The sequence below is a fragment of the Erigeron canadensis genome, chromosome 4 (assembly GCF_010389155.1).
Source record: "Erigeron canadensis isolate Cc75 chromosome 4, C_canadensis_v1, whole genome shotgun sequence".
In the NCBI taxonomy this organism is placed as follows: domain Eukaryota; kingdom Viridiplantae; phylum Streptophyta; class Magnoliopsida; order Asterales; family Asteraceae; genus Erigeron; species Erigeron canadensis.
The window spans coordinates 21635582-21707670 of NC_057764.1; the positions used below are offsets into that span (position 1 = coordinate 21635582).

Consider the following 72089-nt stretch of genomic DNA (forward strand, 5'->3'; position numbering starts at 1 on the left):
CTTGAGGGCATGAATACGCCTTTACAAAAGTCGACCATTCGGGATAAATGCGGTCTGCAAGATAATAACCCTTTTTGTAGTGGGTGCCATTAACAGTGAACGAGCTATCAGGTGCACGCTCTTCAATGATTTCCCTAATTAAAGGCGATTGGTTCAGATGATTTATATCGTTGTTCGAACCAGTTGTGCCGAAAAAAGCATGCCAGATCTACCTATCGTATGAAGCTACTGCTTCAAGCATGATGGTTGGATGACCGTGATCACCACGCGTAAACTGACCTTGCCATGCCTTGGGGCAGTTCTTCCAAGGCCAGTGCATGCAATCAATGCTTCCAAGCATGCCTGGGAAGCCATGAAGCTCTTCATGTTGAGCGTACAAGCGTTGTATGTCCTCCGGTGTTGGTCTACGCAAGTATTCATCCCTGTAAAGTTCAAACACACACTTACAATAATAGTCTAGATAACACCTTGATGTTTCTTCACCCATCTGTAGATACTCGTCAAGCGAGTCGGGATTGTAGCCATACGCCAATTGACGTATGGCGCATACACACTTTTGGATGGTGCTGAAACCAGACTTTCCTCAGGCATCAAGCTGCCTATCTTGCATTCTTTTAAAATGCAAAGGCACAGGATCTGGATTGCGAGATGGGTATCATGTTATGTCGTTCACGATGCGCAAGAACATAGGTCTAGACATACGGAATCGTCGCCTAAAGCTCTTCAACGAATACTTTGGGTCTTCGTTAAAGTAAGCTACCATTAGGCGCTCGTCAGCACCATATCGATCTCTTTCGACGACGCTACGGGGTATGTATGGTCTTGATGATTCACCTTGTTCAAGCAAATCAACACATTCGGCCATGATACCAAAAAGCTCTTCATCATCGTCTCCAGTAAGAAACAAATCGGGTCTCGTGTACGTTGATAAACTTGAATGAAACTGGTTGTTCATGATGATTTATGTATACGAAAGTGTGTTTTGGTATAATATAGCTGACTATATGCAAGAGTGGTGTCAAATGGTGGTTTACTTAAAGTGTATATATAGCCATTTTGAAAAACTAGCCGTTAAGGACTAAAGTTGTAACTTTTTTGAACCTGTTTTGAACTATATAGCCGTTTAGGGGCTAAAGTTGCCAAATAATGAAACTTATGTTTGTCTTCTTCCCTTTGAATTCTAATCGTTACATTCAAAAAAAAAAAAAAAAAGGAGACTAGTCCCTAGAGGGACGAGTGAGGCGGACGAGCAAGGAACGAGTCCCATCCAGCGGTGTGGACTCGTCCCTGCAAGTCGAACGAAGCCAGGGACGAACCACTGGCTACCGTCTTATAATATAGACATATAGATGTAGATAGTATAAATATTTTTAAGGGAAATGCTAAATACAACCCTTAATACAGCCCTAAGGGTTGTATTTAACGTGCATAAAACAACTTGTACTTTCCATATTAAAAGTCCATCCCCTAATTTTTATGATAAATGTATAAATAATTTATGCACCTTAAATACGGGCGGTATTTAGCAAACTCTTTTTTTTAATGTCATTCTATCCCACATGTATTTCTCAATAAAAGGAAGATTTGGGATGAATCTACCACTTCCATAAACACTCCAATAATTGTTTGGAGATCGACTCGTGTGTGGGTATGATGATTTTTATTACAGAGGTCGAAACTTGATTGTATCTTTTGAAAGTTTTTCCATATGATTTGATGACGTATAGGTTTACTGTTTTTAAAAAAAGAAAAGAAAATAGTATAACATGTTACAACCAAATTATTCCTTTATTTTGTTTAGGGGGTATGTTTGATATGGACTGATGACCCTTTCAAGTGACAAAATTTAAGCATGTCAAACGCAACTTTTATATTATTCAATCTAATAAATGAGCATCAACTGCAACACCAACAACACAAACAACAAAGGCTTTAAAGAACAGTTGGAGTTATTTTTATTTTGGACAAAACCAAATTCTCAATCCAAACTTCTCCAACTCTCCCACTATTTCAACTCCACTTCCCTCCTATTCTCTCACCTCTTTAAACTCACTTCAATTCAACTTCATCCCCCCACAAACCACAAACAAAAAAATTCTTTCAAATAAACCTCTTTAATTATTCGATATGAAATCAAGAACAAGAATGAATCTTTTTTCATAACACTTCAAACCCAGAAAGAAAAAATGAATCTTTTATCATATTTTATCAAATTAGTCCTACTCACTACCTTATTCACCTTATCACAATCAAAAAACTGCAACAACACTGACCATATCCTTATCTCAAAGGCTTTTGCATCTATTTCCAACTTCAACATATCATGGTTTCACTGCTCAAATTTATCAATCTCAGAAATCAACTTACCTTCAAAAAACCTCACTGGCTCTATTTCATGGAACTACTTAAAAAACTTAACTCATCTTCATACAATCAACCTCTCCAACAACTCTCTTAAAGGCTACATCCCATCATGGTTTTGGTCAACTCCAAGTTTGACCCAAGTCAACTTAGCAAACAACAAACTTGGTGGCACAATTGGGTTTGAATCAGGGTCAGGTTTATCTTCAATCCAAATCCTAAATCTTTCTTTTAATAGGTTTACTAACTTAGCCCATCTATCAAATTTCTCAAACCTTTCTTTTCTTGATATGTCACACAACAATTTACATCTTTTACCATTTGGTCTTAACTCACTTACAAAATTACAACACCTTGATCTTTCGAGTTGTAACATTTCTAGTCCTTCTAAACCAATCTCAAATTTAAATTCACTAGAGTATTTAGATATTTCAAATAATCACATGAGTGGCATATTTCCAAAAGATTTCCCTTCACTTACCAAAATAAATTTTTTAAATATATCTTTTAATAACTTCACTGGTTCATTACCTTATGAAAATGTCCAAAAATTTGGTAACAAATCTTTTATCAATTCTGGCATGTTAATCAAAATTCCAAATATAACAAAAAATCATACTACCCATCATACACCAAAAATGTCATCACATATCAAACCACCCAATAATCTTTCTAATCATAGTAGCCCAAAAAATCCTAAACTGGTTACAAAAGTGAAAAAACCCGGTTCAAAAAAAAGGACGGTTTTTATAATAATGATCTCTTTAGCATCATTTTTGGTTTTGTTATCAATGGTTACATGTATATATTGCATGGCTAAAAAAAGAAAAATGACCAAAAGAAACAAATGGGCTATATCTAAACCGGTTAATAACCAAAACCAACCATTTAAGATAGAAAAATCCGGTCCATTTTCATTTGAAACAGAGTCCGGTTCATCATGGGTAGTGGATGTACGTGAACCATCAAGTGCACCAGTAGTAATGTTTGAGAAGCCTTTGATGAGTTTTACATTTAAGGATTTGATGGGTGCCACGTCACAGTTTGGGAAAGAATCCTTGTTGGCAGAAGGAAGGTGTGGGCCAGTGTATAGAGCTGTGTTGCCAGGTGAGATCCACGTGGCAGTCAAAGTGTTGGAGAATGCTAGAGGGATGAGTCATCATGAAGCTGTTTGTATGTTTGAAGAGCTTTCGAAACTTAAACATCCAAATTTGTTGCCTATTTCTGGTTACTGCATTGCAGGTTAGTTTTGTCTTTTCATATTATTAATGGTTTTTACTAATTACATACCATGCAATAAAGCAAGTTATTAAGTATAATATACGAGTACATCACAATTTATAATTTTTAAGATAAATTATATAAATTATACTCGTATATGGTAAGGAGATAATTATTTGTGAATGTAATTAACCATGGACTCTGAAGTGTGAAAAAATTAAAATTATGTTCGTTGTATGTAACAAACTTTCAAATTTTGTGCATAGTATATATCCGATCAATCAAAAATTTGCAAGTGATAACTTTAATGATTGATACATATATTCGCATACATACAATGCATAAAATTTTAGTTTTTCACAATATAAAGATTCGTCCACATATTTAGTTATATTCATAAATAATTATCCCTAATACAAAATATAACTTAGTTTGTAATTTGTATATATTACACGAATACACGTGGATTTAAGTACCGAAATAAATTAGGGCGCTAAAACAATCAAATGGTATCTTGGTCTATAATAAAAACAAATAACAAAGTTGTATGTACTTTGTATGAAAGAAGTTGTATTGGATATTTGTATAATGTCCAATGCATAAAGATATACAAGTCAGTTTGCAAGATGTACAAGTTGATTACTCTTTTTGGGTGTTTTTATACGATACTACTATACTAGTAGTAGGTTACAATGATTTAGATTGTCCTTTAGAAGTACTTGATTAAGCAAATTACCAATTGGTATATGAATTTCAATTTTGTCAATTTTTAAAGAAAGTCAAAAAAGATCATGTGAAGGGAGAAGATATTGCAGAGATGGAAAGATAGTCTGCAGAGATGCCATAAAAGAACAAATTTTGAATACTACTACTCAAAAATAGGCCATCATTATTTTGACAAAATAACTTCTTACAACAAACTGTGGAGTAGATTTTAGTTTCTAGATCCGATTTTAAGTGAGACTCTCATATGTATAATCAAAGATGTATGGTACAAATTTAGAGCCTTTTTAATGGGTTGAACATGTTGAAAAAATTGGTATTTATAACATGTTTCATGAATTTTCTATTTCCTGCAATGCATGTGAACAAGTATAGGATGGGTGGAATCATTTATTAGATTAAGTGACTTTCAACTACTTTTGATATTATTTTGTAGATATTTATTAATTGAATTTTTGGTCTATAGTCATGCATGATTTCATAAGTCCTTTTTTCGACATTATTTCATAAGTCCATTTAGTACCGTTTGTTGGATATTGATTGCATTTTGTATATTTCAGACTAATGTTAATATATATATAAGAACACATTTATGCATGATATGTGTTATGTCATGATTGTCATCTATGACACAATGTTAAAATGCATTTTGGAACGTTTGAATTCTTTTCGAATTTTGTAGTTTGACATTAAAAAAAATTCACGTTATATAGGTAAAGAAAAACTCGTCTTGTATGAGTTTATGGCCAACGGTGATCTTCATCGTTGGCTACAAGAACTACCAACTGGCAAAACTGACATCGAAGATTGGAGCACTGACACATGGGAACACCCCGTTGACTCATCATCACCAGAAAAAATGGAATGGCGGACACGTCACAACATTGCAGTCGGTATAGCTCGTGGCCTAGCCTATCTTCACCATGCGCAATCGACGCCAATAGTACACGGCCACTTGGTCCCATCCAACATTCTCCTATCTGATAACCTAGATCCACGAATAGCTGACATCGGTTTGACTCGTGACCGAGTCAACCCACAAACCACCGACTCCGATGTGTACAGTTTCGGAGTCGTTTTAATAGAGTTGTTAACGGGTGAAACAGGGTCGGATGAAACAGTATCAAAAGCGCGGAAATTGGTTAGAGAAGGAAGAGGGGTCGATGCGTTGGACTCGAGGTTGCGACTCGGTGACAATTCAGTGAGTGAGATGGTTGAGTGTCTCCGAGTTGGGTATTTGTGTACAGCCGAGACACCTGGGAAAAGACCAACAATGCAACAAGTTTTAGGCATGTTGAAAGACATACATCCCATCACTGTGGAGTTTAACTGACCCTCTTTTACTTTTTAACTGTGTTATGTCACAACTTTAAGCCAACTTTTATTGTGGAAATCACCACAATCCAGAGGTAATATTATTACTGAACCATAGAAAGCTTGTGTTTTGTTGGGTTGTATATTGTATCATTGTGTATGTAATTTTTGTAAGAGTTTTTGGATCTGGTCCTTTTTTTCTTAATTTTTCTGAGAATGATTTTTAGTGTAGTATTATTCATTGAGTTGAGAGTAGTTGCTTTCAATGGGTACATATTTGTCATTTGAGAAAAGTCCAACTTCGGTACCAATAACATTTTTGACTACTGTATTAAGTGGTGATAAAAATTTGTGTATATTAGAATAAGGGAAGAGTCTAACTTATGTTAGGAATTTAGGATAATTTGAGAAAATCCTCTCACGTGATTTGGTATCTATGTGATAATTGTATAGATTACTTCAGCATTGTACGAGTATATTATAAGTGAATTGTCATTTGAGAAAAGTCCAACTTCTAATTATGGGAAGGGTACCAATAGCATTTTTGACTAGTGTATTAAGTGGTGATGAAAATTTGTGTATATTATATATATATATATATATTGCTGGTAGAGCAGAGAGAAAAAAAAATGAATTTTCTCGCTTCTGATTGGCTGAGAGTTTTATTTTCTTGTATTCTGATTGGTTGGATTATATTTAGAAACTATTAAATGTCATTTTTATATTTGGTAACAACTGAATTTAAAGATAAACTATAGAAAATAGATTCAAATTCTAAATGAGTTGGAAATCTTTTAATATAATTTAACATTAGATTAAAAATAATCAAAAAACAAATGATATTTTGTTTGTAGTTAAGAAATTTATCAATTTATATATATTGTTTATTTTATCAACAATGATTGTTTATTTTTTCCCACTAAAATAAACATTCAATGAACTAATATTAGATACATTCTATTCTATTCTGTTCTAAGAAATCATGTTGGTAGGTTAACGGGTTGAAAATCTCTGATAGTTTCAAGTCGGGTTTCAAGTTGAGTCAAGTATTGACAGTCTGGCTATTGCCTATAAACAACTTAATCATTCATTTACAACATTTTAATGGAGTAATGTATATATTCCCTATACATACACAATAGTTAATATTTATTAAAACTATTTATAATAAATATTTTTCAAACTATAATTATAATCTTTTTTTCAATAATAATATTTTTAAACTATAAAAGGTCATAAAACCCGCTTTATGTGTATCAAACCCATTCTATATATATTATAGTTGAAATTGTAGAAGTGTTTAAAGATTATCTTAAATGTATGTTCGATTTCATTTTAAACATCATTTTGGTATATGATAAGACGTATATTTCTTGCAATGTCTGTTATATGTACATGTTATTATGTAACTTTTAAGGACCGGGTATTAAACTAGGGCGGGTTGAAATTTAAGATCAAACACTTCAACCTGGATCCAACTCCGGTCGACCCGAGTCGACCAGACTAATACATGGGTTGGCGAGTTCACAGGTTAATCAACAGCTTATTTTAATTTTTAAATAAAAATATCAAATCAACTTTTTTTGTGGTTTATAAAAGGTATGTAGATATGTAAATAACCGCTATTGTTAGTAAGGCTGTCATTGAGTTCGGGTTGGCGTGTTGACGGGTAAAAAACCTGTGACCCTGACCGAACCCATTAAAAATTCCAGGTTATAAATTTTAACTCTTACTTACAACATGTTAACCCAAACCAACCTGTCAACTTGAAAAAAATTGGTTTGGCGGGTTAATAGGTTGAGTTTTCAGTTGTTGGGTTAAATAGGCCGGTGGGTTGATGGGTTGGCGACTTAATATTAGGTCAAATAGGCCATATGGGTTATGGGTTAGTGGGTTGATTTCAGGTCAAATGGGTTGATGGGTCGACCTATTTAAAAAATTATATAAACTTAAAAATATTTTCACGTTGGAGGGTCGACCTGTTAACCCAATAGGTCAACCGTAACCTAACCCAAAAAATAAGGTTAGTGGGTTGGCGGTTTGAGATTTCACAACCCTAACTCGGTTATTTTCGTGCGGGTTCCAGTTTTGGTTTCGGGTTGAGTCGAGTATTGACAGTCCAAATTGTTATGGCTGTCAATCGGGTTGATCTGTATCGAGTTGGCTTTGGGTCAAATACTCAAGTGGGTTTGACGGTTCAAATATGTTGTTTTCGGATAACCCGGTCACCGACTGGGTATTAATCTAGTTAGGATAAGGGAAGAGGATTCTTTGAATTTATTTTCTTTAACTTAAGTCAATTTGAAAAAATGTTGACCTTTAATTGAAAATTAAGAGTTAAGATTCAAAGTTTATCTTTGAATTTTAGCTCTTAATTTTTCATCAAGTCATGTTAGGAACTTAGGATAATTTGAGAAAATCCTCTCAAGTCACTTGGCATCTATGTGATAATTGTATAGATTACTTCAACATTGTACGAGTCAACATTGTACGAGTATATTATAAGTGAATTGATTCATATTCGTATAAATGTTTTTAAGTATTCACCACACCAGTACAGTGAATATCTGTATAGTAAATTATGATATTGAGGTAAAAGTTTAAAATATAACGCTACATTATAGGTACCCGTATTATAATGTTTTTATGATTATTTACTTTTATTCTTTTTTATGGATACATGTTGATGGTTGGTTTTTGTAGCATCGTAGTTTTTCAAGAAACATAGAAAATTTTCAGACGATGTGGATGGAGTGTGGCCAGTAGTAAGTTACAACGACGAGCCAACGCCCAACGGTGACGTTGGTTGTTGAGTAAGACATAACTGGACGAAAAATGTATATCAACCAAATCATAGAAATTAAGTTACCAAAACTAAAACATATCCTACAAATCATACGAAGAAACAAACTACTAATCATTAAATATACCTATCACACCACATAAATTATAGTTTGTAAAAACAAATGGTTCATGCCAATGATGTCTAGCCCAGTTGGTCGGATGCACTTCCGGTTTTACTTAAGGATTGAGTTTGATCGTTAGGGATGACAAACCTTGAGATTTCTTCTTTCGAATACTTGTAACGGCTTTTGGTCAATATATTATTGTCTAAGATACGTTCAAGGTTTCATCATTATACGGTAAGGTTTACCAGATTTCGTATACCGACTAAATTTTCAGGAAAAAAAGCAAATGGTTCAACAGTAATTAACTAACATAACATGTTTAACTTTGTACTAAATTTGCTTTCTATAATAAACAATCCACTTAGAACTTTGTCGATTTTTTTCTAAGGATTACTATCAAATAAAGGTGAGGGCATGCACAGATCGGAATAATCTTTCGCATTTAAGAAAAAGCCACGTCAAAAACCTGCCTCGCTACCTTGTCGACTTACCAAAAGCTCACGCTACATAAATAAATAACACAAAACTAATATTGAGATTTAAAATCTAAATTAAAAATATTATAAGAAATAAGAAATATGGAATAAATATAAAGATCGAGGTGGACAAATAGAAATGGGCAAGGTGCGAGTCAGGGGAAATCCCACTAATCGTTTGTCCCATATATACATTGTTTTACATCATCAACACCTTTAAAATACTTGTAAATTATTTTTCTCCATTCTTGTGTTTGTTCTTTTCATGCTTATTTTAATTTAATTGCTTTATTCTATTTTTCCTTCTTTGGTGAACCTTTATTTTTTCCTTTCGAATATTCTTCTTATCCTTTTTCTTTCAAGAAATAAAGACATCGAATCTATTATATAAAGTTGTTCAAATGCTATATCTCAATCCTAATAAAGACGCTAGGTTTTTCATGATCATCATTACTTACTAAAGTTCAAATGGGTGGTTAAAACTCTCAAAAGCAAAATTATAGAATATTATGCCCTGTAAGTTTTTTTTTAAAGGGCAACATATATTATTGTGTGCCTACTCGAAATTATCCAATGACAAAAGACACCTTCATACTCTTAGATTAGTCAGGCAAAATTGGATAATTAAGCTCACTGATGTCATCAGTTCCAAGTTAAACCTATTATCCGAAGGTCCATTGCGATAAAACCAAGATTGGATCGGTTTCAACATGAGACCTCTCAGCTAGTCTTTTATGATACATATGACATTGGATACGGGGTTTACGATATTATTAATATTAGATCTTTAGACATTTAAGTCATAAAGTTTATAATTATAAAGATATATAGTTCAAAGTGTTATATTTTAAAAGTTGTAGTAGAATAATTATAGGTCATAAATTACATGTTGAGCCATCAAAGTTCGAGTTAATTACCTTTAATCAAAAGACTTACTGAATCATACTTTATTTTTTCCTCATTATCATCAAAAACCCAATTTTTCCTTGAGCCATTTCTTTGAACTATCTTTTTGGACCATTTAACTTTTGACACATCGTCCAAGAACAATTGGATGTGATTTGGGACATCTAATTGCGTGCACCCAACTCAAGGTTATGAGTTCACAAGGTCAATTATATAGACAGGCTATGGGTAACGACATGAACCCCAACAACTTTTTGAACTCGATCTGAAGTCTTTTTTCTTGTGCCACCCACCTCCATTTCACATATTGTTTGTCTTTCCTCTTTGTTTTATTTGGCAATGTGTAAATATTCCTTAACATCATTATTTATTTATTTGGATCGGTTGATATTTGATACTCGTAGCAATAACCAAATTACCAAATATTGACCATAGTCAAACAATAGCAATTTACTTATATAACTAGCTAACGATCCCGAGTTTAACCCGGGCACTATATAAAATTTTAATATAAAAAAGTTAAAAAAATATATGTAGTTTTTATAATTTATATATCATAACTTGGTTTGGAGATATTGAGCTGGCTAACATAATATATATGTATGAATATTTATTGCATTACAAAACATAAAAAAAAATTAACAATCAAAAAGTAAGAATTTAAAATAAACATCTAATAAGCTAGCTATTTATCTTTAAATATATTACAATATTAAATATGACATATGACATCATAAATAAAATAAAACCTTTTAGAAGAAAAATATAGATTTGACACATAATATTTTTTCTAAAAATAATTTTAAAAGACAATTCTTCTTTATTATATATAAAGATAAAGATCTTCACATGTAGTTAGGATAATTATAAACTCACAATAGGTTTTGTGATATACGACAATCAATTACTGCTTTAGACAATTATATATTATACATTAACATGTCTACAATTGTTGTATATGATAAAAATTTGTTGTGAATTAATCATCCATCAACATATAATTATGTGTTGTATTCTTTTTTTCTTTTTGTTACCCATATGACATATAATCATTACTAGATTTTAAACATGTGTCAAATACACGTATTATATAGCATTATCAATATAAGAATTAGCATATGGAACAAAAAAAATACTTCAAATATTTGTTATTTTATTTTAGTCATCTTAAATATTAAAAAGTTATGTTACAATGAAATTAAGTGATGTAAGATTACTAACTTAATTTCATGAAAAAAATATAACGAGAATACAATTAATTTGTTGAAGCTTATATGTTCATAGTATAATAACTAGATTTTAGACCCGTGTCCAACATTGGACACGACACTTACGACATTATTACTATTAGATATTAATACATGTGACTCATAAAAGCTTATAACTTCAAAGTTGGAGATATAAGTATATATTAAGTATTCAGTTCAACTGGTCAGAGACATTCTCGGTTTTACCCAAGGTCTTGAGTTCGATCCTTAGGAATGAGGTTTTTCCCTCTGAATACTTGTAATGACCCATGATCAACATCTCGTTGTGTAGGGTACATACATGGTTTCACCATTATACGGTGAGGTTTCCCCGATGTCGTATGTCGGTTCGAAAAAAATAGAAAGAAACTAATGTAATAAAAGAATATTGGAAGCATATACCCTCCTTCATCATTTGAAAGACTTCTTTATAAAAGAAATTTGTTATAGTATTTTTTGTCTTCTCATCTTTGTCACATATTAACACCTTAAAGCTCATTCTCGACTTAACTCGAGATACTGCAATGTACAATTCGTGTGTGAAAATCGGGCTTTGTAGATAGAAACCAATTTTAATAACATTATAAAAATAATTATTTTAGTTAATTTTTTTTATTAATTAAATAAAAGTTCAATTGTCTTTTAGTATATATATAAACTAGATATAACTATTAAAATCTTAATATAGTTACATTAGATATAATTTATTTTTAATTAATTAATTATATATATATATGATAGAACATATTGTTGGATTTATATTAGCTATTATTTTATTGGATAAATATTAACTATTATTCTATCAGATATATCTTAACTATTACTATTATTTATTTATTACATTAAAATTTTTGGGTAAAAAGTGTAAATTCTTTATGGAAAACACAAAAGTGTAAATTAAAGTCAAAATTGAAAACAAAAGTCAACATTACAAAATCGAGAGCTGTGATTGATTGATAAGTTATTAGACAAATGTGTTTTAGTATAATCTATACTCGTTTATAATAATTATTAATCTCTTTATTTTTGAAAAGTGTTAAAAAATAGTTAGATGCAAAAATACTAAATTACCCTTAATAAACATTCTATATGGAAAGGTTTATTAAAGATTACAAAATTTATTCTTAATGAATTAAATTTACACTTTAAACTTTTATCTTGCTACTTTACACTCTAAGTCCTTATCTTCTAAAATATTTCCACTATCACCATTAAATTAACTTACATGGTTACACCACTCGACACCAATTGTCAATGTCATCACCACCCGTCACCGATACCACTAAACCGTCGTCACCATCACCGTCGCCGCATTCCACGGGTACCATGTTAGTAAAAGATAATAATTCCATGTTTATCTTTTTGGGATGGATACGTAATGGAAATTAAGCTATATAGTACCCCGGATGGATATGCATTGGAAATTAAGCTATATACTTCCCGTAACACAAAGACGACAAACTTTTTATTAGATATTTTAATTATTTATAATTAAAATTAAATAAATTGTAAAGGTTTAAATTGTAAATATATAAGTGACATCATCAAATTTTATTTTTAACAAATTGAGCTTTGTGATTAGTTAATAAGCTATTATATCAGTTGTCTGTCTTTTAATGTATATAATGATAACTGGGAGGTCAAAAACATGTGAGTTTTAATTGTAGGGATCCTGTTGATATTCATTCATATAGCTCGATCAAGATGATTTGAGAATGGTGGGATCATGGAATTCAATATTATGAAATGATAAATCATTAAATAAATAAAAAAATCCTAAAATTCTCTTAAACATAAAATAATGAAATGTAAATCGATGATATATCATTTGTTTTCAAGAATCTATCCGATGAACAAAGTCTCCTTAAAATTTAAATGGTTTATCGATAGAAGCCTTCAGCTTTCCCTTGTTATATTGTTGGTTAAAAGTTAGCTATTGTACACCACATATGGAAATTGTTCTCATTTATTTAATTATTTTAGCTATAATAATACTGGATGTTTTACATATCCACACCGTTTTATTCTTCATGACTATATCTTGGAACTTCATAGAATCATAGCTTTTTGCTTGTGATGTTTAATAAGTCTTTATTTTTCTTTAATTAACTACATAGTTGATTTATTTGATTTTTTGTTGTAAGATAGGGATTTTGAAAGAAGAGTTGACTTAACGAGATAGACAGGGCCGGTCTAAGGGGTGTGCAAAGTGGGCGACGAGCCGAGACCTTTTTCTAGGGGGCCGATTTTTTTTTAATTATATATATAATTAAATTTATAATGGCGTAAGAATAAAAAGAAAGAAGTCGCAGTCGGCAGCCATTATTAATAAATCTTGAAGCGGTGCTGTCAAAGACTCAAAGTGATTTGAGATTTGTCCCTAGCGTTCGAACTTGCAGGTGCTAAGCAGCTAAACTTCAATTCTCTTTCTTTTCATTTTAATTTTTATATTAATAATGATTAATTGGAAGCCTTGTGATGTTTATCTTTATTATTTATTATTTATTATAAAAAAATTATAATATTTTTTACAGTTAACAATATATAATTTTTATGTATTTTTGAACTTATGAATATTTTATTAATGTTTTTAGGTTTATTTTATTTAACTTTAATATTTGATTGTTAATTTTAGAATTTAGATTAATCACAAATTAATCATTGTTCTTGAAGAATAACTTTTGTTATGTTTAGTGATATAACATTTATCGTCGCTTTTAAAGATTAGCTTATATATTATATACTCGTTGTTCAATATATATATAAAATTTGTTGCGCTTGACCTATGGGCCCTTTTTTGATGCTTGGCCAATACCTATAAATCTTTAGGTACGCCCTGGAGATAGAAGGTTAATTTTTAAAAAATTTTAGCTTGTATTCTTTTAATTATAATTTTAAAAATTTCTTATATATTTTTTTTAAACATAATCTCATTTAAAAAAAATAATTTAAAAAGTTAAATAAAAAAAATACAACTATGTGTAAGGTATATAAGAACCTACACATGTGTAGAGAATTATTATTTTTTATTAATTTAATTTTTTTTTTGATTCAGGTTTCACTAAAAAAAAATAATAAATAAAGAAGAAGAGAAAATTAAAAATCAACTTTTTTTTAATTATTTGAGCTTTAACCCATATGAACATATCCATGGTTGACGGTGTAATATTTAGAAAATTCTGAAAAATAGGTATATTTATCTAAGTTTTCTTATAAAGAAATAGTATAATGTTTTTGGATTGAAGTTTAATTTTTATCAGGAAAAAAGTAACATGCTTTTTATTGTTCTTAAAAAAAGATAACATTATATACAAAATGTTCTAAAAGATAAATAAATAATCAAAAGTTTCATAATCGAAAAATCAAATTTAATGTTCAAATAAGAATATTTTCTTTTATTGCTAATTTATAAACTTATGCATCTTTATCTGTTCAAATCTATCTTACTTTAAATTTAGGTAAAAATGTAAATTTTCTTTGGAACTTTTCTTCTAATATATATAGATTGACACATCAAATAAAGTTTAATGTCAACAGATGTTTGATTAAATATGTAAAAAAAATGTCTTCATTGATATAGTTCAAATTTTGTGCTGAACATAGCTTCGACATTGCTAGTCTTAAGTTAGGCTATCACCAATGGGGTGTCGTAGGCGTTGAAACTTGTCAAAAAAACTAAGAATTTTTTTGAAGGATGCCTTTACTTGTCCTTAATTACTTAATATTTATTTGTTTTTAGTTGAATATAAAATGATATGTAAGGATGTTTGTATGGCTGAAAATACAATTATAAGATTTGAAAGATTTATAAAAATATATAAGGATATGATGTGACAGCTCAAGACAACGTCTTTATCATTGAAGATAGTCTTAGTTTGCAATACAAATAAACCACAGGTACATGCTATTCCATTGTTTGACTAGATATCAATTACTCGATTTAGTTACTGACGTTTATTTATACAGTTTGAGGCAACATATTCTTCATCTCACTTTTGTCCTTGAAATTTTGGTCGTTTGACCAAAGCCAAACTCATGCAAAGTTACTCATTTTTGTCATGTTATCCTCGACTCTTTTACCTCTTCCCATAAACTGTTATTATTAGAATTCAAAAATCTTAAATTTTGATACATTTGAAATTAGTTCGCGTAATGCGGTGTCAATGTGGATAGCAGCGACAGGTGACAGTGAAGGATGAGGATAGCAGTGACATTTGAAAAGAATGAACCTAACATAATATACTTACACTAAAAAATGTAACAAGTAGAAATATAAGAATTTCAATGTCTCGGAAAATTAAGGAATAGTACATAATCTAAAATGCTATGTACGCGAACAAAATTGATTGTGCATGTTAGTCATTCAAATTTTATAAATTGTTCTTATACAGTTATACATTATCCGTATGTTCACACGGTTATGAAGGCCATAACCAAACGTACAAGCCCAAATAAAAACCCCAAGCCCATGATTTAAGTTGTTAAAAATTTGGATCCATATATATATCGTGGCAGTGTGCGTGGGAATTCGGATGCCTAACTCTTTCGATCAAGAACATAACCAAACGTACAAGCCCAAAATCTTTTCCGGGCGTATATCATTTTAGTATTTTACATATCTATGTAAATGTTTCGTTGGAGTTTTTTCTTACTCTCACAGTCTCACCACGACAAAAGAAAAAGAAAAAAACAGAAACAAAAAACTGATGGAAGACTGGAGAGGCTTTCAGGCTTTGTGGATGATCAAACTGATAAGATCGATACAGATTTATATCAAACTGCATCAACTAATAATCAAACTACATTATTCTCATCATTTTTAATCTATTCATTAGCTGATGACTTTCCAAACTTGTTTAATTTTTGTCTATATATATTAATCAATAGTTAAATACTGATGAAATAATGTCGATGTACGAATATAAGACAATCTCTCATTGAAGTCTTATTTTACGAGTGAAGAACAACCATATTAGTTAATAATTATAGAAACTAGTATTTCTGTTAAGAGTGAGTATGAAAAAACAATGATGTTTTTGATTTTTACGAACATAAATCTGGGTGATCTATAATGTTAAACTTCTAATCCGGAGTTTATCTTTTTGAGCTGCAATTTTATAACCTTTTATATGGTTAGTAAAAATGAGTATGAAGATGAGCTTTATAGATTTGATTATCATAAAATAAATTCAAGGTGGCATAAAATATTTACAATTAAATAAAATGTTTTATTAAATAAAAATTGGCTGGTTATATCGGTTGGGGGGTTTTGAATGGACAAAAAAAAAATAAAAATAAAAAATATATAAAACTTCTTATTGCTAAAAGAGATAGTAAATACACATTACAATTCACTAAAAAAATAATACCAAAATAGTTATAATATAAGAAAGAAAAAACAAATATGCTGAGCTTCTAGCATTTCTCCTCACAATCTCTCCCTGCTAATCATGTGTATAAATATAAAATCTTTCCCCTCTCAAAATCTGAGTAACAGTATGCAACTAGATGCATAGTTCTTAACCCTATAAGAAAATATAGCTTTTAGAATTAAAAACAATCTAAAATAACATAACAATAATAAAATATACTCGTATATAATATAACAAAAATAGTTTAAGAAAGTTCTATGTAACAAAAACTATAAACAAAACTTGGAGTCTGAGTGAAAAATTTGAGCCTGAAAAATAGCCGTCCAATTTTTATAAAATTTTAAAATATTGCTAAAAACTACATAACGAATTGACATTTGTATTTTACTTGTATGCTTGAGCTCAAGTTTAACTCTGGCTAGTTTCATCCAAGCCCAAACACCGACCCAAAGTTTCATCCAAGCCCAAACACCGACCCAACACAACCCGAACTGGTTTTGGCCAAAATCTGGGGTTTGATCAAACGCGAACCGGTTTGAAAACGTTTTGGTAAAAATTCAAAACTTTGGATATTATAAGGGTATATATGTAATTTCAGCATCCCATTATTTTTTTACTAACAAAAAACCCTAGCATATCATATCATATCATGATCTGTTGGGCGGCCTTTCCTTAAAACCCTTTTTGTTGTGTGTTTTTGTTTTTGCCCTCATATCCACCGCCGTAAATCATCAAGTAACAACAATGGTACACACACATTCTTCTGCTTTGACATATATACCAAACAAAACTATATATATATATATATATATTATTTGTTTTTTGATTAGATGATAATAATTGATACACATTATTAATGTTTGATTTGTTGAATGAAATGTAGGCTTCAGAAAGGAAGCAAGCGAATCCAATGAGAGAAATTAAGGTTCAAAAACTTGTTCTCAACATCTCTGTTGGTGAGAGTGGTGATCGTCTCACCAGAGCTGCCAAGGTTCCTTCTTTGTATATATATATATATAGTATATGTATATGTGTGTGTGTTTAGGAATGAAAACCTGAAGTGTTTGATATCTTTTAATTTTATTATTTATTGATATTATTTTAGGTTTTGGAGCAACTAAGTGGCCAGTCTCCTGTATTCTCTAAGGGTAACAATATGCTATTTACAGTTTTATTAATATATTTGTTATATCTAGCTTTTGTGTGTTACTTTTAATTTACTAGTAATATAGTATTGTTAACTTGTTATCTTTTATAAAAAAAAGAATCATGGTAATTCAAGAAAACATAGGGGCTAACTTACAATGGTTTATGTTTTTTAGTGTGTATGCTTTTTATTTAGTTGAAGTTTTCTTGCTTGGCTAGAGTAGATTCTAATGTGAGCTGACTTTTTCCAAATTAATTTTATACACGTTTGATGGAGCCGATTTGATCGAACGTAAACTATGCTAGAAAGTAACTCGGGTGTGGAGTGGTGAAGGGTGTTTTCTTATAAGTTTTTGATCTTACTGAAATTTGTTCTACAGTAGAAATTAGGGATTATGCTTGTGGTTTAATGTGCTTTGTGGGCGATTTCTTTGTCATTTATATACTTTTTCAAAGTCTCTCTTCATCATTCAAACTCTACATGCTCACCTTCGTATTTGGGTTTTTTAGGTTTGTTTGTGTTGTTAAGTGGTCTGTTTATCCATCAGACTTTCATAAGGGATGGTTTTAAATTTTGAGTGTCTAGATCAGATAAGTACAAGGTATTGCAGTTTGTCAATAGACGGACTCATCAAAAAACAAGAAGTTCATTAAAAGTTAGCCTGTAGGACAAACTAAATAACCTTACTATGAAATCTAATCTGTTAAAAAACTATATAATTTTAAATCTTTTTTATTTATTGACGATGAAGAGGTCAAGGTGAATTGGTAAGTAATCGTTTTCAAAGTCTGTTAAACCATAGGTTTATTTGACCAATGGAAATGAAGAAAGCCTATTATTGTTTGATTAAAGGTTGTTGGTACGAGTGAATCTGTCTTACTTGACCTGTACCAAGTCATTTTGGCTGTTGTTACCTCATTTGAGGAACTAGTTTTGCATGGTGCTATTCATTGGTATTAGGATTTATCTTACTATGCGTCCCTTTTTCCCCTGAATTATGTTCTTGTCTTATATTTGTTTGTGTTATGCTCTGTCTAGTTTAGAAAGTATAACCAGATTACTTCATTTGGGCTAATGCTGTTATGGGATAACTAGGGTTGGCTGCTTCAGTATGCCTTGAATTACCTTGTCCAAGATGAACTGCCCGCTAAACTTAGAAAGCTATTACTCAACAAGGCTCTGTTTATTGACTTCTTTTTTATACCTTAGCAAGCCAACACTCTAGTTATTGACTGTTGCTCACAAAACTTTGCAGTTTCAGACCTGGCTGTTTCTTAGGCATGAAACACATATGATGAGCCGAAAAGCCAATAGACGTATTGAATATTAGCTGCGTGATATTACGTTGACTTAATTTTCCATCGGGAGGCACTCTTTGTATCTGTTATAGTGGTTTTTGAAACAATATTCGTCTATAGATCTTGAAACAGATTTTGCATGACAATTGCCAATATTCTTATCCTGTCTGTTAGTGTACATTTAGGATTTTAGGATCCACATAGAAGCTGATATATAAGCTCTCAATGTACTATTCTAGTTTGTTTATATGCTTTTGGCATTGGTTGGTACTTGTTACAGCAAGGTACACTGTGAGGTCATTCGGGATTAGGCGTAATGAGAAGATTGCATGCTATGTGACTGTTAGAGGAGACAAGGCAATGCAGCTTCTGGAAAGTGGCTTGAAGGTGAAGGAGTACGAGCTTTTGAGACGCAATTTCAGTGACACTGGCTGCTTTGGATTTGGTATTCAGGAACATATTGATCTGGGTATCAAGTAAGTCGTTTTCTAGTTTTCTTAATATAAAGTTGTTATGGTTCATTTTTGAAATCATCACAAATAAATGATGTGGAATGAGTTGAGTTAAATTGTGATCTTTTGTGGTTGCAGATATGATCCCTCCACCGGTATCTATGGTATGGACTTTTTTGTGGTTCTTGAACGCCCCGGTTACCGTGTTGGTCGTAGACGCAGGTGCAAGGCACGTGTTGGTATCCAACACAGGGTTACAAAGGATGATGCAATGAAGTGGTTTCAGGTGAAATACGAAGGAGTCATTCTTAACAAATCTCAACAAATTGGAGCTTAAGTTAATCCTTCTTTTTGGTCAGCTGAAGTAACTCTTAAAACTTGTACTGTGCTCTAGTGTGCCAGATACTCGTATTATATATTGATGGTGTTGCTCTTTGTGCTTTTGTTGAGTCCTGCTAGTGAAGTTATGCAATTCTATGAATTTTATGAGATATGCTTAGCATCTTTATTGATATTGTTTGTGATTTCAGATAGCATTTAGAAGTAATCATAACGTTCTGTTTCAGAAATGCATTCAAAATAAGACTATTAGTTCTGATAGCCAATCCAACATGTTGTCTATTATATATGTTGGATCATAGTTCCTAATGTTGTAATTTTAACACACTATCAGCATTTTATTTTTCCATATCCTATTTAAGTACATGGATATGTAACAAACGTTCTCACTATACATGTCTAATAAGTGACTTCGAATCTCTACTACTTTATAAAAATTATCATACATTCTCTCCTAATACTTTCAATGCTCTCTCTTATAAAAATGTCTCAATGCAAAATGACCATTCTAACCTTAATGAATTAATTATCACCACCACATCACCACCAATTCCACACGCTACCACCACCGCCGTCACATTACACGGGTAAAATGATATCTCAATAATATGTATCTCTGCAGATAATCTAGATATTGATATATACATATACTATTTTTATGCCTGATAAGATGGACATGTAGATTCAAAATCAATATTGTTGGATTTTTGGTCATTAAAGAAGCATATTTATATTACCACATTACAAAATCCCATGATTTAGCATCAAACGAAATGAATATAGAGCCATTCCGTACATGGAATGTAAATATATGAACAATTAAAGTACTAATATGAAACTCTAAAGTTTTAATATGACGGGCATTTCAGCCAATCCAGTGTGCTCCCAACTCGTGTAATTCACCACCTTAACACATACAGCGTCAAGTACCAAGGCAGAAACAACAACCCATTTTACATCCTATACGAAAGGTGATGGTTCTATTCAACCAAAAAAGAGTCAATTTGGTTGTAGTTTAGCTTAGAAGTTTTCAAGCATGTAGGATTCTAAACTTGACAAAAGTGAAAATGTTCAAATTGGGCATAGTCAAACTTTCACTGGGCAAAAATTGCCCAAACTGTTTTCAAATAATTAAAACTCAAACATATGAACGAGCATCAGATGCGAATTTATAAGCACCTTGCATCGGATTTCTCTGTCACCTCCGCACAACTTCACACTTACATAAAATTTCTCTGCAAGTCATGTGAACGAACAAATTAACTATTAGGGATCAACTGTTTACACCATCTAACGGATGCCTGTATTTACGACCCTTACCTACACTTCAAAGGAAATAGGAATCAAAATACCATAGTTGCAGATGTGCATCACTCCTAACCACAGGCCGTACCTGCTAATGCTGTTCATATAGCAACTGGTCTTGGAAATCGCCCACGTCATGCTAGCTTCAGTACAAATCTTACTGATTATTTAGTCCATTTGTCAATTGCGGTCTGCTCAAGTGCTAATCTTATTGAACAACTCATAAAGTACTTCAATTTTACTTGCACTAATTCATTACACCACAAAAGGCTTATGTTAGTAAGAGTAAGAGACATAGGGATGATCCAGTTGAACAATTAAAAAAAAAAGACACAATTTTGCAAGTCTAGAATCAGTAGCAAGTAAGAATATACATGAATGAAATAAGGGGCAAGAGTGCACAGCCAAAGATTGACATTTTGGCAAAAATTAGCAAGTAAATGGGCCAATAATAAGATGCCATGTAGCTGTAAATTTTTTTTTTTTGCCAAAATTTACAAAAAAGCGCCAAATATGAGGGTGACTAGTTTGGTCCCATCGGCATGTATCTATCTATAATCAATAAAATAATAATAATACTAATAATTAATATATATATATATATATATATATATACAGTATCCAATAAGAACATGACATGTTTGCCTCGATGCACGCAAAACCCATAAACCAATTATATATATATATATACATAGAGGAGAGATTATTTGAGAACTCTTAAAAAAAAAAACTCAAGAACTCCTCTACACCATTGGATAAAAAAAATGGATGGACAAGATTAAAAATAAAAAAACTCCTCTCAACACTAGAGGGGTATTTTAGTCAGCTTCTTTTTTTTCTCTCTCTTACTTTAATATAATTCTATCTAATTCACTAAAAAACTTTTATCTCACAAACCGTAAATCGTTAGACGAAAAGAAAAGCATGGGTAGTCTTAGAATTTCATCCTCTTTCATTAGAGATGCGATTCGATATACTTTTGACGACTTTTTAAATTTCGTTTTTTTTTCCCATCACGTTCATCTTACACATGTGTAAGTTGTACTTACCCCTAATACATCTCGCTTTAGGGTTTAGGGTTTGAAGGTCGAGGGTTAGCCGTAACCCTCGGGCTTCAAACCCTAAACCCTAGAGTGGGAACCCTCATCCGTTTTAGGTTTTTAGGGTTTAACATTTAAGGTTTAGATTTTTCAGGATTTTTAGAAAGTAGCTTCCCCTCGGATTAGAAATTAAGCTTTAGGGTTTAGCATTTAGGGTTTTACAATGCGTCCTCATCTTTTTTGAACTTTATAAGTAACTTACTCATGTGTAGGTTGTACTTACCCATGGGCAGGTTGTACTTACGCATGGGCAGGTTATACAACTCACTACTTCTAGGTCTTTCCTACACATGTGTAGGTTGTACTTACACATGTGTAGGATGAACGTGATGAAAAAAAAACGAAATTTAAAAAAGTCGTCAAAAGTATATCGAATCGCATCTCTAATGAAAGAGGACGAAATTTCAAGACTACCCATGCTTTTTTTTCCGTCTAACGATGTACGGTTTGTGAGATAAAAGTTTTTTAATGATTTAGATATTTTTTGATTTAATAAGAGGAGAGAGAAAAAGAGTGTTGGACAACTTTTTTAATAATGACAAACACGCCCTTCCTGATCTTGATGAATGGAGGGCTGAGATTGGTTCTTGCGTTTTTTTTAGTGGTTCTCAAAATAACTCACCCCTATATATATATATATATATATATATATAGCACCCAACGTTCACAATAATCAGCCAAATATAGCTGATACTACTTGCCAAAAGAGCCAATTGTACTTGCCAATAAACATGCTATAGTGTTGCCAAAGAGCCAATGCTTGCCAAATAAACTTGCCGACTACACCCTTGCCCCTCAAAAGGATCGGCTAGCATCAGCTATTTGGCAAGGCTGTAGCACATACATCGGCTGGTATCAACAAGTTACATCGGCAAGTTTTGGCAAGTTACATCGGCTAGTTTTGGCCGATGTTGGTGAACGTTGGGCAAGTGCCACGTGACCATTTTGGCAGGAAAAGTGAACGTTGGAACCGATATGCCGAATTGCCGAATTGCCGATTGCACCCTACAAATTGCCGACTACACCTTCATATTTGGCTCTTTTTGGCAATGTTTTGGCAAGTTTTTGTATAGCCACATGGCATCCTCCTATTGGCTCATTTTTTTGCCAAAAGTTGCGGATTTACCAAAGTTGTCGACTACCCCCTTGCCCCTAAAACTATTAAAAGTTTGTTTGAATATCATGTCATTATAAACAGGTTTTGTTGTGGTAAAAAAATACTGTATATAGGAACAAAATTTCTAAGTATGTTACCTATATTGGTATTGCAAAATGCATGGTAGTGGATGATTTCTATAAAAAAAAATTTAATTTTCTATTATAAATCAAACTTAAAAATAATACTCGTAAACATCAATTAATACATGTGATAAGACTAAGCGGAATAGTCCGTTACATTTTGTTTTTTTCGTCAGGAACCCTTCGGAACGCCCCACTTCGGTCTCGGGGGACGTTCCACTTCCTTATTTTGCGTGTCCAGCCCAATATGTAACACTTCTTGCGTTTTGGCTTCTTCCCCATTTTGACCATTTGTTTTCTTCTTTTTATTTAAAAACTAATTTATATATAATAAAATGAATGCCTTTAGGCTTTAGAGGGCATTCCTCCACTCCAAGGGAATGGAGGGAATGCCCCTCTTAATGATTGGGTGCCACGTGGCCATTTATGAGTGGAGAAAGGGCATTCCAAGAATCTTCAACTCCGTTTAGTCTAAGGGATGATGGTAGCTAGCTAGCACACAACTTTGTTAACTGCCTTCTTTGAATTATTTAACATTCGACTACTCAAGTATATTAAAATCGTGTTTGTTATTAGCTAGTGAAATATTTAAAGATAAAATGATTAGGTAAAAACAATGTTGTAAATATCGCTATTCGGTATCGTTTCGGTCGACCACCGATAAGCGATATATCGGGGATATATCAGGGATATATCGAATTTATTGGGGATATATCGGGAATACATCATCTCGATCGACCACCGATAAGCGATATAATGAGGATATATTGGCCGAGACACCGTATTTACAACCATGGGTAAAACCATATAAATAATATAAATGTAGAAATGATAGGGTAATATAGTAAAAATGCTGTTTTAAGAAAATCCAAAATTAAGACACAGTATCGATACTTTATGCACGATTCTTCAATGCATGAAATACCGGTATATAATAAAACTATTGGTATACACATCATCATCTTTAATTAATGATAAGTACCAACTTCAGCGATTCTTATTTTAAGAACTTATTTTTTTTTTAAGAATCTTGATAACTCTTAGATATGTATTGGATAATATGTTTTTTTTGGTCTATTTACATGTGAAATGTTATAAAAATATATGTAGAAAAAAGTTTTTTCAAAACCTTATATATACCGTTTGATCACATGAGAATTAAATATGAACACATTCATTCACAAGTTTACGAAAAGTTATTTTGTAGGTTTATTAAAAAGTTTCTTCTACAAGTTTACAACATATTTTTTTTATATCATTTTACATGTGAATAAACAATAAAAAATATGTCATTCAATATATAATTTAAGAGTTTTCATAATTTTTAATAAAAAAATAATTTTTAAAATAGAAAAAGTCATCAACTATAAAGAAAATTTATGATTTGAGATGCCAAACATAACCTAAAGCTTTAACAAGTGCAAATTACCATCAATCGAATGTAATTAATTTAAAGTATAAACATAATTTTGAAATCTTATATACATATAAACCTCATTTATCAAGAAATAAGTTCACAAAGCTCCAATAGGCGCTGCAACTTCTTTTTGAATCAATTCAACATGCTCTTAACAACCAAACCCACAACAATCTTTACATCACCAATTCACCATTTTCAAACTCAAAAAAATCTCCTGATTCCACACAAGAAATTCAAACTTTATTCCAAACCAACTTCAATTTCTTCACAGTTTTTATCACCAACAACAATTCCATCTAATAATCAACTTAAACCTCAAAATGTTGATATTTCAAGATTTTGTGACATGGGTAATCTTCAAAAAGCCATGAATTTGATTCTTAAGTATGAAAAATCCAATCTTGATTTGAAAACTTATTGTAACTTGCTACAACTTTGTGCTGACTTAAAATCTTTAGATAATGGGTATAAAGTATATAACTTTATATGTTTAAATGGTATTGAAATTGATTATATTTTAGGCTCAAAACTTGTGTTTATGTTTGTTAGTTGTGGGGATTTGAGACAAGGAAGGCGAATTTTCGATAATATTTTCGATGATGGTTTGGATGATTTTGTGAAAGAAAATGTGTTTCTTTGGAATTTTATGATGAATGCATATGCAAAGATTGGTGAGTATGAAAAGAGTGTGAGTTTGTTTATAAAAATGATGGAAATGGGATTTGAACCTGATGGTTATACATTTAGTTGTGTTTTTAAGTGTTGTGGGGCACTTAGGGATGGAAATTTAGGGGAAATGGTTCATGGGTGTGTGTTGAAATTCGGGTTTGGAGGTGATAGTAGTGTGGTGAATTCTATAATTGCGTTGTGTTTTAAGTGTGGAAATATTGGTAATGCGCGTAAGTTGTTTGATAGTTGGCCTGACCGAGACGTTATTACTTGGAATAGTATGATTAGTGGTTATGTGGCTAATGGTTTTTCCGAGAAAGGGTTTGAGGTTTTTTTAAAGATGCTTGGTGATGGGGTTAGTGTGGATGTGGCGACAATGGTTAGTGTTGTGGTGGCGTGTGCGAATATAGGTGTGATTAGTGTTGGTAGAATGGTTCATGGGTATGCAGTGAAAGCCGGATTTAGTAAGGAAATGAAGTTTAGTAACACGTTACTTGATATGTATTCAAAATGCGGCGATATGGATGTTGCATTGAAAGTATTTGAGGGTATGGATGAAAGAAGTGTCGTTGCTTGGACTTCAATGATTGCTGGATTTGTAAGAGGAAGTGAACCCGATAAGGCGATCAGTTTGTTTCTTGATATGAAAAAGGAAGGTGTTAAACCAGATACTTTTACTGTCACGAGCATCTTGCATGCTTGTGCTTCATATGGTTCGTTAGAAAAAGGGAAGGAAGTGCACAGTTATATTAAAGAGAACAAATTGCAGTCTTTACAGGTTTCTAATGCACTTATGGACATGTATGCTAAATGTGGAAGCATGGATGATTCGTATTCTGTTTTCTCAGAAATGGCTTATAAAGATATGGTGTCATGGAATACCATGATTGGAGGTTACTCAAGGAACTGTCTTCCAAGTGAAGCACTAGATTTTTTTATAAAAATGCAATGTGAAATGAAAGCAGATAATGTAACTATGACATGTATTCTTCCTGTCTGTGTGAGCCTGGCAGGTTTAAACAAAGGTCGGGAAATCCACGGGTACATTTTGAGAAATGGGTTGCTTTCGGATCAATACATTATCAATGCACTTATTGACATGTATGTTAAGTGTGGCGGGTTAGTTCTAGCAGAAACACTGTTTGGTATGACCGTTAGGAAGAATCTAGTCACATGGACGGTTATGATTGCTGGATATTGCATGCAAGGATTTGGGCAACAAGCTTTGTTGACCTTTAAAAAGATGCGTGAAAAAGGTATCGACCCTAATGAAGCTTCGTTTGTTTCTATACTGTATGCTTGTAGTCATTCAGGGCTGATTGAAGAAGGTTGGAGATTCTATAACTTAATGGTAAATGACTGCAAGATGGAACCAAAGTTAGAACATTATAGTTGTATGGTAGATCTTCTATCTCGAGCAGGAAAACTATCAGAAGCATATAACTTTATTAACACGATGCCTATTAAACCAGATGCCACTATCTGGGGTTTATTACTGTCTGGTTGTAGATTCCACCATGACGTGAAACTAGCTGAAAAGGTTGCCGACAAAATTCTTGAATTAGAACCAGAAAACACGGAATATTATGTGCTCCTGGCTACTATATACTCTGAAACAGAGAAATGGGAAGAAGTGAAAAGGTTAAAAGGTAGAATGCGAAAGAATACGGGGTGTAGTTGGATAGAAATCAAGGGTAAAATTAATATATTCGTTGCCGGAGATAAAGAGAATCCAGAGGCTAAAAAGATTGAATCTTTGATGAATAATTTGAGAAATGAAATGAAGAAAGATGGATTTTCGCCTAATTTAAAGTATGCGTTGGTTGATAAAGATTACATGGAGAAAGAAGCGGCGGTTTGTGGGCACAGTGAGAGTTTGGCAATGGGTTTTGGCATACTGAAGTTGCCACCTGGCAGGACAATACGGGTGACTAAGAATTTTAAAGTATGTGGTGATTGTCATGAGATGGCGAAGTTTATCTCGAAGAATATTGGGAGGGAGATTGTGTTGAGAGATTCAATTAGATTTCATCATTTTAAAGATGGGTTTTGTTCTTGCAGAAGTTAAGGTAAAAGTATTTTTTTTTCATTCCATCTGAAATATAGTGAGGTGATAGATACTAGCTATTTGGATTGCTCAAAACCAACCATTTAAAAATGATGTTAAATATTATCACTGTGTGATAGTAAATGTACAACAACAAAACCCAATCCATGTATGCGGGGTATGGGGGAAGTGAGACGTAGACGGTCTTGCCTCTACCCAGGGGTAGAGAGACTGTTTCCAAATGGACCTTCAGCCAAAAGTATAAAAAGCTGAGGATGTAAAGAATGTAGTAACCATACCTGTGTGTGATAGGAAATGTATTCTACAAAATTTATATTGAAACTTATGCTAAACTAGCCGTATGGGAGAACAGTAAGATTAGATGACTTCACTAGGATAAAGTTAGGAAAATGTTCAAATGCTCTGCCTAAAATGAAGCGAGTAAGTTCGTGCAAGTTTCTTTCCTCATATCGTTTAGCAAGTCGAGCTGACGTAATTGATTTGCCCATTCCTAGTATAGGCTTGAATAATTAAGGTAGCCCACTTTCAGAAAGGCTTCAAAAGTTAATGCTGGGCTCCTTTTTTCACAGCTAAACCCATTTCCATTTTCTACAATCTATTAAAAGTAGAAGCAAGATTCTTGAAAAACATGTGTTGAGGTTGAATAGTTAGGCTCAGTTTCTAAATTTATTTAACCATAAACATCGTAATGTCACCAGTTTACTAACATTGTTTGACCTCCTATTATCTGTGTCACGCAGTTGTGTTTTAGAGGAATATGTCACACCTTAATAGTGTACATGAAGTCAGAATCTGTATACAAGGTAGATTCACTGTATAGCGTTACATCCGAGACCAATCAACCTTCTTACCGCGCTGCAGCCCAGGTAATAAACCTTGCTTTCCTATGGAACTAGTTACACAAGTTTGTTTCTTTCTATCCTAACAAATTGCTTCTCTAACAAGATTATCGATCAAGACACTTTCAGGTTTTGAATAACATGTGTTATGTATAAAATTTGTATTTTTAAGTTTTCGAGTTGTTCTGAGCTCCTTAAAGTCCTTATTCTTAACTTCACCTAAGTTTAAAGATTGTAGTATGGAATATGATAAGATGCATTTTATGTGACCTGGATATCCTGAAATTAATAGCATATGCTACCAAAAAGATCAGAATGCTTGCTACGAGTCTCCACTTTCTCTTTTTTGTAAGGTGGTCCCTCGATTTTGTTCTGTATCATATAATTTATTTATGGATTGTCACAGCAATAGGAAGACTTACTGTGGGCTTTTTTTTATAATTCTCTTGACAAAACTCTTCTCCTTTACCTGGGACTAGGACCAGTAAAAATAAACTAAAACGCTTATAAATGGCGAGGTTAATATACTTTTTATCTATTTTTTTGGGAGTAAACGTTTAAAATATTTTATCTAAAATTTATTTTTTAGCCTTTTGTTTTGAAGCAAACTCTTTAAATTAAATCTTTATAATCAATTTCATAACATAAGTCTTTTAAGTCCTACCCCAAAAACGTAAAGATAAGCCCAAAACCGAAGATACCTAAGCCTGAAACTAGAAAAAGTTGAGGCCTTAGGCAACTGCCTAACCCATCAATACTATTGAACCGCCCATGAATGTTGTAAATCTTAATTAATCTTGACTTCACAGCTATGACCAAAATTGTTGAGAATATATGTCTATATTTGACAAAATCTAGTTAGCTCTTGGTTTTAGTATACTCGCCCACGGTATATGCAAAATGGTAGCATTATTATATATTGATATATGCATGAGATCATATATTAATTGTGTAACCTGGTTTTGGAATATAAGAGCATTGGCATTAGATACCCTCTGCTGGCCAGGTTTATTGGGGTTGGGGTTGGGCAAGGTCAAAAGGCAAAGAGCTCATGTTGAACGGAACTTGTCCTTATGCCAAACTTATACCAGCATCATTCTTTCCGTTGTTTTACAAAATGGTTGCTGCCTAGAATATCCGATTACTTAGAATTCATGATCTATAAATACCTTTGAGTAGACATATGTTCTTCAAGTCAATCTAACATGTATTGGTACATTACTGGGCAAGTTCTCATTTGGCAGATTCACACTAATTTGCTTGTAGATTAGTACAACGATAATGGTGTGAAATTGCCAAAGGAGATTTGCCCAGCAAATTATGTAATACACAACTTTTCCATGAGGAAGTCATGTTTCATTATCTTCACTTCTTTTTATCATTTATTAAATTTTGTGTCATCCTTTTTCTTATCCATGAATTACTTAAACTTATTTGTTTATTAGTTGTGCATATAATACTTATCTCACTGCTCTGGCTTTTGTAGATAATAAGGTGCATTCAATTTGCATTAAGCAAATCACAATCTTTAGAGACACAATCTTTGACTCTTCAACCCCCAAGACATGATATTAGAATTACCAGTACCTGAAATCAAACTCTTGACTTCTAAATATTGTTTAGTGGAGAGCATTTTGATATCCTTATTGTCAATCATCCAATGCATTTAGTAAAAAAGGCGTACTTATTCGTGTTCATTAGGATGAGTGACATATGTGTAGGTGGACTGATTTGTATTTTTAGGATGAAATAATATTTTTCTCACAGCAATTCAAACAAAAACCATTAGTTCATGTTTTAAGGAGTTGTACATGTGATGGTCTAATACATGAGTCAGTGATGTATGAACAAAATTAGCGGTGTACATATCGTCACCTTAAACAAAATGATCCATAAATGTGATCTACAATACTTCTATAATGAAATATATATCCAAATCCTCTTATTAGACCATTCCCCAACCCTAAACCCCATCAAATTGAAAAAGTAATACTATCTCACCATCACATTCTCATCACTATTAATTATTAAACCACCTTCAACCCATCACACTTTTACTAGAGCCACCATTATTTATTACAACTTCTAAAATAAAACACAGTTCATGAATAGAAAAAATAAAAAGATAATGACAAAACATAGATACATATATGAAAAAAAAAACACATAAAATATTCATCGTAACTAGTATATAATATGTTATATTTATTAGCACAGATAAGCTAGAAATCGCCGTGCAGATTAGATTTGTTAGAGACTTAAAATGGTTGTTTACCTATTTTCTTGTTTATCTCCTACTTCCTAAATGTGGCTCTGCTTAGCAACTTCCTTGGGATTTTATTCAATATACTCTCTGTTCTTAAAAAGTATATTCCCTGATTATGATTATTGAGTGCTAGATTATCTAGATTTTTGGCTTAATATTTTGTCACAAAGGTGTCACCAAGTTTATGCAATGTACAATAGATGTATCCAAAGAGAAATTGATTCACTGGCACAATGAGATAAACTAAGAGCATTGTAACGTCAGCAGCATACTTATTCCAATCAGAATCTAATGGTTCTGTTCTTTATTATCTGTCTTAGATTGGTGTGTTTAAAAAGAATATGTCTCGACTTAATAGTGCATGTACACCAAGTCATAAGCTTAAGGAAAAGTAGATTCAGTCGTAAGGTATAAACAGAATCATGTATGTTATGTATAAGTGTCGTATTTAAAACTTTGGATTCATTGTTCAGTTGAATATGTTAATGAGCTTTAGATACCTTTTAAACCTTGAATGCTTTTATTGTAACTTATGAAAAGTATTAAGATTGCCATATCAAATATGATAAAATGTATTTTCTGTCAGTCAGCTGGATAGCAATTTCTGCTTTCTATCCTATTTGTAATGTGATCCATCGTTTTTGTTCTCTATCGTAGAACTTACATACAGATTACCACATCAAAGGCAACGCTCTAGAAAGTGTCTCACTGGTGACGAGATCTACAGTGTTGATCCAACACATATTGAAAAATAAGAGCATTTATGTAGCTACCCTTTGCCAGGTTAATTGGGGCCGGGGGTGGGGGTGTAAAACTTAAAACGCAAAGAGCTCATATTGAACAGAATGTGTCCATATGCCAAAATTATACCAAGTATCATTCTTTCGTTGGTGCCTAGAATATCCAATTACATAGAATTCATGTTCTATAAATACCTATTGATCAAATATACGTTCTGCAAGTGAATCTAGTATGTATTGGTGTATTACCGGGCAAGTTCTCATTTGGCAGTTACTTAGTTGTTTCTCATAAAGCGTTAATAGTTTGAAACCGCCAAAGGAGATTTGCCCAGCAATTCATCGCAATACAAAACTTTTTCCATGTGAAAGTCATGTTTCTTAATCATATTCTTATATTTCATCAATCATCCTGCTCATTAAACTTCTTTTCATCCTTCTTTATTCATGTTTCACTTAAAGTTATTAGTTTATTATTATGTATATCAATACTTGCAACATATCTTGACAGCTGACGCGCATTATTACTTCTATAATCACTGCAGCCTGGTCTATTTTCAATCAAATTACAAACCATGGGTGCAACTTAGACAATAGGTTATTTTGTTCAAAGTCAGAATTACAAACTAAGCATGGGAAAGCGGCTCATCTGACTCAATCCACAATCCGGTCTGTTTTCTCCGTTCCAGGCCTTTATGCTGTGCCTTTTTCCAATAGAGCATGTAACGGCGACATTACTTCACTAGAGTTCATACAAAACATGTGTAGGGACCATTAGAGGTGGATAAACTTAGTTGAACTGGATGTCATTCTGAAATAGCTCTCAGTAAAAGTGATATGGTACTACTTGAAAAAAGGCGCTTGAAAAACAGGAAAAACTTGACAATGGGCCAAGGACCAGACCGAGTTAGGCTGATTATGGGTCGAGCATTGAACCAGGTTTTGAACTCTGACCTTTTTAATAGCCCGGGGCCAGGTAGGAACATGGTCATTCCTTGTCCAGCATGTCTTTTAGGATTGCGGAAGGAACAAGCCTAGCACTGGGCTAGGCATTGCCTTAAAAATGACTCATTTTACAACCCTGAGCATAATTAGTTCAAGTCTATCTACATTGTCCCTTAAATTTTAGTATTGTTAAATGTGGTACATATAGATGTGGTTCTTATTAATGTTGAATTGTATGTATGTATGTATGCAATTATTTTTGCAAAGTGAAGTGATAGCAAAAACAAATATGCGATATTTATGTCTTTCTTTTGGATTTTTTTTCCAGATACCAGACCTGTCATGATGTATAAAACTTAAAATTGTTCCCTGTAGAATTGAATTATACAAATGAAATATTGAAATATATGTTACTAAGTACTAACTAAATTATTCATTTTTGATGCAGATATAATGATACAGTTTATTTCTTTTTTACCATCTTGAATTCTTGATATGTTTATTTAATTATTTACATGGATGAATAGGTATGAACATATATGCATAACTTCATTGACATTTTTTGCACTACAACACATCATATTTCAATTAATTATTGAGTTTAGTTAATTTGAGTAAAGTAGTGATGCCACTTAACCTAATATATGATTATTGTATACACTAAAATATAGATACAAACTATTGATAGAGGACGAGTAGATTACTTGCTTAATCTAAAGCAGCTAATTGATGCTTAATTAGCCACATTCAGCTGGTGAGCATTTATCTTGACTATCCTTTTCGGTTTTAAAACATTTTTCACAATCGTTTCCTGGAGTTGTTTGATTAAGTTGATTTCCCACGGTAGTACAACACCAAAGTTTCCAATTAAGATCTGGAATTTTCCCTTACAAGATGCAATTTTCCTTACAGCCATGTCTTCCATGTTATTTCTGATACCTATACAGTTAAAAGTAATTGTGATTTATTATAATTTACCATTGCTTATGCTGTATTAGCCCTTAAAACTATATACAGTATCTTTTATTATTTTATGAAAAAAATGTAATGATAAATACCTTTAAATAATTAATGAAATTATAAAACCAATACATGCAATAAGTTTTTTATATACGAGTATTATTTAGGACGGAATCATATTTAATCACGAGACAGAGTACTCGGCAGTGAGATGGTGGGGTGATAGGTCATAGAGTGTCAAATGTCTTAGCCGTCCGGGCTCTGTTCTCGGATTTAAAAATTCGTCGAAAGTATATCGAATGACATCTCTAATGAAAGATCATAAAATTTTACGAACACCCATATAACTTTTATAATTTATCGATGTACGGTTTTTTAATAAAAGATTTTGAATGAATTAGAATAATAAAATAATTTATGGAAGAGAGAGAAAAATAAGTGGTTGAGATTTGAGGAGAAAAAAAATAAGTGGTTGAGATTTTCTTCTAAGGGTATTATGAATAAGTGATAAGGATATTTTGAGGTTTTTTTTAGTTAAAGTTTAAAAAATGAAGGTAACAAATACTTTATAATGTAGTAAAGATACCAATGATTGTACTTGTAAAAAATAGTAAAACTTAAGACCATATATCTCATATATCTTTTAACATGTATGTATAATTTGCTTTTCTATAAACCTTGAGTTTAACTCGATTGTATATTAACTAACATCTTTTAATAAAAAGTGATTATTATGTTGTTGTAGATTAAAAACAAGCATATTGCTATATTTAATTAGCTATACACTTAAAAAATAACAAGTAATCAACATGGTTATATTAGGGGCAAGGGTGTAGTGCCGATTTGCCAAGATTTTGGCAAAGTTACAGCCAATCACAAGTGGACACCTGGCTAAACAAAAAAAAACCAATTTTAGCCAAAAGTAGCCAAATAAGTGGGTGTAATGGAAAATACAAGCTGTTCGGTTCCTTTGTATCTTTCTTTGTAAAATATATATTCACCCACCCGCAAACCCCCACACACCTGGTGAAAAGCTCCTTTTTCAACACACCCAACGTTCATATGCATCGGCTATTCTTGCCCGATTGAAGTTGCCGATGGTATTTGTCGATTTTTGCCAAAGTAGATGGTGTAGGGAACCAATTTGCCGATCCTACTTGCCGATAGTTTTTGCCGACTACACCCTTGCCCCTTAAAGCCCACAAACATTACCGGAATCCATCAGATATGAACCGTGTTTTATCCTAGTCTTTATATCGTTTGAATCAAGTAGTGACCATTTTATTTGCTTCTAATTGCCTAACGACTTCTTTAAAATTTACAAAACTAACCTTATCTTTTGATGAAAAAACAATATATAAATAAGAAAAGTGAGTATGGGGCTGTTATACACCTAACTTGGGTGTATAACCCTTCACATACCAATATTTTAATATTTTGAATAAATGTTTGGCCCCCATGATTTTTATGGTTTAAAAAAAGATATGTGAGAGATTTTTCACCCAACTTAAGTGCCTAACAACCTCATATTCCCTCCCCCTATATGAATTGCCTTTTTAATCACTAATTTGAAATATATCAAACTACTTACAACTATATCTAGATGATGTCAAAACTACTATTTATTTCTTTTATTGCTTTTGTACTTTCTCTTATAAGTCAGTGGTTAAACACCAGCTTTACATGTTGGAGGTCTCGCGTTCGAAACCTAGGAATGACATTTCAAGGAATTTTACAAATAAAATCCTTCGATGAAACATGTTTGAATCCTGCAGAGGGGGCATGGTTTATCTCAATTAAATGTCGTGCCTTCGGGGCGGTTTAGTTCGGAGTTTCTCCTCCTACTAGGTATTGAAAGTGAGGGGGCTCTCTAGCGCGGACCCGATTAAAACAACGTAAGCTAAATCCCTTGTTGCGAGCAAATAATTGACACCTTTCAAAAAATTTCTTTTATTGCTCTTAATTTCATAGAACTTAGTAGTATCAAATTAAATGTGTTTATATAAATATTTTTCAACACAGAACCTAGTTTTAGGTAAATGGTAATTTTTACCCTGATAAAGATAAAATCTTGTTTTTTTTTCCTTTCAATAATCAAGACTTTTAATAGCTTTATTATTATCTGAAAATAGATAACAAAAAGAAAATATTGATCTAACTTTAATTTTCATTCGTTTTAGATAATATATATACTATTAAGATGTTGCGAAAGTATTGGTGCATGTAAATGGTGACACATGGTGTCCAATGTTTTGTTGATTCACCATATAATGATAATTGATTTTGTTAGTCAGTTAAAAAAACAAAAATGAAATAAAATAAAATATATATTATACGAGTATATGTTTATGTGTTCTGAGATAAATAAGAATTTACCTCTAGTCGTAACACACATCATGATAAGAAGAGGAAAGGTGAACATAAAATAGTACTTCATTTCTAAGTTCTTTAAGTAGGAAATAAATTAGTAAATGAAAATAAATGTACACATATTTAAAACAAGGCTATATGACAAAGTAATTAAGATATATCAAGGAGTTTTGAACTATTGATACATGCCACTAACATGAGCCGGAGTAATTATTTACGTTGCATTCACGTAAGTACGTTGCTTTATATTAAGATTTTTATTTATTTATTTATTTTTATATATTTTCCATTATAATCCAAGGGTTGAGTATCAGCTTTACATGCTGTAGGTTTCGAATATGAGAGTTTGATACATGAGAATGACATTCAAAAAGAATTTCACAAATATTGAGGATAAGGAGCTCTTTATCATAGATCTGGTTAAGATAACGTAAACTAGATCTTCTTTTAAGACAACGTAAACTACATAGCCATGTGCCCATGTGTATATAATATCTGACGTATACCCACATAATGCAGCGGCGGTGATGACAATGGTGGGGGATGGTGGCGGTGGAGGCGGCGGGCGATACATTTTTTTGAAATAGACATTTGAGGAGGTTTATTTGTCAAAACAGTTTTCACTCCAAAAAATTTATGGAAACGGTATTCCGGTAGTGGGAATGCCGGACTCAAAAATCTCACTCGAGACCGGTTTTCCCACTACCGGCCTCGGTTCGAATAGCGAGACCGGTAGTGGAATACCGGTCTCGTGGTGAATCTGACAAGTGTACAGGAAGGATGACAGTGTGTACAGGAAGAGACAGTGGAAAGAGAACGAGACTGGTATTCCCACTACCGGTCTCGCTATTCGTATATATATACATATATTTCAAAGGCTTTTATATCACACCATTCATGAACCTATGGTTTCATGATGTAACACCCCGAGCTAGGCTCGAAATATCACCGAAAAGATATAGCATATGCATTGGATTATTGTAGAACATGAACTATATGAAAGAAAGGGGATTCGGTGAATCCAACATCAACAAGCAAGTACAAGTCCTAGTGAATCCGGGATTTATGTAAGTCCAAGCCCAAGTCCTAGTGCAATCATAAATCAACCATCACTTCTTGGATTCCCGAGATTTCCTGAAAAGTGTACTAAACAAGGTCAACACTAGGTTAGTGAGTTCGTTTGTTTAGTGAGTTCGTAGGAAAGAATGAACAAGAACGCGTATCAACGTCAACCAATACATAATTAACATCAAACATGATCTAATATTTGCACACTTGTACCCAAATGTACTCAATTGTACGTTATGTACCTCATAGTACTCAATTGCACGTAATGTACCTCATTATACTCAATTGCACGTAATGTACCTCATTATACACAATTGCACGCAATGTACCTCATTGTACTCATTTGCACGTAATGTACCTCATTGTACTAAATTGCACGTAATATACCTCATTGTACTAAATTGCACGTAATGTTGTTCATCCATGACCATCAATGTCCACACAGAAACAAACACCAAGTGTATATACTTCGTACGATACTACTTTTGAAAGGCTTTTGATGCTTATATATAGGGTCACCCGCAGCCTTCCCACCACATCTCCAACCTTTCAAAGGCATTACCGTCCTCCATATATACACAACTATCCTATAACAACTCAACATAAACATACAATAACCATACAACAAATCACATAGCTTCACATCTACAAAACCGTCGCACAACATGTAATTCCATAAATCAATCAATGTCTCCATAACAACCATGTCCATCTAGACCCTCACACGTGTATTCACATAATGAACTACATCAAGGTATTTAGAATACGCATAGAAGCAAGAACAAGTAATAATGATATCAACAAGTATCCTAACAAGTCATATGTTTTCATGCATGCACACATTGTCCCTCAATTGTCCTCTTGTCCTCCATAATGTCATCCCCCAAAACACTCAAACATATGCACAATCAAGTCATGTCATCAATCAAGAAAATCAACTGTATGCACAATTGAACTATGTCATAAACCAAAGCAAACATATAATTGCACACTCAAACAAGTCAACACACAAAAGTTGTACACTTTTCAGTTCGAATCTCAATTGAGTAGGGAGCTACGAAACTCACCTTGATTGGAAAAAGAAGTTAAGATCACGTTAAGATGAGATTATAAGTGATTAAGGTGCTCCACGCGTTCCCAGCCTAACAATGTATACAATATATGCGTTATTAACCAAAGACGATTTCCTAAATAGATTTTTGCTTTGGTTCATGGATTTGAAAGACTTCCGTGACTCCACACGGTCATTAGGGAGGTTATATAATAGTTTGGAATCAAGTTGAAGTCGTCCCAAGGTCGCCTTGTTCTCAAACAAAAGTTATACGTTTATATAGTTTATGTTAATGCCTTGAATTAGGTTCCAAAAATGACACTCGACTTTGAACGACTTGTTTGTGATCTACAAGACACCAATAAAGTCTTAAGAGTACATTTCGGAAAGGTTGGGACGATCCTAGGATAATGAAAAAGAAGCTAGGAATTGAATAGGTGAAACTGGGACCCACTGCGCCGCATCAAGTGAAATGCGCCGCAGCCTTGATGTCGAAAATTCTGCTGCTTCGCAGCTTCATTACACTGCGTTGCAGTCAGCCCAGATCAGCACCAGCATCAGATTTATGAGCCAAACACCCCCAAAACACCCATTTAGACCCCATAGTCGACCAAGGAGGATCTAGGACTCGATTTCAAGCTTGAACCCACACATTTGGACATAAACAAACTCAAATGAACACAACCCATTCCAAGATTTCATTTCAAAACATCGAATCTAGTTCCAAATTTGACTTGACCCATTACAAACCCTAATTCGACTTTTGACTCGATTTGTGACCCAAAAATACTTGGTTACAACTAGAAACAAGTTTATAAGTATGAAATGATGAATGTATAATGATTTTCACTTACCAAATCTTCCACCAATGCTTAAACCCGAATTTAACCCAAAAGAGAAAGTTCTTGCACTTTTTGATGACCCATATCTTGATATGATGCAAAGGAGATGTAATAGATGATGTTTCTAGCACTATTCTAACTTGAAACCATAACTTTTGGTGTAAGAATCTTAGAGGGAGAGAGATTTGTGTGTGTGTGTATGTTTTGTTCTTGAAAGAAGAAAGAAAGAAAAAATAAGGGAAGGGAAGGAGTGGATGGGTGTGAGGAGGAGTGGAAGGGGGCCGGCTTAGATTCCAAAATGGTAGGCTCCCGCTCCGCTAAATTCGATAAATAGCTTAACGTTGACCCTTTAAATGCCAAAACGGACCCACACACATAATTTAACTTAACGTTTCGCTAAAACCTGCAAATTTGCTCAAATCTCTACCTTAATTTACAAAAGTCATTTACATTTAGTTGTTAATTTAATTGTTATCTAAAATGAAAAATCGATTAGCACCAACTAATGACCTCGACAAGCACATCAGTCTCAAATTAAACGATAAATTGATCTATATGTTCACATTGCACTTAAATGAATTCCAAATTGCACTTGAACTATATTAGCTAACTCGATAATTTTTAGTTAAATTGTACATATAGTCAAAGAGTCAAGAATCACAATTGTTACACATGAAGTTCCATATTATCCCCTAGATGCAATGGAACGGTTTCAGTTTCATGAAAATGAAGATCTTAGAATGATGGCCAATATGTTAGTCGACAACTATTTTTGAGAGACGTATGGACTCGACGAGTAGAAAAAGAATAGATAGATTGATGGATTGTTTTATTTGTGTAGGTAAAGCATAGGTTCTCACCCTTGATGGTTGAATACAACTTCTAGTCCCTGTTAGTTTATCGGGTACATATGGATGTCTAATGCTTTCGGTTGGTTGTATACTAAAAAAAAAGTTGGTTTTTGTAGTTAAGAGCAGAATTGTTTGTTGTGTTTTAGTTTTCAATGTCAGACAAACATCTTTTAGTCTTTAGTGTTAGATGATAATGTATTCCAGCTTTTAAAGATCTTAAAATTGGGACATCAGTTTATCTCTCCTCTGTCATAACACTATATCGCCTGTCATCCTTCCTGTACACTTGTTAGATTCACCACGAGACTGGTGTTGCCATATTGATATATCTGATGGAAAATGATCATTTTGTCCTTAATGAATTAATATCCACACTAAACCCTTATCTTATCAATTTACACCTTAAACTTCTATGTTATAAAGTATTTTCACTACCTCTTTTACATAAATTACATTTATATCAAGTCACACTCAACTCCGCTACCGCCACAGTCATCACCACCAGTCCTCACCATCATCAGACCGTTGTTAGTGACGGAGCTATGTGGTGGCCACGGGTGGCTATGACAACCCCACAAATTTTATGAATTTCTATAATTTTAGTACTATTTTTATGTATTTTTTAGTTTAAAGGTAAATGGCAACTTCACAAATTATACACTTAAGTTATTACGTAGTTATATTTTTCTACATCTTATAATGTTGTAGTTCAATATTACGCTTGTTAGTATACTGTAAAAATAAAATAAAATTTGGTGCCCCCAGACCTAGAATCCTAGTTCCGCCACTGCCGTTTGTTCCTACCACCGCTACATTACGCGAGTATCGTGTTGTATACAATAAAAAAAAATACAGATGTTAAATATAGTATTACCGTGTGATAGTAAATGTATTCTACAACATTTATATTGAAAACTCATGCTAAATTAGTTGCAGAGCTATGTGGTGGTCACAGGTGGCCATGACAACCATACAATATTTTCAAAACTCTATATTTTTAGTATTATTTTTATGTATTTATTTAGTTTAAAGGTAAATGACAACCCCAGACTGATGTAATGTAACTTTGTAGTTTAATTTTACACATATTATTAATATCATTAAAACTGTTGGCGACCCGGAATGAAAATCTTGGCTCCCCAATCAAGATTCTTAACTTTACTTTTGGGACCCGGGACTATATGTCTATATTTGACAAAAATTCTAGTTCGCTTGGTTTTACTATACTCGCCGTATATTAATGGTGTAACTTGTATTGAATAATATATAAGAGCACTGGCATAAGATAGCCTCCGCTGAACGGAACTTGTCCATATGCCAAAACTTATACCAGCATCATCCTTTTCGTTGCTTTACAAAATGGTTGCTGCCTAGAATATCCAATTAATTACATAGAATTTATGACCTATAAATATCTTTGATTAGACATATGCTCTTCAAAGTCAATCTAACATGTATAGGTACATTACTGGGCAAGTTCTCATTTGGCTGATTCACTTATTTGCTTATTGTTTACTAAAACAATAAAGTTATATAATAGTGTGAAACTGCCAAAGGAGATTTGCTCAGCAAATTATGTAATACACTAACTTTTTCATGAGTAAGTCATGTTTCATTATCTTATATTATCTTCTTTAAATTTCGTTTCATCCCTTTTTCTATCCATCTTTTACTTTAACTTATTTGTGTATTCCGTATTATTTATGCATATAATACTTATCTTGAGACAAATTGGTCTAAGTCGGCACTGAGAATAATGGTAGAAATTAACCTAGATTAAATCAAACTCACAAGAATGTTATATTAATATATTAAATATTAATAAGTACTCGTAATTATATATAATCAAAACCAAATATATAGAAGATATAGAAACTAAGAGATCGATTAATTGTCGATAATAACCAAAATAGAAGCATGCATTCATGCTAATAGAAAAACCAAATTATGATATCCATAAATATATCAAATCAAGCTACTAATCAATGCAATTGTGTCTACTAAATTAACTAATATCAAAACGTACAGAGATTAATATAATAGTACTCTGTAGATCTTTACCCCAATGCCCAAACATTCTCACGACGGAACGTCGCGTGAATTTCCTCAGGAGTCTTGCCCTTCAACATGTCAGCAACAGTTTGGCAAGTGAGCTCTAACAAGCCCTTGATGTTCAGACTTCAGATAGTAAGCAGCCTCAGTAAGATCAAAAAGAGTCTTTTGATCAACTTTTATAAACTCTTCATCAAACGCGTTGAGATCCTCCATGGAAACTTGATTATTATCAACATGTTTCTTGCAGTATTCGATAACTTTTGACAGAGTCTTGCTTGTTACATTAGGTAAAAGGATACCGGTGACTCCATTGCCACCTCTTCTTCAACTTCAAACGTCTTACGACGGCCTTCTTAGATGAGGATGATGAAGCCATTAATTAGAATCTTAGATCGAATAATCTTAATCTTAATATATACTATAAGACAGTTGAACTAATGACTTATTAACCAATCAAATCGCTCAATTTCATCGAATTGACTCTTGTTTATGTCATCATTTAGATTAGCTATAATTTAAAAACTCTAATAATAATTATCCAAATATATTATTATATCAGTATTTATATTAATTTGTAGAAAAAATCTCATTAATTTATACTTTTTTGTTTTCCATCAATAATTTACACTTTTTAGCCCTCAGTACTTAATTTATATTTATTTTTAGCATCAACTTGAGGAGATTTTTTTAAAAAGCTACAAAACGTATTTATATTTAATTTTTTAAAATTTCAATTGTCACTCAAATCAAGAATCCTAATTGTTATCAAAAAATATGAAAACAATCCTAATTGTTATCTAAATATCATAGGACATGTGCTTGAAAGTAAACCTATTCGTGTTATGAGCTCGCATCATGATCAAATACATATACTTGAATGTCAAGTACCGGATCACAAATATATTTATATTTTAATTCCTAATTATCGTTAATAATAATATCAAATTATGAGTACAACTGGTTTCAAAAATTCTATAATAGAAAAATTATTGTAGCATGTGCCTTGTGAAATGACTACGACAAACAATTCCATCAATATGTCTCAGCTAATAATAACAGTGACGAACCTATAATTATTGTACTAAAACTTGCAAAGTATAACACTTTAGAATCGTTTACGTTTAAAATTATAAGTTTTATAAGTTAAATGTATGAACATCTAATATTGATAATATCGTAAACCCCGTGTCCAATATCTAGTTTGTATAACGAAAGCAGAGAAAATTAACCCTAATTAATTGAAAATTGATGACTACTCGGTATTTAAAGAGGGAGGTCAAGGCTTAGGTGTTTGTATTAAAGTTACGAGTACAGAACTTCTTGGCCTGCGGCCCAATTAAATTTTTGACCCACTTAAACTATGAACATTACCGATAAACCTAATAATAATCAGATTATTATCTTGCGTATATAATTAATTATCTTGCATATATAATTAATTACATGCTAAATTTTTATAATATAATAATTTAACAAACAAAAGTATATGTTGTTTAAAATGATGATGCCGTCATTTTTACATGTTTTTTATTATTTGATTATGATAGCAACCAAATACATATCAGTAATACTTTTTTATTTAAATATTATAAGTAATTAATGATGTACAATTAATTAAATACTTATAATCAATATTTATTATGTTATATAATAATAAAAACCTATATAAAATCATAAATTGATAACAACAAATGTTGAAAAAAAATCAAATAAGTCATTTTAATATAGATAATATAAAATTTATGAATTTTTTGAATTTATATGATTAAATTAATTACTTCTTATAATTATAAAATATAGAAATAATTTTTCATTATTAATGATTATAAATGAATTTATTAAATTAAAATTAAATCTAAAAAGTCTGAAAAGGTATGTGAAATAATCATTTTGATCTAATGACTTTATTTTTATTTTAAAACTGCAAGTGTTAAATGTTATAATTCGAACCACATGAGTGAGATCTGAGGTAGAAAGTATGGTGGAAGTTGAAACCCGCATCCTGTAAAACAAGAGGTATAACCACGGGGAATCAAGATTCGATTCCGAGTCTCCAAGCCAACATTCCTTCCGTCAATTCCTTCAAAAAGGGTCCAAACTTTTTCAATTATGAATTAAAGTTTTTCATTTATAATGTAACTAAATTATATTCCCACGTAATACGCAAAAATTACTTATCAATCTACTAAAATGTTCATATGTGATAAACTAATATTTTGACACATATAAATAAGAGATTTTAAAATGTAAAATGTATCAATTTTAAATAAATTATGTTCAGACGATTAAATTTCTTATTAATTATTTTGGCAAGGCACCAGATTAAGAGAAACTTACGTCAAATGACTCAGGCTAATTTGCTACACAGTCCAAGAAAAAAAATAGTTACAAACGAAGCAAATGCATACAATATAATAAAGGTCATCGTTTGTTGCATTGTTATCCTAAAAGTATACAGTATTGCGATGTTTCTATAATAACCAATTAACCACCACTAAGTAAATAGATATTTATCTTTACATTAACAAAATACATTTTTCCTAACTAATTATTAACGAATTAAAATGTTCAGTTTCACTTAAATAAAATTTGATTATGTTGTTATCTTATCAAATTAAAAAACTTATTACTTAATATTCTTTGAATTTAGATTTGCTAATTAACTATACTCTTTTTCTAATAAATCTAGAGGTTGATATATTTTCTAAAAACATAACGATAATCTCTACATTTTATAGTCAATATCATATGGGTATATATTTTAAAAAAATATATGGTCTTGAAAATTCATTCATATTTAAAGTTACTAACTACTCGATATTTTATAGGGTTAAATGCATAAAAATGTAACCTATGTTTCTAAAATTCTTAAAAATGGTAACGTATTTATGTTTTGATTATTAAAGGAACTCTATTTTCAAATTATATGCAATAAACGGAAGATCGTTAGTTTTTAACGTTAACCATTCGTGTACAACTTTGATAAAAATAGGTTATCATTTTATGCATTTAACCCTATTTTATAAGTAATTTTAACTTTAGGTTAATTAAACTAAATTATTAAGAGAGAGAGATTTCCTTACATTTGTTCTATATCTTAATCTTAATATAATACTAAAAACAACTGACATACTAACTATTAATTAATTACAACTCTCAATTCTACAAAGTTAATTAAATCAACACATGTTTAAATTAATTTACAATTCTCATCTTAGTCTTAATTTTAATATTTGACAAACTTTTATTTTTCTCACAAATAATAATAATAATAATAATAATAATAATAATAATAATAATAATAATAATAATAATAATAATAATAATAATAATAATAAAGGTTGCTTTAACTATTCATTAACCAATCAAAATAGTTGATTTTATAAAATTAAGATTTATTTATGTTAAAACCGATATTAATTAATTTACAAATTAAAGTTCCTAATAAAAATATTTTCTTAAATCTTCTTTTTAAATTTGTTATAATATCATAAATGAAAGCAGTTACTACTTTCACATAATTTCATTGTTTTTACTTTAATAACTATTTAGATTTAGTTTTATAAACCGATAACAATCATATATTTAAAACCCTCTATCTAGTGCATTATACGGATACAGCCGGACTTAATTTATAAACATGGTTTACAATTAAAACTTATTTAATCAAACTGAATTTTATTTTTCTAATGACCATTACATAAAATTTGACTTTATGAACATAACATAATGTTATTATAAATATCATATGTTTAAGACCATCTATCTGGTGCATTACATGGACACATTTTAGTCTCTAGTAATACAAAAAACAAAAACAATAACGTATTATTGTACATGAAACCTTGAATTACATTCGTAAACAATGTTACGGGGTTTTGGTATTGCGTTTAGAAAACAAATTTTGCATTTTCAAAATATATTATGCATTTTCAAAAGTACGTTTTGATTTGAAAAAGCGTGTATATACATACTTGTTCAAAATGCGTTTTCATAGTAGATAATCATTTATTTATAAAAACATTTTTTTAGATTTTTTGGGTTTTATAAACGTACTAATTAAATAATCACTTTAAAACGTAATCACAAACATTCTCCTAAAAGTTGTAATCAAAGTCTTCATTGTTTAATATATATATAGGTGCAAGTTATTTTAAGAGCACTTATTTTAGAACCAATTTTAGGACATGTGTTTTTATAACTTACACATCACCATGATCTTCTCCGACCTCTACCATGATTTTCCGGCCATATATATATATATATATATATATATAGGGTGAGGATCCTGGAAGAAGGTATGTTAAGGAGAAAAGGTCCTATTAGGCAATCAGAACGCGACATGTGTCAAAATTAAAAAAAAAAAATGCGGTGGCAATTTTGTAAATAACTTAAAGTTTTGTGAAGCTTGGTCAGCTTGGGCTCTCAGTGGGTTGGGTCAGCTTAAGTTGGATCAGCTTGGTTTTGGGTCAGCTTGATCAGTCAGCTTGGGGTCTGGGTCAATTTGGGTCAGCTTGGGGTCTGGTCAGCTTGGGTCAGCTTGGGGTTGGGTCAGTTTAGGGTTTGGGTCATCTTTGGTCGGGGTTGGGTTAGCTTGGGGTTTGGGTCTGGGTCAGGTTGGGTCAGGTTGGGGTTGGGTCAGCTTGACACAATTTACACATAATCTACACAAATGTAGATTATGGATTTTGGGTCAGGTTTGGGTCACTTGCGGTCTGGTCAGGTTGGGTCAGTTTGGGGTTGGGTTAACTTGACACAATTTACACATAATCTACATAAATGTAGATTAATTTACACAAATGTAGATTATGGGTTTTGGGTCAGCTTGGGTTCTGGGTTAGGTCAGGTTTGGGTCAGCTTGGAGTTAGGTTAACTTGACACAATTTACACATAATGTACACAAATGTAGATTAATTTACACAAATGTAGATTAATTTAAACAAATGTAGATTATGGGTTTTGGGCCAGCTTGGGTTCTGGGTTGGGTCTGGTTTGGGTCAGCTTGGGGTCTGGTCAGGTTGGGTCAGCTTGGGGTTGGGTTAGCTTGACACAATTTACACATAATCTACACAAATATAGATTAATCTACACAAATGTAGATTACGGGTTTGGGTCAGCTTGGGATGGGTCAGCTTGGGTTGAATCAGCTTGGTCTGGGTCAGCTTGGGCTGGGTCAAGTTAAGGTGGGCCAGCTTGGGCTGAGTCATCTTGGGTTGGGTCAGCTTGAGGTGGATTGGGTCAGCTTAGGTTTGAAGTCAAATTATTTACAAAAATGACACCGCGCATTTTTTTAGAAGCGACGTGTCACTCTGATTGGCCAATAGGACCTTCTATTCCTTTTCTTCTTAACACACCTTCTCATTTGATCTCTCATGTGTATATATATATATTGATAGATAGATTATAATAATTATATTAAATATTGTAAAAAGTAAATAAACAAATACTTAAATGTGCAAAAAATAATAATAAATAAAAAACCCCATTTAATTATAAACTCGTTAATTAAAAAAACAATAAATTATATGATATTGACAACAACATATATGTTTATGGTATATTATCATACCATCATTAGAGTACGTTATTAAAGGATAGTGAATAATCAATATATACTTTTATTGTTATAATATTATTTATATATTGTATTATTTATGGTATATTACAATTATAGAAGGGTATATATTAACAAATCATATAAAGTATAAGTATTAATATTGCTATATATAAAAGATGAAATCATTAAATTTGATCTAATGGTTATAAATTAAAGTTGAAACTAATCCAAAGGTTCTTATTTGTTTATGAATGATTTTAAAACCTTGTTATGTATAGATTGGTAGATAGATAGATAAATATAAATATAAATATATTAGAGATTACGTGATTTGTCATTGATTTCCCAACAATATCTAACCTGAAAAAAGCTTAGTTGAATCGGAGTATTTTTCAATATTTACTGATATGTGCATGCTTTTAAGAAGCCAGGTAGCATGCTAGCTGATTTAACTTCCACGACTAAACAATGAGCATTGTAACGTCACCAGCGTATACTTATTCCAATTAATCAGAATCTATGGTTTAGATACCTTTTAAACCTTGAAAATGCTTTTATATTACGGAGTATAACTTCTAAAAAGTGTTAAAGATTACAATCTCGAATATGATAAAATGCATTTTCTTTCGGTCAGCTGGATATCCTGAAATACACAGCAGCATATTCTGCAAGCATTTGCTAGCAAAAAAATCTTACTGGTTGCCCGCAATCTCACTTTCTCTTTTCGTGGTCCATCGTTTTTGTTCTCTATTATAGAATTTACGTACACCTAATCACAGCATAGGCAACGCTCTAGAAAGTGTCTTACTGGTATACAACAATATTGAAAAAAATAAGAGCATATTGATATGGATACCGTTTGCCAGGTTATTGGGGTTGGGGGTGTTAAATTAAAAGGCAAATAGGTCATATTGAACGGAACGTCTATATGCCAAATTATACAGTACCAATCAAGTATCATCCTTTTAGTTTCTTTTCAAATGGTTGGTGCCTAGAATATCCAATTATACATAGAATTCATGCTCTATAAATACCTTTTGATCAGATATATTTTCCTTCAAGTGAATCTAGTACATATGTATTGGTATATTACCGGGCAAGTTCTCTTTTGGCAGTTGCTTACTTAGTTGTTTCTCATAAGCAATGATAGTGTGAAACCGCCAAGGAGATTTGCCCAGCAATTCATCGCAATACAAAACTTTTCCATGAAAAGTCATGTTTTTTACTCATATTCTTTGATTTGTCAATCACCCTTCTCTCTAAACTTCTTTTCCTCTTTCTTTATTATGCTTTTCGGTCTATTTCATCGAAATCACAAACCATAGTAACTTTGACAACAGGTGAATTTGTCAAAGTCGAATTACAAACCAAGTATGGTAAAGTAGCTCATCTACTGGCCAAATCTACATCCCGGTTTGTTTTCACCTTCCCAGGCTATTATGCTGTGCCTTTTCGACCAGAGCATGTAATGGCGCCATTGCTTCACCTTAATGCAAATAAAACATGTGAAGGGGCCATCAAGGGACAAAGTTGAACTGGATGACATTCTGTAATAGATAGTGATATGGCACTACTTGATAAAAGGGCTTGAAAAACAGGACAATGGGCCAAGGACCAGACCGAGTTAGCTAGGCTGATTATGGGACGAGCATTGAACCAGTTATAAAACTCCAACCTTTTTAATAGCCTGGCTGATCGGGTAGCTAGGAACATGTTCGTTACTTATTTGGCACGTCTTCTTAGGAGTGGGCTCAGGCATTGCCTTGAATTCCCTATTTTACAACCCTAAGCACAATTAGTTCAATTCTATCTACATTGTCCCATCAATTTTAGTATAGCTAAAGCAAGAGTAGCGAAAAATCACCATCATGTTGCCATGTTGGTTTGCGTGATATGCTGTGTAGGCAAGACACACGCAAGTTGACGAGTGTTTTAATTTAGATTTGATAATTGCATTGTGACCAAGTTTCTTCATATCTATTTATGCTTGGCTCCTGTAATTATAATTGTAACCCTACCTGCAGATTAAATATAAAAATATCTCCACTTCGGTCTGTTGATTAAACCGAGACATTGCCATGTAAAAATCTCCTTTCATATTTTTCTTGTGTTCTTGTTTCTTTATATTGCTTATAGTCTGTTTATAGTTTGTGGGTGTGATCTTCATTATCTGTTTGTATGTGTAGCCTCAAATTCCTAAAAACTAGTGTAGGTTTGCTAGTTGGACGATGGTAGAAGAATGAATTAAAGATCAAGACAGAAAACTTGATGGCCGTGATTTTCGTTTCAGGAAGATGTAAATCGAAGAGCATTTGTACTAAGTGGATCTCATGAGCTGTTGACAGAAGCCGAAGTTGATGAAGCAAGAGGTGTTATAATGATTAGTATTTAATATTGTAGTGCTTGGTGGTCAAGGCTTAAGAATTGGTTTTTGTATACATATGGGTTTCAAGTATATGTATGAAACTAGAATTTGTGCTTAATGTCTTATGTTTATTGTTTGTGTTGTTTGAGCCTCAAATTCCTAACTATTATTAGTACCAGTTTTGCGAGTTGGGAATGATGGTAGAAGAATGAAAGTTCAAGATCGAAAACTTGATGGCCGTGAATTTTGTTTCAAGTAGATGTAAATCGTAGAAGATGAAGCAAGAGGTGTTCTAATTATCAGTATACCTAATATCATAATAGGATTAGGAATCTAATCTCTGATTTCTTTCATAATTATCAGCCAAAGTACAAAACATAAGTTTAATGAAGTTGATTAGGGTGTTTGACATAGCTTATTAACAAGATAACAAGCTTCTTAGCTTGTTTCATTATCAAAACATAATAACTCAAACAAACACTTTTAGAGTGCTTCTTAGCTTCTTTGCTGATGCATTGTCACAGCAATCGAGACGACATCCTAGAAAGCAAAGAATTTATGTTGAACGGAACTTGTCCCATATGCCAAACTTATACCATTCTCATCCTTTTTCCTTTCTCAACAAAATGGTTGGTGCTTGGAATATCCACTAGCATAAAATTCATGATCAATATATAGTTTCGAGTAGCATATGTTTTTCAAGTGAATTTAGATGTATTGGTGGACTACTGGGCGAGTTCTTACTTGGTAGTAGCTCCCTTACCCGCTTCTTGATTATTCAAATTATTAAGCGATTCTAGTGAAGAAACTGCCAAAGGAGATTTGCCCAGTAATTCATCCTAATACAAAGTACCTAGGCTTTCAATGAGTGAGTACTCTTTTTGTTCACGCTAGCTCTTCGGTACGTTTGATAATCCATCAATCTATTTTAAACTCCTTTTCATCACCATCTTATGTGTGTTATTCTTGATATACATTACAATTCTCTTTTTACAGTTTTAGTTATTCTTTATTCTTTATCTATGTCTCAAAGTAGTCCCCGATTATCAAAGGTGAACTTATATGTTGTATACAACTATATTCAAGTGAATCAACCAGTGGTGCAGCTTTGATTGTAGTTTCGTAACGTTATCATCAGTGGAAGAACACGTAACTCACAGTATCATTGCAGAATGTGATTGCTTTGGATCAGTTTCTTGAGTTTTGGCTAAATTCAATTTAGTTTGTCTTATACCATTCTTATATCATATGCCACCTAATATACCATTCTCATCTTCTTTTTTTTTTCTTAACAAAATGGCTGGTGCTTGGAATATCCGGTTAGCATAAAATTCAAGATCTATATAAATAGTTTGAAGTAGATATGTTTTTTAAGTGAATTGATTGCCTTGGTGCATTAGACGGAAGTTCTCCCCTTGTCAGTACCTCACAATTAGTCACTTCTTGATTAGTGTAACAACTGCCAAGAAAATTTTCCCCGTTGATACTAATACGGCCTGAATGGATTATTATAATTAGCAAATGGCTAATGTCACTTTCATGTATGGATAATAGAGTAAATTACTTTTTTTTTTTTCTAAAAATTGACATGTTTTTCACTTTCAATCCTTGCATTAAAAAAAATCAATTGACACGTTACACAATACAATCAATCAAATGACTAAATCTTTTTATTTCGCCATCAAAGATTTGTGTTAAAGATCTACGCATTGTTTAAAAGTGTGTTTTTTTTTCCATAATGGTAACAATTGACATTAAAATTAATGACCCCCATTCAAGTATGTGTTCCATCGTTATCTTCATCCAACGGCCAGGTATAACACTAGTTTTTCTAATGGCAAACCTTACTATAATATAAGGTTTATAAAACTTTGGTTGATTGTATTGTTTAACGCCATTGATGATTATCACGATTCTATAATTTCTTGTATGAGATTATTTGCATAGCGAATACCTTTACAAACCTTGGGATTGTAATTGAGGAAGTTGCTACTTAATATTTTTTTAATAAATAAAATAAGACGTTGCGTATAGCACTATATGCAACATTCATCAAAACATTGCGTCTATTGTAACACGTCCCGTTTGGTTATACACAGGCTGCTTGCGAGGTTCTGTTCTATTCACACATCTAGTATACGCAACCTTTTTTGCACGTACGTTGCATCTAGGGCAATTTGGGGTAGATTAGCGATATATGCTGCGTACACTGTCGTACGCTATGTCTAGGGCATGTGCAAATAGATTTTAGGTCGTTACCGCAACACTTCTTCTTGTACGATGCGTCTATGTCATGTGTCAATAGAATGTCGATTTGTGTAAATAAAATTTCCCAATCCATAAACAACAGAACCAAATAAATATCATCATCACATACAAATTTAAAAATAAAAAAAATAAACCAAATATTCCCAAGCCTTACTCCCCCATCTTTAGCAACAGCACTGGCACCATTATCACTTACTTCTTAACACATGACTTCTCAGATCTAGCATCAAAAACCATCTTCCCCAATGATCACCGACAGAGTTAACGTAAGCCTTCACACTCTCATATCGCCAACACCGCTGGCCTCGGCGGCAAGAAAAGCTTCGAGTTCGACCTGGAGAGCTAGGAATTCAGCTTCTTCGGTAGAGAGCTCGCGACAGTAGAGAACAGTACTTAGGGTTGGACCAGAGAACTCTCTGACGATACGGTTAATTACGGCATTGCGCATCAATTGTGATGGTGGCCAAATCGTCGTTTCCAGCTTTTTCAGTTTTTTTGATGATGGCTTATGTTTTCCTAATACGGTCGAGATTTCCATTTTTTTCTTTTTCTTTGTTGGGGATGTTTCTAGAAGAGTGATGAGATGCATTACAGATAGTTTTTAGGGTTTGCGAGCTCTATATATATAGTATAGTATGAGACTACGAGTAATAATAAGATTATTTGTTATTCTTCGTGGACTTTTGGCCCCCCTCAACAAAAAGCCCAACTTATGAAAACGCCATGAAAAGTAAAAATGATGGCCGGTATTACAAAACATAACTTAAAACAGAACCATCAGTTACGCCTTTAGGGGCCGCCACGTATAGCATTATAAGTTGGTTCTAGGTTTTTTTTTCCTTCTAATTTTTCGGATGTAAATTTCAAGGTTGCGGAACTCGGAAATCGGGGTCGGGGTGGCAAGTGGGGAGTCAGGATTTTTTTAAGAATCGGATCGAGGGGAAACTCGGGTTGGGTAATTTATAAGATTTTTTTTTTAATTCAATCAAATGTGGAGGTTTGTAAATTAAATTGAGGTTTGATGAGGTTAGGAAGACTGTCAAAGAGGCTTGACATTTAATGTAGATTTAGCCATATGACGAAGTAAGAGAGCGGATTAAATTATGTAACAAATCTTGACAGGGTATTACAATAGACGATCCTTGAATAAACGCGTTGTCTCGGTGTCAATAGAAGAGATTGAAGGATGTCGGCTTAAGGGTGAGACGAATGCCCCCCCATTAGATGCTTGGGCATGGAGAAAATATGGCCAGAAACCCATCAAAGCTCGCCTTACCCTCAGTATATTAATAATTCAAAAATCAAAACTTGCATATATTTCTAATCTCTTCTCTCTATATATAGATATGGAGTTATGGAGCTATCCCAAAGTGCTCATGTGGCGTTTGTGAGCTCGTCACGTCAGCGTTTTCTTACGTGTCGTCGTAAGAATGATCTGGGTTACACGTCATCGTCCACGCATGCAACTTTCTTGCTGACGTGGAGTGTCCATTTAAAGCAAATGCTATAAATCAGTTTTTAATGAAAAAAATTTCGGAATATATCGAACACGTGAGTTCCAAATTCTCATTTATGAGTCTCTACAACTCTACCATTGAACTGCCATCAGTTTTGTTTGCTTATCAAAAGCCACAATTGATAAACTTCATTTCGAACCTTTTGTACATTAGCTGAAATTTAGTAAGGGAAACATATACCCACGTATTCAATCCCATCGATTGAGTGTTTGATTTACAAGAAATTCTCAAATCTAGAATTTGTAGATCGGTTGATGAATCTTATATACTTTTTCATCTCAATTTCTTCTTGTGCACGGTAACTAAGTCATCACTTTTTATCTTTCTTAATATTGATTATTCTCATGAGTGATTTGGTTTTTAATTTAATGGTTCTTAAATTTAATGAAAGGTATTTTTTTTTTACTGCACCAATCATATGATTAATTAAATAACTAAAGAATTATTTCTTTCAATAATATCCCTTTTCAGTTTTCTATATATTTATTATGAATTTCAATAAATTTTTTTTAATTTTAGCACAGCTGTTCGATGAAATGTCTAAGAAAGATTTTTTAAAAAAATTTATGCAGATGAACCCAAGGTTTTGGATGAGATCTAAGGCATTTCAATCTGACTTTACGTTTAGTCAGGGCTGCTGAAGATTAATCTGATGTTCATTTGAAGATGTTGTTTTCGGTAGTTATGGTTGCTATGTGTATATCGATGGCTCTTACTTTTGCTTTGATATTGTATCGTAAGTAGAGGTGACATATATAAGAAGAGTTGTCGTAAGGGTTGAATTGGTTAGAGTAAGTTGTTTCACCTACATGTGGAAACAGTTCAGGTCAATCGACCTCAAAACACTTTCTTTTTTATACTTCTCATTGGTTCTATATATTTTATGTATAGATTGGTAATAGATATAAATATAAAAATATAATATATTAGAGATTACGTGATTTGTCATTTTCCCAACAATATCTAACCTGAAAAAGCTTAGTTGAATCGGAGTATTTTTCAATATTTACTGATATGTGCATGCTTTTAAGAAGCCAGGTAGCATGCTAGCTGATTTAACTTCCACGACTAAACAATGAGCATTGTAACGTCACCAGCGTATACTTATTCCAATTAATCAGAATCTATGGTTTAGATACCTTTTAAACCTTGAAAATGCTTTTATATTACGGAGTATAACTTCTAAAAGTGTTAAAGATTACAATCTCGAATATGATAAATGCATTTTCTTTCGGTCAGCTGGATATCCTGAAATACACAGCAGCATATTCTGCAAGCATTTGCTAGCAAAAAAATCTTACTGGTTGCCCGCAATCTCACTTTCTCTTTTCGTGGTCCATCGTTTTTGTTCTCTATTATAGAATTTACGTACACCTAATCACAGCATAGGCAACGCTCTAGAAAGTGTCTTACTGGTATACAACAAGTATTGAAAAAAATAAGAGCATATTGATATGGATACCGTTTGCCAGGTTTATTGGGGTTGGGGGTGTTAAATTAAAAGGCAAATAGGTCATATTGAACGGAATACGTCTATATGCCAAAAATTATACAGTACCAATCAAGTATCATCCTTTTAGTTTCTTTTCAAAATGGTTGGTGCCTAGAATATCCAATTATACATAGAATTCATGCTCTATAAATACCTTTTGATCAGATATATTTTCCTTCAAGTGAATCTAGTACATATGTATTGGTATATTACCGGGCAAGTTCTCTTTTGGCAGTTGCTTACTTAGTTGTTTCTCATAAAGCAATGATAGTGTGAAAACCGCCAAAGGAGATTTGCCCAGCAATTCATCGCAATACAAAACTTTTTCCATGAGAAAGTCATGTTTTTTACTCATATTCTTTGATTTGTCAATCACCCTTCTCTCTAAACTTCTTTTCCTCTTTCTTTATTATGCTTTTCGGTCTATTTTCATCGAAATCACAAACCATAGTAACTTTGACAACAGGTGAATTTGTTCAAAGTCGAATTACAAACCAAGTATGGTAAAGTAGCTCATCTACTGGCCAAATCTACATCCCGGTTTGTTTTCACCTTCCCAGGCTATTATGCTGTGCCTTTTCGACCAGAGCATGTAATGGCGCCATTGCTTCACCTTAATGCAAATAAAACATGTGAAGGGGCCATCAAAGGGGACAAAGTTGAACTGGATGACATTCTGTAATAGATAGTGATATGGCACTACTTGATAAAAGGGGCTTGAAAAACAGGACAATGGGCCAAGGACCAGACCGAGTTAGCTAGGCTGATTATGGGACGAGCATTGAACCAGTTATAAAACTCCAACCTTTTTAATAGCCTGGCTGATCGGGGTAGCTAGGAACATGTTCGTTACTTATTTGGCACGTCTTCTTAGGAGTGGGCTCAGGCATTGCCTTGAATTCCCTATTTTACAACCCTAAGCACAATTAGTTCAATTCTATCTACATTGTCCCATCAATTTTAGTATAGCTAAAGCAAGAGTAGCGAAAAATCACCATCATGTTGCCATGTTGGTTTGCGTGATATGCTGTGTAGGCAAGACACACGCAAGTTGACGAGTGTTTTAATTTAGATTTGATAATTGCATTGTGACCAAGTTTCTTCATATCTATTTATGCTTGGCTCCTGTAATTATAATTGTAACCCTACCTGCAGATTAAATATAAAAATATCTCCACTTCGGTCTGTTGATTAAACCGAGACATTGCCATGTAAAAATTCTCCTTTCATATTTTTCTTGTGTTCTTGTTTCTTTATATTGCTTAATAGTCTGTTTATAGTTTGTGGGTGTGATCTTCATTATCTGTTTGTATGTGTAGCCTCAAATTCCTAAAAACTAGTGTAGGTTTGCTAGTTGGGACGATGGTAGAAGAATGAATTAAAGATCAAGACAGAAAACTTGATGGCCGTGATTTTCGTTTCAGGAAGATGTAAATCGAAGAGCATTTGTACTAAGTGGATCTCATGAGCTGTTGACAGAAGCCGAAGTTGATGAAGCAAGAGGTGTTATAATGATTAGTACATTTAATATTGTAGTGCTTGGTGGTCAAGGCTTAAGAATTGGTTTTTGTATACATATGGGTTTCAAGTTATATGTATGAAACTAGAATTTGTGCTTAATGTCTTATGTTTATTGTTTGTGTTGTTTGAGCCTCAAATTCCTAACTATTAATTAGTACCAGTTTTGCGAGTTGGGAATGATGGTAGAAGAATGAAAGTTCAAGATCGAAAAACTTGATGGCCGTGAATTTTGTTTCAAGTAGATGTAAATCGTAGAAGATGAAGCAAGAGGTGTTCTAATTATCAGTATACCTAATATCATAATAGGATTAGGAATCTAATCTCTGATTTCTTTCATAATTATCAGCCAAAGTACAAAACATAAGTTTAATGAAGTTGATTAGGGTGTTTGACATAGCTTATTAACAAGATAACAAGCTTCTTAGCTTGTTTCATTATCAAAACATAATAAACTCAAACAAACACTTTTAGAGTGCTTCTTAGCTTCTTTGCTGATGCATTGTCACAGCAATCGAGACGACATCCTAGAAAGCAAAGAATTTATGTTGAACGGAACTTGTCCCATATGCCAAACTTATACCATTCTCATCCTTTTTCCTTTCTCAACAAAATGGTTGGTGCTTGGAATATCCAACTAGCATAAAATTCATGATCAATATATATAGTTTCGAGTAGCCATATGTTTTTCAAGTGAATTTAGATGTATTGGTGGACTACTGGGCGAGTTCTTACTTGGTAGTAGCTCCCTTACCCGCTTCTTGATTATTCAAATTATTAAGCGATTCTAGTGAAGAAACTGCCAAAGGAGATTTGCCCAGTAATTCATCCTAATACAAAGTACCTAGGCTTTCAATGAGTGAGTACTCTTTTTTGTTCACGCTAGCTCTTCGGTACGTTTGATAATCCATCAATCTATTTTAAACTCCTTTTCATCACCATCTTATGTGTGTTAATTATCTTGATATACATTACAATTCTCTTTTTACAGTTTTAGTTATTCTTTATTCTTTATCTATGTCTCAAAGTAGTCCCCGATTATCAAAGGTGAACTTATATGTTGTATACAACTATATTCAAGTGAATCAACCAGTGGTGCAGCTTTGATTGTAGTTTCGTAACGTTATCATCAGTGGAAGAACACGTAACTCACAGTATCATTGCAGAATGTGATTGCTTTGGATCAGTTTCTTGAGTTTTGGCTAAATTCAAATTTAGTTTGTCTTATACCATTCTTATATCATATGCCAACCTAATATACCATTCTCATCTTCTTTTTTTTTTCTTAACAAAATGGCTGGTGCTTGGAATATCCGGTTAGCATAAAATTCAAGATCTATATAAATAGTTTGAAGTAGATATATGTTTTTTAAGTGAATTGATTGCCTTGGTGCATTAGACGGAAGTTCTCCCTTGTCAGTACCTCACAATTAGTCACTTCTTGATTAGTGTAACAACTGCCAAAGAAAATTTTCCCCGTTGATACTAATACGGCCTGAATGGATTATTATAATTAGCAAATGGCTAATGTCACTTTCATGTATGGATAATAGAGTAAATTACTTTTTTTTTTTTCTAAAAATTGACATGTTTTTCACTTTCAATCCTTGCATTAAAAAAATATCAATTGACACGTTACACAATACAATCAATCAAATGACTAAATCTTTTTATTTCGCCATCAAAGATTTGTGTTTAAAGATCTACGCATTGTTTAAAGGTGTGTTTTTTTCCATAATGGTAACAATTGACATTAAAATTAATGACCCGCATTCAAGTATGTGTTCCATCGTTATCTTCATCCAACGGCCAGGTATAACACTAGTTTTTTCTAATGGCAAACCTTACTATAATATAAGGTTTATAAAAACTTTGGTTGATTGTATTGTTTAACGCCATTGATGATTATCACGATTCTATAATTTCTTGTATGAAGATTATTTGCATAGCGAATACCTTTACAAACCTTTGGGATTGTAATTGAGGAAGTTGCTACTTAATATTTTTTTAATAAATAAAATAAGACGTTGCGTATAGCACTATATGCAACATTCATCAAAACATTGCGTCTATTGTAACACGTCCCGTTTGGTTATACACATGGCTGCTTGCGAGGTTCTGTTCTATTCACACATCTAGTATACGCAACCTTTTTTGCACGTACGTTGCATCTAGGGCAATTTGGGGTAGATTAGGTCGATATATGCTGCGTACACTGTCGTACGCTATGTCTAGGGCATGTGCAAATAGATTTTAGGTCGTTATACGCAACACTTCTTCTTGTACGATGCGTCTATGTCATGTGTCAATAGAATGTCGATTTGTGTAAATAAAATTTCCCAATCCATAAACAACAGAACCAAAATAAATATCATCATCACATACAAATCTTAAAAATAAAAAAAATAAAAACCAAATATTCCCAAGCCTTACTCCCCCATCTTTAGCAACAGCACTGGCACCATTATCACTTACTTCTTAACACATGACTTCTCAGATCTAGCATCAAAAACCATCTTCCCCAAATGATCACCGACAGAGTTAACGTAAGCCTTCACACTCTCAATATCGCCAACACCGCTGGCCTCGGCGGCAAGAAAAGCTTCGAGTTCGACCTGGAGAGCTAGGAATTCAGCTTCTTCGGTAGAGAGCTCGCGACAGTAGAGAACAGTACTTAGGGTTGGACCAGAGAACTCTCTGACGATACGGTTAATTACGGCATTGCGCATCAATTGTGATGGTGGCCAAATCGTCGTTTCCAGCTTTTCAGTTGTTTTTGATGATGGCTTATGTTTTCCTAATACGGTCGAGATTTCCATTTTTTTCTTTTTCTTTGTTGGGGATGTTTCTAGAAGAGTGATGAGATGCATTACAGATAGGTTTTAGGGTTTGCGAGCTCTATATATTATAGTATAGTATGAGACTACGAGTAATAATAAGATTATTTGTTATTCTTCGTGGACTTTTGGCCCACCCTCAACAAAAAGCCCAACTTATGAAAACGCCATGAAAAGTAAAAAGATGATGGCCGGTATTACAAAACATAACTTAAAACAGAACCAGTCAGTTACGCCTTTAGGGGCCGCCACGTATAGCATTATAAGTTGGTTCTAGGTTTTTTTTTTCCTTCTAATTTTTCGGATGGTAAATTTCAAGGTTGCGGAACTCGGAAATCGGGGTCGGGGTGGCAAGGTGGGGAGTCAGGATTTTTTTAAGAATCGGATCGAGGGGAAACTCGGGTTGGGTAATTTATAAGATTTTTTTTTTTAATTCAATCAAATGTGGAGGTTTGTAAATTAAATTGAGGTTTGATGAGGTTAGGAAGACTGTCAAAGAGGCTTGACATTTAATGTAGATTTAGCCATATGACGAAGGTAAGAGAGCGGATTAAATTATGTAACAAATCTTGACAGGGTTTATTACAATAGACGATCCTTGAATAAACGCGTTGTCTCGGTGTCAATAGAAGAGATTGAAGGATGTCGGCTTAAGGGTGAGACGAATGCCCCCCCATTAGATGCTTGGGCATGGAGAAAATATGGCCAGAAACCCATCAAAGGCTCGCCTTACCCTCAGTATATTAATAATTCAAAAATCAAAACTTGCATATATTTCTAATCTCTTCTCTCTATATATAGATATGGAGTTATGGAGCTATCCCAAAGTGCTCATGTGGCGGTTTGTGAGCTCGTCACGTCAGCGTTTTCTTACGTGTCGTCGTAAGAATGATCTGGGTTACACGTCATCGTCCACGCATGCAACTTTCTTGCTGACGTGGAGTGTCCATTTAAAGCAAATGCTATAAATCAGTTTTTAATGAAAAAAATTTCGGAAATATGATCGAACACGTGAGTTCCAAATTCTCATTTATGAGTCTCTACAACTCTACCAATTGAACTGCCATCAGTTTTGTTTGCTTATCAAAAAGCCACAATTGATAAACTTCATTTCGAACCTTTTGTACATTAGCTGAAATTTAGTAAGGGAAACATATAACCCACGTATTCAATCCCATCGATTGAGTAGTTTTGATTTACAAGAAATATTCTCAAATCTAGAATTTGTAGATCGGTTGATGAATCTTATATATACTTTTTCATCTCAATTTTCTTCTTGTGCACGGTAACTAAGTCATCACTTTTTATCTTTTCTTAATTGATTATTCTCATGAGTGATTTGGTTTTTAATTTTATGGTTCTTAAATTTAATGAAAGGTATTTTTTTTTTACTGCAACCAATCATATGATTAAGGTTAAATAACTAAAGAATTATTTCTTTCAATAATATCAGCCTTTTCAGTTTTCTATATATTTTATTATGAATTTCAATAAATTTTTTTTAATTTTAGCACAGGCTGTTCGATGAAATGTCTAAGAAAGATTTTTTTAAAAAAATTTATGCAGATGAACCCAAGGTTTTGGATGAGATCTAAGGCATTTCAATCTGACTTTACGTTTAGTCAGGGCTGCTGAAGATTTAATCTGATGTTCATTTGAAGATGTTGTTTTCGGTAGTTATGGTTGCTATTGTGTATATCGATGGCTCTTACTTTTGCTTTGATATTGTATCGTAAGTAGAGGTGACATATATAAGAAGAGTTGTCGTAAGGGGTTGAATTGGTTAGAGTAAGTTGTTTCACTACATGTGGAAACAGTTCAGGTCAAGTCGACCTCAAAACACTTTCTTTTTTATACTTCTCATTGGTTGCTATATATTTTATGTGCTATTTAAGTATTTATGATAACAAAAGTACTATTAGTACATTAGCAATCTAAAAGTTTCGAGTAAACTAAGTAAAGATGTTATATATATTGATGTGAACTGTGGGCCTCTTCGTTTGAGATGAAATCCATCCCAAATTGATATTTTATAAGCAATGAGTCTAATTTATCTGTTCATATGGTTTTGGTACTATATTTAGTGTCATTTAAAAATCAACACTTTTAATCACATTATGCAATATGTTCTTCCCCTTAATGTGTAACACCCTGAGCTGGGCTCGAAACATTACGAAAATTATATAGCACACAGTGGAATTATCGTAAAACATAAACTACATGAAATAAAAGGATTCGGTGAACCCAATCAACATTTAAGATACAAGATGCACATAAACATGCAGTCATAAGAGGTCCAAGACAAAATAACTAAATTCATAAGTTTTAGACATAAATCCTAATTGGACAAACGGATCACGGATCCATGAGAGCCTCGGTCTAAAGCAAAACAACAAGTAGTCATCAAGTCTCCAACTTCACACGAATACCTGAAAAGTGCACTAAACAAAGTCAACACTAGGTTGGTGAGTTCGTAGTAATGGTTCACAAGGAACCATTGACAATAGTCACAATGTAAAATCAAGATAAGGATACATGGCATAAAATAGTCACGTGTAAAAGATGAGCACAAGTGGTGAAAATACCTAAGTCATGTATTGTGTGTATGCATATGTCGGGACGGATATCCAATGTAGACTAACCATGTCACAATGTCATATCAGAATAAGATCATATATATAGTTGCGTGTAAAGCGCGACAATATGTATAGTTGCGTGTAAAGCGCGACAATATGTATAAGTTGCGTGTAAAGCGCGACAATATGTATAGTTGCGGGTAAAGCGCGACAATATGTATAAGTTGCGTGTAAAGCGCGACAATATGTATAGTTGCGTGTAAAGCGCGAAAATATGTATAGTTGCGTGTAAAGCGCGTACATATGTATAGTTGCGTGTAAAGCGCGAAAATATGTATAGTTGCTTGTAAAGCGCGACAATATGTATAAGTTGCGTGTAAAGCGCGTACATAAGTATAGTTGCGTGTAAAGCGCGTAAAGTCTCTCATCCCACAAATCATTCAAACCACCATGAACATACATTTCATACGACTTTACATTTAAGGAATCATTGATGCTTATATATAGGATCACCCGCAGCCTTCCCACCATATCTCAAATTCATTAAATGTATCATCGTCTTTCATATATGTACAACTATCCTAACCACATCTCATAATCATAAACGAATGTATAATCAACCAACTGACATATGAGTATATGATGCATAGTAAATACGTGTAATGAATGGCCACAAGTAGTGCCAATATCGAATCATGCATAGTATGTATGTCCATGTCATAATGCATATCAAACGTATGTCAACCATGTCACTAAAGTACCAAATAGGGTGTGCTTGCGTGTAAACCGCTCCAATCGTGTATAACAATGCGTATATGTTCATAACATTACAATTAAGCCAAACCAATCCAAACAATCAACAAATCCATCAAACCGACAAACCGAAATTCAAGCAATCAAACAAGTAGTAAGACAATCGTAACTCAAGCCAATCAAGCAATCAATCAAACAATCAAGCATGTATGTATACACTTTTCAGCCCGAATCTCAATTGAGTAGGGAGCTACGGAACTCACCTTGATTTCCAAGCAAAGTGACAAGTTAATATCAAGCTATAATTGTTCAACGATTGCCACGTGTCCACAACCTATCAATGTACATCACATTACAATCAATTCCTACTCTAATAACCTTAACAAGTTGGTCTAGCAAGTTTAAGTCGAGTCACAAACCCACTAACACTTAAACAACCTTCCCGAGTATAAATAAGACACTTAGACTCGACATTTTTTTAAAATGTAGAAAGATTCATCCCACATAAATGCTATAAAAAAAACTAGACTCTCTTACGATTACAACAATCGATTGGACTTACGGATCAAAAGTTATAAGTATATACGTATATAGTTTGAGTTAAAATCTCAAGTTTGATTCCACAAGTGACTCTCGACTTTGATCGGATGGTTTGTCTTGTGTAAGGCACCAATAAGGTCATAAGAGTACATTCCGGAAAGGTCGTGATGATCCTAGGATGCTAGAACCAAAGCTAGGAAAAAGTTAAGTGATTAACGCCTCCAATTGCGCCGCAACTTAAGGTTGCGCCGCAACATGAAAAACAGATATTCTAGTTGCGCCGCAAGACACCCAGTTCTGCACCAGCACGAGCCAAACACCCCCAAAACACCCATTTTGACTCCATAGATGACCAACGAAGATCTAGGACCCGATTTCAAGCTTAAATCAACACATTTGGACATAAACAAACTCAAATGAACACAACCCATACCGCGAATTCAACTTATAACATCAAAATCACACCGAATTCATTCTAACCCAAAACAAAACCCTAGATAACCTAGGTTGAGTTTTGACCCGATTTGTGACCTAAAATTGCATAAGTCTCACTAGAAACAAGTTTACAAACACAAAATAATTGATTTGAGTGAAGTTTTACTTACAAAAAGTCACCAAGATGCTCAAATCTGAAAATTGACCCGAATGGAAGAATTCTTGCACTTTGAAGACTCAATATTTTGATATGTTGCTAAGGAGATGATGAAGATGATTATTCTTAAGAGATTTGAGTTTGAACAACCATTTATGATGCAAGAATCTAGAGTGAGAGAGAGAAGAGTGTGTGTGAGTTCTTGGGGTTTTTAGAGAGAGAGAGAGATATGAAAGATTAAATGAATGGATGGAATGAGTGGGTGGTGGAGGATTGGGTGGAAAAAGGTGGGGATAGGGTTGGGTGTAAGAGTTGGGTCACGGGTCATGGGTCATGACCATGGGTTGACCCGCTTCACAAATTACTAGTTTAATTAAATCGTCGCCATGTGTCGTCTAATATCGTATTGTCCAACAAGTGGTTAAGTGACCCGTTAATCATTTTGCCCGTCATTTAATCTTAAAAGGAGCTAAATCATTCATTAATTGAATTTACTAGTCAATTTACACAAAAGTCAAATGGTCAAAATCCGCGGATGTTACATAATGCTCATCCGTATAGAGATTTCTGAAGTTTAATTATAATAATCACTACATAATGCATCCGTGTTGATTCAATTATAATGTCTTGGCTACTTTTTTACGATGAATTAGTTAGAAAATAAAATAGACTGGTGCAACACGGGTTTCACCTACTTTATCTGGTTTTATATTTTTTTCGTTGCATGTGAAGTCATTTGCTCATTGTTATGTTTCATAGAGGTAGAAAATGAGTGGCGAATTCTCATTTCTGTTATCAGCTAGAGCTCAAGGACTTGATATCAATCTTGCTATTGCAGATATCTTTATTCTCTATGACAGTTACTGGTGAGATGGAGGCTGTTGAGTCTTGGATTCGCTGATAAGACTTGCTCGCTGACATGTGTCGTCAGCAAGTAATCAGCGAGTCCAGTGACTCTCTTCAGCGGGTTGTATGCTGCCCAAATTGTTTGTCAAGGCGGGAAGATTTCAAACTAGATGAATGTTAAGTCTGGGATTCGCTGAAGGAGACTTGAAAATTGACACATGTCATCAGCAAGTCTCCTAACAATTTGTCAGCAGACGAAGAGACATCTTCAGCCGGATGCATGCCGACTTAGCTTGTCTCGGCGGGAAATATTCAAACAAAATAAAGACAAAAAGATCACATGGTAGTTAACTAACTGTAATTTGCCCTGAATGGTAAATGTACATGTTGGGACCAAAGCAAGGGTTCTCTCTCTCTCTTACCCGATTTAGTATAGAAGACAAAAAGGCACATGATTCAAGTACCATGAGCCAATTGGAAGTCGACAACCACCATCAAGTCACAATCAAAGCAGGCTGTGTTGACTCATGTCTTCCCCTATATAAAGCAACACAACCTCATTGTTTTAAGTGCTTCTGCCGTCTAAAAAGTGTATATCACTTGTAATTGCTTAAGTTTTTCTTATCTAGACTTAGCAATTATCTTTGTTCTTTTGTATTCTTGTAAGTCAAGTGTAAAATCAACCATGTATTCATCGTTTAATCAATGATACATATGATTATCCTTGCATTGATGTATTGCAATTGAACTTTATACTGTTCTTGTTATTTACTTGCTTACTTACTTTCTTTCAAGTATTCTAAATTAAACATAAGTTGTGCATTCGTGGACAAATAATGAAGACAAGTCACGTGGTGGTTCTTCCAACTGTAACATACCTTATATGTTAAAAGGTACAAGTTGGGACCAAAACTAAGGTCTTCTCTCTCATACCCGTTTTGGTAAAGAAGACAAGGGCTCTTGCATGAAAGTACAAAAAGCCAATGGGACGTCGAAAACCACCATCAATCACCATCAAAGAGAGGCTGTGTTGCCATAATTCTTCCTCTATATAAAGCAAAACAGCCGCTTTGTATCAAGTGTGTTTGTCACCTTTAAAGTGTGTGTCACTTGTAATTGTTTAAGTTTGTAGTGTGTCTAGACTTAGCAATTACTTTGTTCATTTGTATTCTTGTAAGTCAAGTTTGTAATATCGACCATGTATTCATCGTTTAATCAATGATACATATGATTATACTTGCATAGATTTATTACATTTGAACTTGTTGTTTATCTTCTTACTTACTTTCTCGTCTAGCTTAACTATAACATAAGTTGTGCATTCATGGACTGTCAAGTGGTATCAGAGCCACCGTTCCTAAATCATTGGAACAAGATCTGTTTGCCTTCTTGTGTTTACATTAATTCTCTGTTCTTTTCTCTTCTTAAAATCTTTTCTTTAAAACAAGAACATGTCGTCTGTACCAAGCCTTGTGAATACACGCGACTTTGGTTATGTGTCTACTCCTCCAAAATTCGAGCCCAAAGATTTTGGGTCTTGGAAGGAGATAATGCTTCTTCACATCGCTGGTGTGGAACCCTACTTAATGACTATATTAACTGAGGGTCCATACGTACCTATGTATGTTCAAAGAACACCAAGAGCAACACCTGATGCTCTTGAGATTGTGATTGACCTGGTAAAACCAGAGGTCCAGTGGACTGATGAAGATCGAAAACTGGTTAATCTTGATGCCAGGCTTAAAAACATGATAATTGTCACTCTTCCTACTGAAATCATGAAACTTGTCATCAAGTATCCTTCTTCAAAGGAAGTCTGGGATAGGTTGGTCAGCACCTATGAAGGTTCTGCTGACCTTATTGAAATCAAGAAAGTAGACCTAAGCGGCCTATGAAAACTTCTTCTCTCTTCCTGATGAAAGTCTTGAGGGCCCCTATACTCGCTTTAAAGGGTTGCTCAATGATATGACTAATGTTGGCATTACTCATGATAATTTGGAAGTATGCCACAAATTCATCGATTCTCTTCCTCTTAAATGGCAAAACTTAAGACAAACCCTCCGTACCACAAAGAAAGGTTAGGATTTTGATATTGAGGAACTTTTTGGCACTCTTCAATTTGAAGAGAGGGCTTTGGCTCAAAACATTCAGGCCTCTGCTGATGCCAGGAGACATGTTGGTTCCTCTTCCTCCATTAGCATGTCTTCCCATCCAATTTCAGATCCTGTTGCTCTTATCTCTGCTGAGCCCATCGATCTCAATGATGGTGCCAGCACTTCTAATCTTCCTAGTCCTATTCAAACTCTTGTTGATGAGCTTGATGCTGATGAAAAACAAGAGATGTTTAGTGACTTTATAAGCTTTGCTCTTCTTGCTGGAAAGAAATATTCCAAAAAATGGAACAACCGTAAGTCGGTTGCTCCTTACAAGCCTCCTGTTGATAAATCACAGGAAGAATGCTGGAGGTGTGGTAGAAAAGGCCATTACCAAAAAGAATGCAGGGTCTCTATCCCCACTCCAGCAGCTCCCAAATCTAACTCTTCCAAGTCTGCTGATGAGTACAGGAACAAATACTATCAGCTGAAGGCTAAGATGGCTGAAAATGAGGAAGCCAAAACACCAGCAAAAGGACTGGTCGCTGAAGAGCATGATTGGGCTAACTCGGATGAGTCAGATGATGAAGATTATGTTGACACCATGTGCCTGATGGCACTCAGTGATGGTGATGCACTGACCAAAGATCAAGTCTCCTCTAGTCAATGGGTAAATGTCACTGTCAAAAAGGGCTCGCTGGGAAAAGGAGTGTGGTATTTGGACAGCGGCTGTTCAAAACACATGATTGGCTCTAAGTCCCTGCTGGATACCTATACAGAGGCACCTGATCCTACTGTAGTGTTTGGTGATAACTCCACTGGACAAACTGAAGGGTATGGTCTTCTTTCTAATGGTCTTCTAAAATTCTCCAAAGTTGCTTATGTAAATGGATTAAAACATAATCTCATAAGCATTAGTCAACTTTGTGATGCTGACTACAAAGTGATTCTTGATAAGCATCAAGGAACTATTGTAAATATTAACAAGGAAGCCGTCTTGGTAGCACCAAGAAAAAGTGATGTGTATCTTGTAGACTTCACTCCTATCAAAACTGATAGTGAGACTTGTTTCTTTGCAAAGTCAACATCTGAATTAAATTGGTTATGACATAAGCGTATGTCGCATGTGAATTTTAAAACCATCAACTCACTGGCCAAAAAGAACCTTGTTTGTGGTCTTCCTCCTCTCTCTCTCTCTTGAAAAAGATAGACTCTGTGGTGCTTGTAAAAAGGGTAAAAGCCATAGGGCTACATTCAAAACAAAACAAGCCAACTCTGTCAAGGGTTGTTTTCATCTTCTTCACATGGACCTTTTTGGTCCAGTGAATGTCTAAAGTTTAAAGGGTAGTAGATACACTTTAGTTATTGTGGATGAATATTCACGATATACTTGGACCATCTTTTTCCATTCCAAGAGTGAAGCTGCTGATGAGATCATTAAATCCATCAAGAAAATGGAAAATCTCAACAGCATAAGGATTAAAGAACTCAGAAGCGACCATGGCACTGAGTTTAGAAACCACACTCTGGAATCCTTTTGTGCTGATCAAGGGATCTCACAAAATTTATCTTCAACTAGAACCCCTGAGCAAAATGGTGTTGCTGAAAGGAGAAACAGAACTCTAATTGAGGCAGCACGAACAATGCTCAGTGAGTCCTCCCTGCCTAGCAGGTTTTGGGCAGAAGCTGTCAGCACTGCCTGCCACACTCAAAATCGCTGTCTCATTGTCAAAAGACATGACTAGACAGCCTACGAAATTTTGGGAAGGCAAGAAACCTCAAATCAAACACTTTCATGTATTTGGTTGCCCAGTCTTTATTCTTAATAATAAGGATCATCTTGGAAAATTTGATCCTAAAGTTGATGATGGTTACTTCGTTGGATATTCTGCCATCAGCAAAGCTTTCAGAGTATTTAATACTCGTCTTCAAAAGGTGGATGAATCTATTCATGTCTCTTCTGATGAGAGCTCCTTTGCTCCCAAAGATATCCAATCTTCATCCTCTGAAGATATATTCAATAAGTTCACTGATCCTCCTATGGAGGTTGACTCATTTGTTGATGTTTCTTGCTCGTTGCCTCTTGATAATCAGCTACTCACCTAGGACAGTTCAGTGGAACCTGAACTTGAGCAAGTTGCTGCTCACATCTACACGATTGAGCCAGTCGAGCCTATTTTAAGATCAATCCATGCTGCATCAGCCAAACCTAGATCACTGGCTGGTGATTTGCAAGTTGATGACTCTGCTGATGAAGAGTTTCATGATGCTTTAGCTAATACTGAAGATATGGAGTCTGTTGATGACCCCATCATCATTGATAACTCTACTCAGTCAAATGGCTCCTCTGATCAAAGTCCTATTGAACCAACTCTAACTATTGATCTCTCTTATTATAGTTCTCCTGCTGAACCTATTCCTCAGTCTTCCGCTGCCCCTCTACTTGGTTCATCAAGTGTTCCTGCCCTAAAATGGACATCTAGTCATCCTTCCCATCAAGTAATTGGTGATCTTCAGCAGGGTATTTTAACTCGATCAGCGACCAAAAATTCATGTCTCTATGTTAATTTCTTGTCAATGATCACCCCTAAAAATATTAGAGAGGCAATTGTTGACCCTTCATGGGTTGCTGCCATGCAAGAGGAACTTACCCATTTTCAAAGACAACATGTCTGGTTTTTGGTACCTCTTCCTCCTGGTAAAGAACCCATTGGTACAAAATGGGTTTATAGGAATAAAATGGACGAAAATGGTGTTGTTATACGTAACAAGGCTAGGCTGGTTACACAAGGTTACCTTCAAGAAGAAGGAGTTGACTATGCGAAACCTTTGCTCCAGTGCCCGACTAGAAGACATACGCTTATTCTTGGCACATGTTGCTTATCGAAACTTCACAGTCTATCAAATGGATGTAAAGAGTGCCTTCCTAAATGGAAAACTCGAAGAAGAAGTTTATGTGGAGCAGCCACCTGGTTTTGAAGATCCGGCCAAGCCACACCATGTGTATCGTCTTTACAAGGCCTTATATGGTCTTAAACAAGCTCCCAGAGCTTGGTATGATACTCTCTCTGAGTTCCTACTATCTAATGAGTTTCAGCGAGGATCCATTGATAGCACCCTTTTTATTTATAGAAAAGGTGTTCATGTCCTATATGTCCAAATTTATGTAGATGACATTATCTTTGGATCCTCCAGCAAGAAACTTTGTAAAAAGTTTAGCTCACTGATGTCATCTCACTTTAAAATGAGTATGATGGGTGAACTAACCTTCTTCCTTGGCTTACAAATTCGTCAACTCTCTGATGGAATTTTTATAAACCAAGAAAAATATATTAGGGACATGCTGGCTAAGTTTGATATGACAAATATCACTCCTAAGCCCACTCCTATGTCTCCTCCAAATAATCTCCATGCTGACCCTGATGGAAAGCATGTGAACCCCACTCACTATCGTGGGATGATTGGCTCGCTGATGTATCTCACAGCGAGTCGTCCTGACATCATGTTTGCTACTTGTCTTTGTGCAAGATATCAAGCATCCCCAAGGGAGTCTCACTTACTCGCTGTCAAGAGAATTTTTCAATATCTCAAAGGGACTTCCTCCTTAGGTCTTTGGTTTTCCAAAGATTCAAACTTTGACTTAGTTGCATACTCTGACTCTGACTATGTTGGATGCATGTTAGATAGGAAAAGTACCAGTGGTGGATGTCAACTGTTGGGGGGAAGGCTGACTAGTTGGTCTAGTAAGAAACAGCATACAGATGAAGACAAGTCACATGGTGGTTCTTCCAACTGTAACATACCTTATATGTTAAAAGGTACAAGTTGGGACCAAAACTAAGGTCTTCTCTCTCATACCCGTTTTGGTAAAGAAGACAAGGGCTCTTGCATGGAAGTACAAAAAGCCAATGGGACGTCGACAACCACCATCAATCACCATCAAAGAGAGGTTGTGTTGCCATAATTCTTCCTCTATATAAAGCAAAACAGCCGCTTTGTATCAAGTGTGTTTGTCACCTTTAAAGTGTGTGTCACTTGTAATTGTTTAAGTTTGTAGTGTGTCTAGACTTAGCAATTACTTTGTTCATTTGTATTCTTGTAAGTCAAGTTTGTAATATCGACCATGTATTCATCGTTTAATCAATGATACATATGATTATACTTGCATAGATTTATTACATTTGAACTTGTCATTGTTCTTGTTGGTTATCTTCTTATTTACTTTCTCGTCTAGCTTAACTATAATATAAGTTGTGCATTCATGGACTGTTAGAGGCACCTTCGTCGCGTTTTTTATATTTATTTTTTACTTTTCCGTTTGAACAAAATGATTTTAAATTGATGTGTTTATCTTGCTATAATACAGGAATCCCTAATTGGATTTACAAGCTCAAGATCGTGCTCGTAAGATTGGGCAGAAGAAAGAAGTTCAAGTGTTTTGTTTCTACAACGAGGTTTATATTTTTGTTTATTTATGAATAGTATCTAATCTTCTGAATCATCAATTAGTAATCTTTTGAAGTTTTAATGCATTATCAGTACACTATAGAGGATAAGGTCACTGAAAGGGCTTATAATAAGCTTGCACTTGATGCATTGGTTATTCAACAAGGACGTGTAGCTGAGCAAAAGAGTAATAGGTCTTTCATACTGTACTCTTTTAAATTACATGTTTTTGGTATTTTTGTGCTGTTATTTATTTTTCTTGGTGTTTTTCATAGCTGTAAACCAAGATTAGTTGCTACATGAGGTGTGGTTTGGTGCTGAGATGGTTTTTAAGTCTAAGGATAATACAATCACATATGAAAACATTGATAAAAGTATTTCAGATCGAAGAAGAGGAAGCCACTCATCAAGCTCGTCCATTGCCTTGCTACATTTTTATTTTTCATTAGAATGATGTAAATTTTGTTTCGGTCAATTGTGAGTGTACAGTAATGATTAGTTTTAACAAATTACGAATAGTATCGAAGACAATAAAAATGGCTCATGTGTTTATAATGTGATGCATGAGTTGATTAACCAAGATTCCAACTTTACACCAATGATCATTCGCAAGTAATTCATGGTTGTGAATAAATTGGCTCATGTGTTTATAATGTGCTGCATGAGTTGCTGTTTCGGCTGGGGCAACAGGATAAGGACTCACAATTGATATGAGAAACATTTTCCGCACTTCCCATGGTTTATCATGTATATGTTATTCTGTTTATATCACGATTCACGAGGATGCTTAAAAGTTCTTCTTCACACTTTTGTAATATTTTTGCATTTTTTTGAATCAGCTTAGTGGTTAGTATTCATAAGTACCATCCAACTCTACTTCAAATATTACAGAAGACTCACTTTGGTATAAAGTAAAAACACTTCATATCATCGACAATGGATTATGTAGAAAATAAAATAGGCCGGTGCAACGCACGGGTTTCATCTAGTTTGTACTAATTGTATATGCATGTTCATTGTAGAAATAATAATAATAAAGACAACTAATTACCATAGAAATCTAATTATTGTTGTACTTAAAGTAAACTTTCGTTCTTCAATTCTAGTATGTTGATGAAGCTAGAGTATACATATGATTA

The 72089-nt window shown here is 33.5% G+C and overlaps 4 protein-coding genes across 5 annotated transcripts; 3 read left to right on the forward strand and 1 right to left on the reverse strand.

Moving 5' to 3' along the window:
- Nucleotides 1-1959: 1959 nt before the first annotated feature.
- LOC122596229 (calmodulin-binding receptor kinase CaMRLK) lies at nucleotides 1960-5811 on the forward strand. 2 transcript variants are annotated; one of them, XM_043768773.1, is made up of 3 exons: nucleotides 1968-2559; nucleotides 3289-3603; nucleotides 5019-5811. In XM_043768773.1, exons 1-3 carry the CDS (start codon nucleotides 2187-2189, stop codon nucleotides 5636-5638), a joined length of 1308 nt encoding a protein of 435 aa, XP_043624708.1. In that variant the 5' UTR covers nucleotides 1968-2186; the 3' UTR covers nucleotides 5639-5811. The 2 variants fall into 2 exon arrangements, with proteins under 2 accessions (XP_043624707.1, XP_043624708.1); XM_043768772.1 differs by having other exon boundaries at nucleotides 1960-3603.
- An 11358-nt stretch (nucleotides 5812-17169) lies between these two features.
- LOC122598316 (60S ribosomal protein L11) lies at nucleotides 17170-19938 on the forward strand. Its single transcript, XM_043770909.1, has 5 exons — nucleotides 17170-17276; nucleotides 17413-17520; nucleotides 17635-17677; nucleotides 19255-19450; nucleotides 19565-19938. The coding sequence occupies exons 1-5, from the start codon at nucleotides 17274-17276 to the stop codon at nucleotides 19761-19763; spliced, it is 549 nt and encodes a 182-aa protein (XP_043626844.1). The 5' UTR covers nucleotides 17170-17273; the 3' UTR covers nucleotides 19764-19938.
- Nucleotides 19939-24920: 4982 nt separating this feature from the next.
- On the forward strand, nucleotides 24921-32624 carry LOC122596955 (pentatricopeptide repeat-containing protein DOT4, chloroplastic). The gene is made up of 3 exons (XM_043769597.1): nucleotides 24921-27567; nucleotides 28307-28432; nucleotides 31954-32624. Exon 1 carries the CDS (start codon nucleotides 24972-24974, stop codon nucleotides 27564-27566), a length of 2595 nt encoding a protein of 864 aa, XP_043625532.1. The 5' UTR covers nucleotides 24921-24971; the 3' UTR covers nucleotide 27567; nucleotides 28307-28432; nucleotides 31954-32624.
- A 26114-nt stretch (nucleotides 32625-58738) lies between these two features.
- LOC122597154 (WPP domain-containing protein 1-like) lies at nucleotides 58739-59086 on the reverse strand. The gene has a single exon (XM_043769785.1). It carries the CDS (start codon nucleotides 59084-59086, stop codon nucleotides 58739-58741), a length of 348 nt encoding a protein of 115 aa, XP_043625720.1.
- Nucleotides 59087-72089: the final 13003 nt, after the last annotated feature.

Bases quoted from the DNA above. Each gene is read 5' to 3' on its own strand.
- LOC122596229 (XM_043768772.1), top strand. From the start codon at position 2,187: ATGAATCTTTTATCATATTTTATCAAATTAGTCCTACTCACTACCTTA. The intron at 3,604-5,018 runs GTTAGTTTTGTC...CACGTTATATAG, and splicing joins TTCTGGTTACTGCATTGCAG to GTAAAGAAAAACTCGTCTTG.
- LOC122598316 (XM_043770909.1), top strand. The intron at 17,678-19,254 runs GTAACAATATGC...TACTTGTTACAG, and splicing joins GTCTCCTGTATTCTCTAAGG to CAAGGTACACTGTGAGGTCA. The intron at 19,451-19,564 runs GTAAGTCGTTTT...TTGTGGTTGCAG, and splicing joins CATATTGATCTGGGTATCAA to ATATGATCCCTCCACCGGTA.
- LOC122596955 (XM_043769597.1), top strand. From the start codon at position 24,972: ATGCTCTTAACAACCAAACCCACAACAATCTTTACATCACCAATTCAC.
- LOC122597154 (XM_043769785.1), bottom strand. From the start codon at position 59,086: ATGGAAATCTCGACCGTATTAGGAAAACATAAGCCATCATCAAAAACA.